The sequence below is a fragment of the Apium graveolens genome, chromosome 11 (genome assembly GCF_009905375.1).
Source record: "Apium graveolens cultivar Ventura chromosome 11, ASM990537v1, whole genome shotgun sequence".
In the NCBI taxonomy this organism is placed as follows: Eukaryota; Viridiplantae; Streptophyta; class Magnoliopsida; order Apiales; family Apiaceae; genus Apium; species Apium graveolens.
Genome location: NC_133657.1, coordinates 193,077,846 through 193,147,252, shown reverse-complemented (window position 1 = coordinate 193,147,252; position 69,407 = coordinate 193,077,846). Strand labels below are relative to the sequence as shown.

General features: G+C 34.6%; 2 protein-coding genes across 2 annotated transcripts; one reads left to right on the top strand and one right to left on the bottom strand.

Moving 5' to 3' along the window:
• The first annotated feature begins 28,320 nt into the window (after positions 1–28,320).
• Positions 28,321–32,415, top strand: LOC141695131 (protein RETARDED ROOT GROWTH-LIKE-like). The gene is made up of 7 exons (XM_074499385.1): positions 28,321–28,795; positions 29,787–29,898; positions 30,126–30,285; positions 31,087–31,235; positions 31,327–31,478; positions 31,713–31,827; positions 31,911–32,415. Exons 1-7 carry the CDS (start codon positions 28,452–28,454, stop codon positions 32,040–32,042), a joined length of 1,164 nt encoding a protein of 387 aa, XP_074355486.1. The 5' UTR covers positions 28,321–28,451; the 3' UTR covers positions 32,043–32,415.
• Positions 32,416–32,575: 160 nt separating this feature from the next.
• LOC141695248 (uncharacterized) lies at positions 32,576–35,566 on the bottom strand. The gene is made up of 3 exons (XM_074499499.1): positions 34,960–35,566; positions 34,702–34,857; positions 32,576–34,629 (listed from the first exon to the last, which is right to left on the bottom strand). The coding sequence occupies exons 1-3, from the start codon at positions 35,275–35,277 to the stop codon at positions 33,211–33,213; spliced, it is 1,893 nt and encodes a 630-aa protein (XP_074355600.1). The 5' UTR covers positions 35,278–35,566; the 3' UTR covers positions 32,576–33,210.
• Positions 35,567–69,407: the final 33,841 nt, after the last annotated feature.

The following is a 69,407-nucleotide window of genomic DNA, read 5'->3' as shown; positions in this document are numbered from 1 at the left end:
CAAATAGTACACAATTGTTTACAAGTTGAACAACAAGAACTACAAAGAAATTCTTTATAGATTTGTTTTTTCTATTTCTCTAGTCTTTCTTGCTAACTTGGATACTTTTCAGCTTGCTACACCTTGGTCTATATATCACCAAGTTACATGATAAAAAGACAAGATAATAAGATAAACTATATCTAGTCTAACTTCATGCTTCTACACTTCTCTTTCCAGCATCTTTGAATATTATCTGTTTAGCATGGAAATGGAAATGCTTCTTTGTTCTCTAACTCCTTCAAACAGACTGCCACATTCCATTTGCATACAATTAATGCTTGTGATTATCAAGTCACTATCAACTGCTCTTTTGAACTTAAACATCCATTGGAACTTAGATTAATCATCCGTTGGAACTTAGATTGATCATCGTTGGAACTTAGATTGATCATCCGTTGAAACTTAGATTGATCATCCGTTGGAGCTTTATCTGAGCATCCGTTGGAACTCGGGTGATCATCCATCGAGACTTATGTTGATCATCAGTTGAAGCTTTATAAATCATCCGTTGAGACTATTTTCTTGATAGTTAACTCTACTTCATTTACACAAGATTACAAGGTATCTAATATTTATAATTAATCATCCTATCTTGCATATCAATATAGTAATTAACATAACTTGGAAAATCTACAACATTTAGTTCACTAAGTTATCCAAGTATGCAGAAATGTGCTACTAGTCTTATTGTTACATAAGCTACTCTTTCAATGGATGTTGATAATGATCATCCGTTGAAAGCTACAAATTCATTTAACTACAATCTACTAAGTATTTTATTCAAGTTATCATCAAGTACACAACATATTCCTAACAATCTCCCCAAATTTATGTCTACTAGAATTGTAGCCATAAATTAAAAGTAACTTGATAAAATACTTTATGAATATAGAATGAAGTACAGTAGATTAAAATTTTAAGTGCTTGCATTTTATTGAAAATTTTCACAAAGAAAGATTTGTAGAGTGTCTTATAGATCATTTTCAAGGTACTCCTCTAGGCTGAGCAAATTAAGATTATTTCCTTGATTGCCTTGGCTTCTTTCCCAGCTTCACATTATTTTCCTAAATTTTGAAAATTGTCTGTAGAATTCAGATTCATTCTCATTTGTCTGATCCAGCTTTTTTTGCATCACCATAAGAGTTTTATTACATGCAATCTTTAGCTGATCTTCCAATCTGAAAAATCTTCTAATGTTCTTTTCATCCTTGAACTCCATAATCCAGTAAGGCCTCAAATGCACTCTATCTCCAATAAGAGGGATTGTCAGGACTCTTGGGAGTGCATTTGGTCCTCTCCAGCTATTCCTTATTCCTCAATCTTTTTTAGAACCATTTTCTTGGCAACTATGTTGAATCCAAAGTTTTTTTGATTGAGGAGAAAATGGTCACCAAAGTTGAATAGCCTTCATTGAGAATTCTGTGAAGTGGCCATGTAATCTCTTTACCACCTTGTACTTAAACATTAATCTCTCTGGAAGATGCTTGTATGCATCAATAGATCTGACCTCTTCTAGCTCATCCAGATAGAGATTTATGTCTGAAAGTTCTTTGATGGTCACATATGAAGAGTTGATCTCTTTTGTTGACAGTAGGCTTGGGTTTGACTACTTGCTTGAATTGAAGCTTGACTGTTTTGACAACTCTTTCTTTGTTTTTATGTTTAGCAAAGATTGGAAGTTTAGATCAGGAAGCGGCAAGTTGTCCCAATCTATAGGTTCATCCTTGGGAAAAACAGGATCACCATGAAAGGTGATGTTGGGATCAACCTTAAATTCAGCCACTTTTACTGTAGGAATGGCTGGTTGACTTGAAGTTGTAGATTGGGATGGCATGTAGTCTTCCTTGTCTTCATCAAAATTTATCTTCCTCTTTGCATGCATATTGTATCTAAACATCCTTTTTATCTGCTTTGGTTCTTCTTTCTTTCCTTCACCCAGATTCTCAGTTGGCAAAAACAGTTTTTATGACTGTAGGCTTCTTAGCTTGGTTCTTGGCTTCTAAAGCAGCTTGCTTTTGTTGTGTTTGAGCCTCACCTTTTCCTCTTTCTTAGCTTCTGCAAATTGTGGATGTCCATCCACTACACAGATTAATTTACCATTTCTATACATTTTAGCAATCCTTTTCTTAGCATGAGTCTCTAGGGTCTTTGAAGAAAGTTATGGAACTACCAAGCAGCTTTTTCATCTGGCCTAGGGGTTTCATATGATAGGTCTAGTGGATTTTTGTCTGAGGTTTTTGATTAATTTCTTTTTAGCTTAAAGATCACACTGGCCTTTGGAACTTGATTGTTGAGGGTTGACCCCTTTCTAAGTTCCCTAGACTCATTTCATCGAATGAAATTTGTCTCAACCGAAAGAAGTGAGAAAAGACCTTGTCTTTCTTCTCAATTGGACCAAATTTCTTTTGAATTTCTTCATCAATCTTTTTCCATTTGTCATGCAGCTCTTGCTCAACTGCTCCAACATCAAGCTTTTTAGATTTTTCAATGAATTCCAACTTAGCTGCTGCTAGCTTGATTAAGTCAATGTTATCCATAGCTGGTGGCTTTGGGAAAGTAATTGTTGGAACAATTACTTTGCTTACTTGAATTTTGAGCACTTGCTCCCCCTCACTTGTTGACTTCCATTTGCTAACTGAGATGATAAAGTCTTTCTCCCCCTTTTTGTTAGCATCAAGTTGAGTAGAGGTAGAGAGTTGTGTAGCCACCAACTGTTAAAGCAGACTAGTTTGAGCTTCATAATTTTCAAGTATCTTAGCCACTGAATTCTCCACATTGTCAGTCTGGAATCCATGGCCTCAACCTTTCTGTTCAAATCAGCTTCCTTTCTGAGCTTTTGAGCTATTTTAGTCACGGTGGTTCCTGGAAGCCTAGCATCCAACCTTGATACAAAGTCTTGTTTGATTTCAGAAATTTCATGCTTGATGGCATCCACATTCTGACTTTGTTGGAGAGCTTGAACCTTATACAATTGTAGAGATTCCAGGTGGGCTGAAAGTAGTCTTTTAGTGCTAGCATTAGTGGATGCTTGAATTGCTGTTTGGGTGTCATGAATGAGCTTGAATAATGTGGATTGGAGATGTGGATATGAACATTCCTTGTGTAGCATCCATGGTGGAGTTTCTGCATCTCCCCTTATGCTCATATTTTCATCCTTATCATCCTCACCATCATCCCCAAATGAGTCTTCAGCCAATTCAAGGTCATTACCAGCTGTAGAGGGCATGGAAGTTATAGCATCCTTTGCTCTTTGCATAGAAGCAGTTGTGTGCACCAAATTAGTATCCTTTCAGTAGCCACATTGCCCTGTTCAACCAAAACTTGATAAGCTGAAACAAGGTGAGTAATTGCCTCAGCTTCATAAGAAACAGAATCTTAGATAGCTTGACATTCTTGCTGAATTAGTTGTTTCTTTTCAGCCTCATTGATATCCATTAATGTACTTACAATGGGCTCTTCCCATACTTCTGTACCTATTTTTCTCTCTTTTTCTCTCTTTTCTTGCATCAAGGGCTCCCCTTGGCTTCCCACCCTCACACCCTCACCTTCACCTACTAAGGTGGGACTCCACTCACTCACTTTTGCCAAGCTAGAAGAAATAGCTTACTTAAGTTCACTCATTTCCTCTCCTTTTGCCTGAGAGCAACTCAGCCTCTCACACAATTCACTTCCTTCCCTCAGTCCTAAGAGTGATTGTACAACTATTAGATCATCTGCACTTGTAATATTTGTTGAAGTTCGAAGTGGTGCAGTGATATTCAACGGATGAGGAACATCCGTCGAAGTAGTAGTTGAGAGTTTCAACGGATGACTGCTATTAAGCTCATCCGTCGAGATACAATCACTAGTCAACGAATGAACATTATCCGTCGAGATTTTGCACAGATGTTTAGTAGACTCAGAAAGAAAGGGCAAGTGAGCCAATAAATCATCTAAAAGATGATGCTCACTTGCTTGGATTTTTGGCTCCACCATGAGAGTTAGAGATGGAGAATCAGGAATTGATGTATGAATCATATCAACATCTAGTGAATGTGTGGGTGTTTTGGTGTGTTAGGTGCTACAATTGTTAAACATTTGGCTGTGACTCCACATTTATTGGAGCCACATCAACCTGACTTTGAGATGGTACATGTACTGATTCTTTGACTGTAGTAGGCACTGTGTGTGCACCCTGTGTATCCCCAATGGTTTTAGATTTCTTCTTTCTAATATAAGTTTGGGGTGAGCTTGTGTCCTAAGCCTTTTGGCCTGTGCTCTTGGCTGTGAGCTTTGTTCAATAGTTATATCCTTTTGGAAGGATGCAACTAGTAATGAGCTAATGTCCTTATTAATCACTAGAGTTTGTTGGGAAACTGTAGTGTGGCTAGGATGGGATTCACTCACCTCCTACCTTATTCTTAGGGTTATTTGGCTGTGACTCCACATTTATTGGAGCCACATCAACCTGACTTTGAGATGGTACATGTACTGATTCTTTGACTGTAGTAGGCACTGTGTGTGCACCCTGTGTATCCCCAATGGTTTTAGATTTCTTCTTTCTAATATAAGTTTGGGGTGAGCTTGTGTCCCTAAGCCTTTTGGCCTGTGCTCTTGGCTGTGAGCTTTGTTCAATAGTTATATCCTTTTGGAAGGATGCAACTAGTAATGAGCTAATGTCCTTATTAATCACTAGAGTTGTTGGGAAACTGTAGTGTGGCTAGGATGGGATTCACTCACCTCTCCTACCTTATTCTTAGGGTTTCTTTGATATTCACCCCGTCCCTCACCAATCACACTTCCCTTCACACTCCCCTCTTGTTTTTTAGTAGACTTTTCAACTAGTTTCTTTTGAGAAACACTAGAGGGGCTTCTTTGATTTGGATTTAGAAACTTTTGGTTTTGTGGCTTGGGTAGGCACCTGTTTGGTCACTGTCACAGATGTCATTACCACAGTTGTTTGCAAAAAAGTAGGTGGTTGAGAAGTAGTGGTAGAGACAGAGATGTTCACCTTACTTACCTGAGGTTGTTCCATGATGGGCATGTATACAAGTGGAACATCCTTATGATGATTTGACCTGTTAAGATCAGCAATAACTCTTCTCTCTTGGACCTAACAAGCTAACTTGTTTGTTGGGTTCTCAATTGAGAGATTCTCAGAAACAAAATTAGCTAGCATCATGAGAAATCTAGCATAATAGATATTCTTAGACCTCTTTTTAATATCCCCTAATTTACTCCCTATTTTATACATGACGGATGTGCTGAAATTAAAATACTTATCACTAAGAAGCATGTACATCATGTGAACTAGTGAGTAAGATACAACATCAAAATTACTAGCTTTTCCAGAAAACATTTTAATAAAAGAATCACATAAGAAACTCCATTCTTTTCTAAGGCCTAATCTTCTAACTTCACCTAACTTAGTGGCAGTTAGAGCATAACCCACCATAGAAAGCATGTTACTCACATCAGTGTGTGTGTGTGGAGCAAGTGTGTATTTTCAGGAAATTTAAAATATTTTTCTATTACATCATAGTTAACACAGTGTTTATTACCTTTGAGAGTGAAGGTAACAGTCTTGTCCTTTGAATTGAACACAGCTGTAGTCCAAATTTCCTCGACAACCTCACAGTAAATGGATGGGGATTCAAGCATGGCATAGCTCAGTTTGCAGTTCAGTATGAAATCCTCATCTTGTGATAGTCTTTAGATGCCAGAATTTGCTTGTTCTCCAGAGCCATATGTTAGGTCACACACACACTGTAGAGGGGGTGAATACAGTGTATAGTACACTTAAATCGAACTTTAAGAACTTAAGTAACAGAAAACAAACTTTATTGAAACAATAAACTCTGTTACAGTATGGAACTGTTACCTCTCAGTGATGAACAAATATCACGAGAGCTGCTAGGGTTACAATGAATAATCTTTTCTAATAATGATAACACTTATAGTGTAAACCCTATGTCTGTGTTTATATACTACACAGTTACAAGATAATCGCTAATTGATAGGAATATAATTCTGCTTCCTAAAATATATCAATCAGATATCTTTTCTTCCAAGTATTCCATTCTTCACGGAATTCCTTCTTCATGCATATCTCTTCTTATGTTTATCTCGATCTTCTTTCCATTAATCAGCTACTTTCCTTATCTGATTGTCCTTCAGCACTTAAATTCTGATATCTATCTTCTGATGATTATCTCCTGATAATATAAGTACTGATATCCTTAAGTCCTGACTTCCAGTATAAGTACTGATCAACAGTTAAGTACTGATTTATCCTGTTCACATAAGATCTGAAAGCTAAACATAAAACATATTAGCCATGACATTATCAAATATATCTAACAATCTCCCCCAACTTGTAAATTAACAAAATATACAAGTTTAACAGATATTTGATGATGTCAAAAACATTAAGTACAAATACATGAGAAATAGACTAGATAACTACAACTTACAGTCCTTAAAGTTTTTACCAATTTCAACTTCTGATAACAACTTCAATCTGTATAAATATCAGAATTTAAGTAGTTGTAGATCTTCGACTTGGCTTCTTCATTTTCTGATCTCTCTGATGTCAGAGTTGTTCTGAGATAGTTCTTCAACAAACATTTCTCAGCATATCTTAGTTCATCAATCATTCTCCTTTTAACACCTTTAAGCTCTGCAGTATCTTCATCAGTTTGAAAGATTGCAGCTCTGAGATCATTAATCTTTGCTTTTCTCAACTCCTGATCTAGTCTTATGACATAAGCTTTGTCAGACTCAAGATTGAATTCAAGTCCCTTAATACCAAGATACGTTCTGATCTGTGCAGTATTAGGCTTCATATCAACAATATCACCATTGTGATCTCTGTACTTTGGAACATATATGCTGTCAGACTTAACAGAATAAAGCCTTTTCTGTCTCTGAATCTGTTCTTTTAAGTAGTTTGCAGCAGTCTCTGTTATTCTGTCATCCACTTGAAGTAAAAAAGTACATGCTCCAATTCTTCAAAATACTTCAAAGGAATAGCATTTTTCTTATATGATAAACCCTACCATCTGTCATGAAATACAACATGATGTATTCTTTCAATTAGGTATGGTAAACCATCTGTACAGATTCCAGTTGATTCAATCTCTCAGGAGTTGCTCCAATACCTGGTTCACTCAAGGAAGTTGGATCATTGGTAGTGTTGTGTACTCTTCTTTCATCAGCACTTCCCAATCCAGTTTTATCTCTAGCTTCCTTTCTAGTAACTATTCTTGCTTCAAAACCACTTGCAGTAGTCTTCAAAGATTGAGTCTGTTTTGCTTTAGTGAATCCTGGTAGGAGTGTCTTTGATCTATTTTCTGATATTAAGTTAACTTGAGCTCTGTCAGAGGTTACTTGCTTCTTCTGAATATCAGAACTTACAATTTCTTGACTCTGAACAACTTGAGCCATGTCAGAGGTTGTTTTAAGAACATTTCTTGAAGTCAGAGCAAGATCATCTTTTCCATCAGTAATTTCTTCTTCCTCAGGAGGTACATAAGCCTTGATAGGTTCACCAACCTTTTCTTTACCCTTGGATCTTGGATCTATCTGTGGTTGTGATCTAGCCAATGTTGCTTCAGTATGTGTCCTTTTTTGATCACAATGCCTTTAAGTTTTGGAAGTAACTTTTTACCAGAAGCTTCAGATTTAGATGTGACTTTCTCTGATTTAAGTCTGGCTTCTTCTTCCTTTAAACTTTCCAAGTCCATCCTGGATTTTCTTGAAGAAATAACTGTCTTGACATTTCCTCATCAAGATCTAGAAGTTCATCAGAACTTATCCTTTACAGCAGCAGAACTTATCTTTTCCCAGTATCAGAACTTGTTCTGTGACTAGCTTGTCTTGATGTAAACCTTCTACCTTGACTATGACCACTACCCATTCCAGAGGTTCCTTGGTCATCTTTTCCATCATCCTTTCCTTGCAGTGTCTTGTTGGTTGTGCATTTGGACTTAATTACCTTCTCCCCCTTTTTGGCATCAGCAGGTAAATAAAAGAGAGATAAGTAGTTCCACGAGGTCTGGATTTCAGTAAGTTGCGATTGCTGAGAAGCTTGATTTGTCAGAATTTGATCAATCTGAGCTTGTTGTTCTCTTGAGTTTTCTCAATATAAGCAACCCTGTCATGGTAGGTTGGAAGAACTTTTTCTTATCAATTTTCCAACTTGTTCCTGTTTGATAAAGTTCTCCTGAATCTTGTGTAGCTCTGCATGAGTATTGGAATGAAGACCTTGTAGATGTTTAGTACTCAATGCAGTGACTCTAAGCTGGGTTTTAAAATCATCAGAATTTAACATTCATCAGCTTTAGTCAAGTGCTCAGCAAGATGTAAAGCATTTGGAACACATGAAACTGAGTTCCATTCCTTAGTCCACTCCTGACCTGCAGAGTTTCACTCCAAGGCACTGGTGCAATCCCTGATAATAAACTCCTTTACCAGTTCAGACTTAGGAAGAGTCGGTGGAGGAGTATGTCCTGAAGGACCTGCTTCATCAGCATCTACAGTTGTAGCAGCTTCACCAGTATCTCCAACATTTGCAGCATCAGAACTTAAAGAATCAGTATCTTCTGATAAGACAACAGTGTGAGTAGCAATGGAGGCTTCAGCATCCTCTAATTGCTGATCTGATACTAAGTTCTGATCAACAGCCATATCCTGATGCTCACCTAAAATCTGATCATCAGCATCTTGATGCAGAGAAGGTGTTGTTGATAACTCTGGAGTTTGAACAGCATCAGTAACAGGTGTTGTGGAAGGATCATTTGCTGTTGGAGCTTCTAAGAAAAGTATTGCAAGGCACAACCAGGTTCTGAATATCAATTTCAGCACATGTGCCTGGATCAACAAGAGACCAGATGGTGAGTTAGCCTTGTCAGATACAGCTTCCTGAGATGGAGTTGATGGAGAAGAAGTGACTGGAGCAAATTCCTTGTCTTGTGAGATCAGAGATTCCTGATCCCCTTCCTTAGCTGCTTCCTCCTCATCATCTGAAACTGGCCTTTGTGCCCTCTGTTTCTTGTACTTCCTTGTTGATTTGGATTCCTTGGAGTTTCAGGAACTATCATACGTCTAAGCCTCTTGAGAAGCCTAGAACCCCCAATTTCAGAATCCTTCTGAGAAGTTGCTTTCTCAGCTTCAACCACCATAGGTTCTGAAGAAGGAATCTGTTCCTCAGAATCTGATTCATCTCTCAAAGTAATTCTCCTCTTCTTTTGAGGTGTTTGAGGAACAATCTTTGTTCTCTTTGGCTTAGAGGATGTAGGCTTCACAGTAGGTGCTGAAGAAGAAGGGTTGAGCAGTCTGTGAAGTGGAGAGATAGGATTTGAGATAAGTTCTGAGGGTAGGGAGTTGGAATTCCATTCAAAAAGACATGCACAGTCTCATCACCGTAATTGTAGAACCAGCCAAATTCAGCCATTTGTGATAGTAAATGAAAAACAAGACTGAATTTGTGATAAAAGTATGATAGAAGACTAATGTGAAGTGGCTGTTTATATAGGCAAGAATGCCAAGAGACGCAAAGATATTTAATGCTGACAGGTAGAATTAATTCTACCTCGTCTCCCTAGACTTTGAAAAAGAATAACAGTCATTGGAAAGAGGAATCATGGTCTAGACCGCACAAGACACAAGAAACAGTGGACTGTTCAAGTACAAATACCATTAATCCTAATCATAGTGACTATTAATCTTCCACTTCAACATATTCGAGTTCGAACTGAGACTGTTATCAAATTTTATTCAAAGATAAGCCAAGTAAAGGATTAGACTGAGAAATCAGAACTTAGACCTATACCAGAACTTAACAGTCATCAGAACATAATTTCTTAACTCGAAAAAGGAATGCCTATCTTAGTAAATACTCATACAAGTTCTGAGTTATGGACGTCAGAACTTAATCATCAGAATGTGTAACTTAGAATTGTCCTCAGAATTTGTGCAATAATGACACAATGACTGTTTATCTAAAATAACATAGATCACCACAGAAATTTTCATCATTCAGATGGAGTGATTAGTGTGTGCATTAAGCTAAAAAACAGACAAAGAGTAAAGTCTGATTCACTTCAGTACATCTTAGAAATAAGGCATAACTAAAATTTTGCTAAAGATCTATCATTGTCCTGAAACCTACTGATGAATGAGTTCATGCTAGAGTCCATCTCAACTGTTTTGTGCTAATTTTATGCATCTTTTGTAATTCTGTTTTACAGTGGCTTCTCAGTGTAAGTGAGTCACGACTGGTTATCAGAATTTATGCTATTTTCAGAGTATTTCTCCAGTAATCATAGAGTGTGAAAAGTCACCAAGAAAATATTTTGCTTTTCTGATGCATATTTACTTAATACCAGCAATGCACTTGGGTCGTCCCTTCCACATTTTTACTCTAGATCTCAAAGGAGTACCTGATTTTAATTTTTGATCTTTTTGCTTTTTTTCTTTTGATAAGAGAGGTTTATCAGCACTTAGTACATTCAGCAGTTTTACTAGTATCAGAACTTAACAGATGAGTAGCATTATTCTAATTTGTGACTTAGTAATAAGATATACAAAGTAAACTTAACTAAGCTCAGTTATCAGAATTTGCTAGTGTCATAAGATTTCCACTGAAATAATTACTTCTTCCATGGAATCATTTTGTTTATTGAAGACTACTAGGTCAGTATCTAGCACAGTTATCCTCATAGGATTGAATAGATACTAGAACAAACATATCACTTATCATAGTTTAGAAACATATATCAGACAACAGTCAGTACTTAAAGACATTTATCAATTAAGTACAGAATACACAATGAGATTAATTCTGTAAATACTGAACATAAAGTCTGATAACACAAAACAAGTCTAAGCAGATTTAGAGAAAGAACCTGAAACCATTCCAAGTTCATTTACCAATCTTGTAAAAGTAGCTTCACATAATGGTTTTGTGAAGATATCTGCCAACTATTGATCTGTGGGAACAAAATGCAATTCCACTGTACCTTCATCCACATGTTCCCTGATGAAATGGTACCTGATGCTGATGTGCTTTGTCATTGAATGTTGAACTGGATTACCTGTCATAGCAATAGCACTTTGATTATCACAGTAAATAGGGATTTTGAAATATGTTAACCCATAATCCAGTAACTGATTCTTCATCCAAAGAATCTGTGCACAACAGCTTCCTGCAGCAATATACTCTGCTTCTGCAGTTGATGTGGAAATTGACTTTTGTTTCTTGCTGTACCAAGAAACCAATCTGCCTCCAAGAAATTGGCAGCTTCCACTTGTGCTTTTCCTGTCAATTTTGCAACCTGCAAAATCTGCATCTGAGTAACCTATTAGTTTAAAATCTGATTCTCTAGGATACCATAATCCCAGAGCAGCTGTTCCATTAAGATATTTAAAGATTCTTTTTACAGCTGTTAAGTGAGGTTCTCTTGGATCTGCTTGAAATCTTGCACAAAGACAGGTAGCATACATGATATCAGGTCTACTAGCAGTTAGATAGAGTAGAGAGCCAATCATACCTCTGTAGTCAGTAATATCTACTGATTTACCTGTATCCTTATCCAGTTTTGTTGCAGTGGCCATTGGAGTGGATGCACTTGAACAATCTTGCATTCCAAATTTCTTTAGCAAGTTTCTGGTGTACTTGGTTTGACAAATAAAAGTGCCTTCCTCATTCTGCTTGACTTGAAGGCCCAGAAAATAGCTAAGTTCCCCCATCATACTCATCTGATATCTTGACTGCATAAGTTTGGCAAACTTCTTGCAAAGTTTGTCATTTGTAGATCCAAAAATGATATCATCAACATAAATCTGGACCAGAAGTAAGTCCTTTCCATGGTTGAGGTAGAACAGTGTTTTGTCTATTGTTCCTCTGTGGAATCCACTTTCCAGAAGAAACTGAGCTAAAGTCTCATACCATGCTCTAGGAGCTTGCTTAAGTCCATAAAGTGCTTTGTCAAGTCTGTAGACATAGTCTGGATGTTTGGTATCCACAAAACCTGGAGGTTGTTCAACATATACCTCTTCCTCCAATTCTCCATTGAGAAAAGCACTTTTCACATCCATTTGAAAGACAGTAAACTTTTTGTGAGCAACATAAGCCAAAAATATCCTTATGGCTTCTAACCTAGCAACTGGTGCAAATGTTTCATCATAATCAATTCCCTCCTGTTGAGAATATCCTTTTGCAACCAGCCTTGCCTTATTCCTTGTAATTATGCCATCACTGTCAGTTTTGTTTCTGAATACCCACTTTATACCAACAACAGATCTATTCTTTGGTCTTGGTACTAGGGTCCAGACTTTGTTTTTTTCAAATTCATTCAACTCTTCCTGCATTGCTTGCAACCAATCAGCATCTTGACGAGCTTCTTCCACTTTCTTTGGCTCAGTCTGAGAGAGAAAAGAATTGTAAAGACACTCATTTGAAGTACCTGTTCTAGTTCTGACACCTGCATCAGGATTTCCAATTATCAAATCAGGTGTATGTGATTTTGTCCACTTCCTTGCAGATGGAAGGTTTTCTCTAGAACTGGATGCTCCCCCATGATCCATGCTATCTTCATTTTCATTTTCTGATGCTCCCCCTGAAACTATGCTCTCTGAGTTGGATTCTTCAGTATTTAGATTTTTAGTACTATCAGAACTTGGCTTATCAGAACTTGACGAATCAGAACTTGAAGAGCCAGATGCATGTTCGGATGTTTCTTGAGATGTGGTAGGATCTTGAGTATGCTCCCCCTGCATAGGTGCATCTTCCTTTAACGTAGTCACCACAGTTTCAATAACATCAGAGTTTAATCCATCAGAGTTTGCAGTATCAGGACTTAGACTGTCAGGATTTTCAGTATCAGAATATGAGTCTTCATTTTCAAATCTCAGCTGATCATGGTCAATGAAATCTTTAAGACCAGTGATCTTCTTGTCATCAAAAGAGACATTGATAGATTCCATGACCACTTTTGTTCTTAAATTATAGACTCTGAAGGCTTTTGTGGAAAGTGGATATCCAACATAGATTCCTTCATCAGCTTTTAGATCAAACTTTGATAGCTGTTCAGGATGAGTCTTGAAAACAAAACACTTGCATCCAAATACATGAAAATATTTCAGATTTGGCTTCTTTTTCTTCACCATCTCATATGGTGTTTTTCCATGCTTGTTAATGAGTGTTGCATTTTGAGTAAAACAAGCAGTCTGCACAGCTTCAGCCCAGAAATAGGTTGGAAGCTTTGCTTCTTCAAGCATTGTACGTGCAGCTTCAATGAGAGTTCTATTCTTCCTTTCAACAACTCCATTTTGCTGTGGAGTACCAGGAGCAGAAAATTCCTGCTTTATTCCATGGCTTTTGCAGAACTCTTCCATTTTCAAATTCTTGAACTCAGTGCCATTATCACTCCTTAAAATTTTCACAGAATCTTTGACCATTTTATCCAGCTGTTTGACATGATCAATCAAGATAGATGCAGTTTCACTTTTTGTGTACAAGAAATACACCCATGTGTATCTGGTGAACTCATCCACTATGTCCAACGCATACTTCTTCTTTGCAATAGACATGACATTTACTGGACCAAATAGATCAACATGTATAAGATGATAAGGCTCAAGAATTGATGAATCGGTCTTGCTCTTGAATGAAGATTTTCTTTGTTTGGCTTTTTGACATGAATCACAAAGACCATCAGGAGCAAATACTGTGTTTGGCAATCCTCTCACAAGATCTTTCTTGACCAGTTCATTTATATTGTTGAAATTTAAATGAGAGAGTTTCTTATGCCAATTCCAGCTTTCTTCAATTGATGCTCTACTTAACAGACAGATTGCAGAGCCATCAGTACTTGTTAAAAGCTTAGCTTCATAAATGTTACCACGTCTGTATCCTTTCAGAACAACTTTGCCTTTAGATTTACTCACAACTTCACAGTGTTCTTCAAAGAAATCAACATGATAACCTCTGTCACAGATTTGACTTATACTCAGTAGGTTGTGTTTAAGTCCTGAGACCAGAGCTACTTGTTTAATTATGACATTTCCAAGATTGATATTGCCATATCCCAATGTTTTTCCAATGTTGCCATCTCCATAAGAAACACTTGGGCCAGCTTTCTCCACAAAGTCTGATAGCAGGGCCTTATTTCCAGTCATATGTCCTGAACATCCACTGTCCAGAACTAGAATATTTTTCCTGTTGCCCTGCAATCACAAAGACCACTAATTATTAGTTTTAAGGACCCAGACTTGCTTGGATCCTTTGGCCTTATTAAGTTTGTTAACATTTGTAGCGGATTTAGCATCAGAGTTTATGTTAACATTTTTCTTATCAGAATTTACATTATCAGACTTTGAATCAGAATTTACACTAGAAGGAACAATGGAAACTTTCTTCAAAGAAGGTTTTATTTGATAATAATCATAGTACAAACTATGATATTCCTTACAAGTATAAATGGAATGCCATAAACTACCACAATGAAAATAAGGATTTTGTGGTTTGTATCTAACAGACTGACTCTTAACTCCTGATTTTGAAGGTAAGGAGTTAATATTCTTATTTTTCCTGCAAAAAGAAGCCAGATGGTTAGAACTTCCACAGTTATGACATGTTTTCCTAGGAGCATCAGGAACAGGTTTATAATCATTGCTTTTATTCACACCTTCCTTTCCATTCCTATTTTTCCTAGGTGATTTTACCTTGTTTGCATTCTTGACATCTTTTAGCTTATGCTTAAGCTGCTTCTTTGTCATTAAGCCTATGTTTACTTCAGCTGTCTTTTCCTGTTTTAGTTTGTCAGAAGTTAATTCCTCTTTAACTTCTGATTTCTCATTATCAGACTTTACAGTTACAAACTTAACAGGTTTTAACTTTGGCTTTTGCTTAACAACAGGCTTAATTTCTTCAGTTCCTTTATCATTCTTATTCTCTCCATAACCTAAGCCCTCTTTCCAATTTTCACTACTTAGCAAATTTTGAGTTGTTCTGCCAGAGTTAGTCCAAGTCCTGATTATCTCTCTTTCCTTTTCTAACTCAGTTTTTAGAGATTCATTCATTTTTAGCACTTCATCCCTAACATAAAAAGCATCATCTCTATCCTTCTGAGTTTGATGGAATATAACTAACTCTTTTTCTAAGAAATCATTTCTTTTCTTAAAAGCAAGATTTTCAGAAGTTAATCTTTCACATGTTAAGGTTTGATCTCTATAACTAACAAACATGATTTTAAGATATCTTCTCAACTCATTAATATCATCATTATGAAAAGCATAAGTAGTCTGAGGTACCTTTGTTTCAGTAGCTTCAGAACTGCTCTCAGCACTTTCTTTATCAGCATTTACCATCAATGCATAGTTCTCCTCACTTTCAGAGTCTGAAGTGTCTGTCCAGCTTTTCTGCTTTGTGACAAGAGCCTTGCCTCTATCACCCTTTACCTTCTTGCAGTCAGGAGATATGTGGCCTTTCTCACCACAGTTATAGCATTTAACATTGGTGTAATCTCCTCTGTCAGACTTTCCTCCTCTGCCTTCAGATCTTCTGAAATTCTTCTTATCAGAACTTATGCTTTTCCTGGAAAACTTCTTTCCCTTCCTGAACTTCCTGTATGCAATCTTGGTGATTCCTTTCACCATAAGAGCACACAGCTTCATCATCTTCTCATCAGCATCAGTCTCAGGCAAGCTTTCAGAATCTGAGTCATCATCACTCTCAGAACTTGATGACTCAGTATCAGACTTTATGAAAAGAGATTTACCCTTGTCTTTCTTTGAGGAAGCTGCTTTGGGGAATTCTTCTTCAGCCTTAAAAGCAACTGTCCTTCACTTTCCTCCTTTCCTCTTGCTTCTTTGTTCCATCTCCAGCTCATGAGTCTTGAGCATTCCATAGATTTCGTCAAGAGTTGTTTCATCAAGATTGTAGTTGTCTCTTATTGTCGTTGCCTTCAAATCCCAGCATTCAGGAAGAGCTAACAGGAACGTAAGGTTTGAATCTTCAAGATCATACTCTTTATCAACCAATGACAAATCATTCAAAAGTTTGACAAATCTATCATATAAATCATTCAGTGACTCATTAGTCTTTGAGTCAAAGTGTTCATACTCTTGAGTGAGTATTGTCTTCCTGTTCTTCTTAATTGTGTCAGTTCCCTGACACCTTGTTTCCAGAGCATCCCATATCTCCTTAGCAGTCTTGCAGTTGATTACCCTGTTTGATATTACATTATCAATGGCACTATGCAGTAAGTGTCGTACCTTAGCATCCTTAGCAATTGATGCTATGTCCTCAGCAGTATAATCACTCTTCTCCTTTGGTACGGTCATTGCTGCTTCACCTGCAACTGCAACAGCGAGTTTGGTTGGTTTGTGAGGACCTTCCTTGATTCTATCCAGGTATTCTGGATCTGTTGCTTCCAGGAACATGGTCATCCTTACCTTCCATATGGGATATTCAGATGGTCTCAGTATGGGGACTCTGATGGTCTCATACCGACTCTGAATTTATGTCTTTGGTGGTTCCTCAGTTGTGGTAGGCTTAGTTGGAGTTTCTGTGTCCGACATGATTGTGTTTGGATCTTTAACTGTATGTAAGTTAACAGATAGGCTCTGATACCAATTGTTAGGTCACACACACACTGTAGAGGGGGTGAATACAGTGTATAGTACACTCAAATCGAACTTTAAGATCTTAAGTAACATAAAACAAACTTTATTGAAACAATAAACTCTGTTACAGTATGGAACTGTTACCTCTCAGTGATGAATAAATATCACGAGAGCTGCTAGGGTTACAATGAATAATCTTTTCTAATAATGATAACACTTATAGTGTAAACCCTATGTCTGTGTTTATATACTACACAGTTACAAGATAATCGCTAATTGATATGGAATATAATTCTGCTTCCTAAAATATATCAATCAGATATCTTTTCTTCCAAGTATTCAATTCTTCACGGAATTCCTTCTTCATGCATATCTCTTCTTATGTTTATCTCGATCTTCTTTCCTTTAATCATCTACTGTCCTTATCTGATTGTCCTTCAGCACTTAAGTTCTGATATCTATCTTCTGATGATTATCTCCTGATAATATAAGTACTGATATCCTTAAGTCCTGACTTCCAGTATAAGTACTGATCAACAGTTAAGTACTGATTTATCCTGTTCATGTAAGATCTGAAAGCTAAACATAAAACATATTAGCCATGACATTATCAAATATATCTAACATTTTATAACCTTTATAAAATTTGCACGACACAACCATATTGAATATGATTTATTTTTAAATCTGAACTTTTTTCACTTCAAACAGAAAAGGATATACACCACGTTCTCAGTTGTTAAGGTGGATGAGGATGTAGCATGGTGGTTTTACAGTTGTAACAAATGTCAACAAGAGGTTGAGCGGCTTGACAGGAGATTTCGATGTAATAATTGCCCTCGCATAATTCCGGTTGCCCCTAAAAGGTAGAACAAATTAGAGTTATATCAAAAATTTATTATGCTTTACTCTGTATTAAAGTCAACTTTCAATACTTATCACATAATTCCTTATAAATTCAGGTTTCGTATCATGGTCCTTGCCGAAGATGATACATTTTCATGTAATGTTATGCTCATGGACCGAGCTGCTAGAAGAATTGTTGGCACAAGTGCAGCAAAAGTGTATAATGATTTTGAGAAGGTATAAATTCATTACAACAAAGTAGATCCAATGTAATGTTCTAAGTTATCAATTAAAGTATTTAATAATTATTACATTATCTCAGGCTCCTGAAGAAGGCCTTCCTCAGGTACTTAAAGATTTGGTTGGAAAGGAAGTCACTGTCATTATTCAGTTGAACAAAGCAAATGTAACTGAGGATAGTACCATATTTGATGCAAATGACATATTTGACACGACTACACAGAGTCCAAGTCCATCTGAATCTGCACATATATCAGAATCTTCCTCCATCAACTTTTCCGTTAATGTAAGTTTGGTTTTTATATGTTATAATACTCGCACCATTATAATTTTATAACTTTTAGTCTTCCAACAAATCTTTATAAAGCGTAATTATTTTTGTGTTAGTCTGTCGATCTTGATGCCATTGATCATACTTCCAGGCTCTGCAAAATCAGTTACCAAAAAAAAATAAAAGGTAAAATACATTTATGCATTGTATTTTGTTTTTGTATTAAATCACTTACATTCCGTTCATTAATTATCCTCATAAGTTGTAAGATAAGTTGTTTTTCTACGTTAAATTTAAAGGATTACATATTGGCTTTGGTGCTTGACGTAAGTCTGAGTTACATTACAATTTGATATGAATTGATTGGTATAAATATATTAATAAGTACCTATATTCTATAAGTTTTTTCTGTTGTTTTGGTCATATTCTAAAATTTTTTAATTTTATAAAATTTGCAGGAGAATTAATACAGCAGTTTATCACTCAATTATTTTGCTTGATGTTCTGTACGAAAGCTGGATTGGATTGGTGTTTAGCATTTCTGAATTTCATTTTAAATAATGACCATTATCAAGTTGTTATCACATAGGTTTCATGTCCATTAGCAAGTACAAGAATTACTTTACTAGGAATAGATTCTCGAAGACTATTGACAAAGTTATCAGGTAGTTTATGGAAATTGACAAATTTGTTTTCACATTAGTACTTTTAAATCATATAATACCATTAAACTCTTCAGGCATGCAATAAGATCAAATGATAGTAGAATACACATTAGCATTATATTAGTAAAATATACCATTCCACGAAGGTCTTTGTCATCACGTGGGAGAGTTACAAAGAACGATGGAGTTTCCTCGCTAAAGTACCTAAGTTGATTTAATGTTGGATAAAGAGCAACATAATATGTAGAGTTAAAAATGATGAATATACTATAGTACATTACAAGGATTGATAGTAAATTTTAGTTTACCATCTCTGAATCTTTCAAGGTTTGCATGTTTGCACTACGAAAATCAGTATTTTCACTCATTTCTGCATTATAATTAGGAAATATAGCTCATATGAAATTACAATGATTGTATATCGGAGCCTCTGTAACACTATCATCTCCTAATTCATCTAAAAAGAAGTAAGACTGTTCTGATATTTACTTGCCAGAAAAAATGTACTAAATTAACTGTCAATTAAGTAGCAAGAATGAGGAACACATTCGAATTATTATACCCATTGCAACAAACTAAACTTTGGAAATCAGTCTATGGTATCACGACTGAAAAAAACAGAGTAGAACAACAAGTATTCACTATTACTAAAGCCACTATATTCACCATTACTAAATTATCGAAATTCTACACCGAGTATAACAACAAGGACTGTACAATTACAGCAGAGTATCGCATATCAAATGACTTGGTCATGACTTTAAACAAAATAAAAATCTACAATTGTGAATTCATATATCGAATTCTACATACCTCGATGTTTACTACCGCTAAAAGTAAAAATTAATTTTCTCTGCTTCTCACATTGTGCGGAGACTACTAAAAAAATGATAAATTAGGCACCGAGTATAACAGATAATGTACAATTGAGGAAGAGTATCCCATATCAAATTCCTTACCATGATTTTAAACAAAAGGAAAAACTACAATTGTGAATGCATATATCAAATAGAACATACCTACAAGTTTACTACTCATAAAATAAAATATCAATTTGCTCTGCTTCTCAAATTAAGCAGATACTACTATTCATAACCCAATCTGATTAAGTCTTTACATGCATAAATTAAGATCAATACAACTTGAATTACATTCTCAATGATCATACAGATCAGACCAGATAAGTTCGATAAACTACTATAACAACCGATTGGGACAAATTGAAGCATACAACCGAACTTTAAATTAAAGAAATAGTAACAGACGATTGACGAATTAGTACCGTAGTGTAGATTATCTGAGAATTAAGCTTGGTATGAGGATTGATAGAACTTCTACGCCGGGGATTTGAGCAGGAATCGAGAGAAACGGTCGGTACTATATCAGCATGCAACCCCTTTTGTACACTAGACAAAAGTAATAAATTCAACTACTTTTGACCTATATCCTTTTTATGAACCAATAAATAAATTTGTATTGTATCACTAAATAATTTAAAAATAATTTAATTTAATTACGTAATAAATGAAATGAGATATGTTGAAAATATTTGAATTTTACATAATTATTAGAATAAATTTAAAATTATATGAGTTGTGAACGGAATGTTGTGTTAGCGGAGAAAAAAATAATGATTAACAATTTTGTAATAAAAATATATTACATAATTTAAGAAAATTTAAAAAAATAAGCCTTTGGCATTTTTTATAAGCAAGACTCTCACATTATTAGAATACAATGAAAATTAAATGAGCTGTGGACGAATTTAAGTGTTTGCGGGAAAAAAATATCCTTTCTATGAATCAATAATTTTTTTTATTGTATCATTAAATAATTTAAAACTAATTTAATTTAGTTACGTAATAAATCAAATGAGATATGTTGAAAATATTTGAATTTTGCATAATTCTTAGAATAAATTTTAAGTTATATGAGTTGTGGACGGAATATTGTGTTAGCGGGGAAAAAATAGTGATTACTAATTTTATAATTATAATATATTACATCATATTATAGAAAGTGATACAATGTTTTAACGCTATAGTTTCTCGAGAGTTATGAATAAACTCTCGATGAAACCCTAAACTTTTCGATGATAAAATTTTAACGCTATAGTTTCTCGAGAGTTATGAATAAATGTTTTATATACTACATGAACTCAATAGAAATTTAATTTGAACGGTATGGAAGACAATAAAATTTAGATGCATAATCCAAATTTAAACCAATAAAATCCATAAGATTAATACATCATCTTTCAGACACAAAGTACTCGATCATATTCATCTACTTTCCAATTTAATAGAGATTAAACGCACTATTCGATAACTATATCGAATATTAAGTCTTCTTGATGAAAAGTAAAAACCAAGGTATCGTCTTTTTCCATCTCATTATCTGTTGTAAATTGGTTCCATCCAGCAGAGAATCGAGGCAATCCAGTAGAACACACTACCTTAATATTCCATGTTAGAAGCCCCCTCCTCAAGGTTACATTTTCACCATTTATCCATCTCCTACCATTTGGCTGTATAGCTGTTGGGATATACTACAAAAAAATATCATTTTTCAATTAATTATCATAACACAAGTGAACTTTATATTGTATTTGTGAACATATTGTAGGTGAATTGAAGGATTAGTGTAACAATACCGCTCCATGACATGTGTTGTTCACATTTGAAGTATTACTTGATCATTTTCCTCATCAATTTTACCCTCTTCTACAACATCTTCTGCTGCTCCTTCAATACCCATATCAGAGATTTCTTCTTCTTCCTGCATTCCTGCTTCAGGAATTTCTACAACATCATCAGCCTCTTCTTTAATATTCATGTCAACAATCTGAATAATTTCTGAAATTCCACCTTCAAGCTCTTCATTAACATTTGCAGATAATTAAGAAAATGTATTAAGATGAATATTTTCATAAATAGCTTCTCCATTATTAGCGAATGAGTGCATTGCTTCAATAAGTCTTAATATTTTAACAAGAATATTATATGACTAATATTTGGTATCCTAATTACCAGACAAATTAAATGATATGCAGTACTTAAAGTATTACCATTTCTTGATGAACATCTGACAGGTAATTTTTCAATTTTTGAACTATCAAAAATGACAGTGTCAAACTTCCCAGATCCTCTGTAGGTAAGCAACATAAAATCCTTCCTCTCGAATATTTTATCATTTACTAGCTCCAGTAGATCAGAAATCTTCCCAGTAGATTCAGAGTACTGACAATTGTATATCATTCCATTCTTTAACATCAACTGTACTTTGACAGGTATTAACTGTCCAAAAGAGGTGTGAAACTTTTCTAGTATGGTCTGTCATAAGCATCATAAGTATCACTAGGTTTAAAAGTTAGTATTGCTACAAAAAAGAGATACCGATCATAGTGCGGGAAAATAATGATTAGGAAATTTAAAGCTTACTATTACTCCAGAGTCTACTGCATCGGCAATACCAAATACCATGAACTTGCAATCAATTCCACTTATTGTATCTATAAATTAAATATCATTATCCAATTTTAGTCATAATGAATAATGAAAATTAAAATTCTCTCTCAAAATAAATAAGTAAAAACTTTGTATAAATGTGCATTTACCTCTAGAAGATAAATTCGACCGGTAAGCGAGTCTTGCAGAAGTATAATATACTTCAATTGCATCAGGATTTAGTGCACATATCACAAATTGTCCCAGGTCCTCATGCTTGAAAATCAGAATTATAGCTGAATACCTGCTAACTTCTTTCAAGAACCATGTAAGCTTTACAAAACTGTGGTCTTCCTGTGAATACTTGACATCAAATTGTCGACCATTTGGTAACCGAAACCAAACTTTTTTTGGCATCACGCTTGCAAATATTGTAGCCAACCTCTCTGGTAATTTCTGTATTAATCAGTTAAATTTTAAAAAACTCATTAGTAAACCATACTTGCAGCAATCTATAGATTGTAGCAAAATTAATAGGTTAAATTTGTACAATATTAAATAAAAAACTTACCACTACATTTTGTACATAGTTACCGGATTTAAGAATTACAATAAACTCTGGAAGCTTGGATACAGAAATATCCACCTAATAATGACAAGAACAGAAGATAATTATTTTTAAATTTAAAAAACCATTTAACTTGATTCTATTAATATGAAGAGTAAAATGCATAATGTGTACCTAAAATTTACCTTTTCTGCAGAGTGTGTACCTGACTTTTGAGAAATGCAATTTGTGTACTTCAATTTTTGATAATGCTGCATTTTGTATACTTTCACTAACTGCCGTTAGTTCCATTAGTTTTCCGTCCGTTGATACATCAAGTCTGAGTCATGAGATTCAGCCTATTTTACCTATTCAAGCTTTATACTTGTTTTACATATTTTTTTATAGTACATGTGTTGGAATTTAAAATTAATCGACCAAAATTTACATGAAAAATATATTAGTAGTATTTTTAATTTTGATACATAATTATTCATACTTGTACCTGTTCATTTGCTTTTGTTTACAGCTAATTTCAAGAATTTGAGTGTGTTTCTCTATATAATTCGTATTTTTTGTGATTAAAAAAATTTAATAAGTATACTTTTTTCAGAAAGGTTAAATTTTCAAAAATAATATTTCTTATATACATTTAGAACTCACTCAAATTAAAATTTAAGCATACATGCATGTTATCCTTTTATTAGTTTGTCAATAATAAGTTTAAGTGAATATTCATTCCATCTTAAAATTTAGTCTTATAATGATCTTTTTTAAAAAATATAATTGCAAAATATATATTTAGAAAATAAAATTAAGAGTTATCACTTTAAAAGTTACTCCCTCTGTCCCACTGGGTTGTTTACATTGGGGGACAGGGAATCGACATGCATTTTAAGACTCCTGTAAAACATGATTCCCTAAATAATTTTAAATATTTCTTCTTTTAAATAAAAATATAATGTTTAAACTTTTATACAGAAAAATAATATTCTAAAAATAAATTATACAACTATATTTTATAATAGCCTTAAAATGCGTGTCAAGTATGAGGAAAAAATATGTAAAGAATCCGGTGAGACGGAGGGGATATAAGTTATAATTTAATAGGTTATGTACCTTAAATTAGGTCTTACTATGTGGTGCATTTTAATACTTTATATTTGATTTTAAAACAAATATATACCCCCCGTCCCTTTTAAGTTGTTACATCTGACTTTTCTGCGGTTAAATTGATCAAATCTTGATCACATTTTATTAATATTTGATCAATTAATTAAAAAAATATTATTGAAAATAATATGAATTAATAAAGCTTGTGTATTTTTTATAAATGTGACAATTAAAAAAGGAGGTGGGATTCTTATATATTGGTTGAGATTGCAACTTTGTATTTGACGTTGTCCATGTTTTTTCATTTATTTTTAACTAATTCATTTACTTATTATTTCATCATTTAGTTTAAATTATTTACTATTACTTCTTTTGTATGATATGTAATTATTTTAAGCTTTATCTTTTATAAATTAATATTTTTTGTTTGTAACTATATAATTTTTTAATAACTTTGGTTATTCCGTACTTATTATAAAACAGTACAGTAATACATTCCTTCATTTACTAAATCAGGCCTTGTAACATGAGACATTAAGACACAATCAAGTTATATTTTTTTTCCACATTTTCCCTTACGCCGTTAGTAGTCAATTAACGGAGATACACAACTTGAAGCATTTCTCAAACTTGGAGTACACACTTTGCATTTCTTGAAAATCAGGTACACACTTCACATTTTTGTTAAAGTTCAGGTACACATTTTGTATTTTACTCTAATATGAATTGATATGATTACATACCATCTTCTCCTTCTGCTTCAATTTCAAATTTGTTTTAGGAATATTTGCATCCTTTATTAGTGGCAACCAACTATAAAATTCCTGCAATGGATTGATCTCATCTGTTTCTTCCATTAAAAGACCTTTTCCTTTTTCTCCATCATCAAATTTATGTTCAATCTCCATATCTATAAAATATGTAATTAAGAAACATATGTCAAATAAGTATAAATTTAAAATCATAAAGATTTTAAGACATTGATAAGTGACATACCTTCACCTGAATCCAAATGAACATGTAGAAACCAAACTTTTCCAATCATCTGTTTTCCTCTAATACGTCTTTTCAAATAATCAATCTCTAATCCATCTTCCTGAAATATTCTTGCTGAAATGATATCACTATCATCCATTGTAAATAAAAGTGTATCTCTTTCGCACAAATAAAATATCCTTAACACATATCCAAGGCTGTTAAAATATCCATTTTTCGAGTTGTATGAAACGAAAGATTCATGCCCTTCAAGCGAGATTTTCATTATTTTCATGAGCTTTTCACTGTATTTGTACCACACCAAACTTGGTACAACCTTGGAAAAAACAATAAACAATGCAATGTTTACATATTACACTTAAAAATACAAACACAAAACAAACACACAAACATATATACTCTATTATATATACAGCCTTTTCGATTAAATCACATAAAAATCTACTTACAAAACCTCCACATGCCAGAGTATCTTTAGAGACGATTTTCAGAAATGATTTTGGCGCAAACAAGTTTTCTGCCACAAAAACTAAAATAATTTATAAGTTTGTAATATTGTAGAATATCCGTAATTGAATCAATTTAAATATAGAATTTAAAGTAGTTAATTTATCAAATACCTCTATCAAGATCTTTCTCATAAACATCATGTTTATAGATGCAAACATTCGCATTGTTCACATTTTCTATATCATTATGCATCATGTACATCACTATAGAATCATCAATTCCAAGTCATGTGTCTGATACAAAATCAGACCAGCCTTTCCCAAATCTGCAATGGCCTCCAACCCTCTCCACCTCACATTTCCATTCCTTAGTGGTGAACCTCAGACTGACAAAGTTTCCATGTTTAAAGTTTTTGTAGAAATTCTCTATTCCTGACTTCATTGTCTGTCATATATGCAAAAATTTGTTCAGGTATCCAGCATATACACACTGGTATTAAAGTATGAATGCGACCTGATATGGAAAAAAATGCAAATAAATCTTACCAGATTAATCCCATCACCTTGCAAGTCTGCACTATTTATGCTAATACCGTAAGCTTCAGTTTTATTCAGGAAACCATCATAAACTAACATAGCAACAGATTTCTGAAACTGAATGTTTCCATAGACAACCATGAATTCTTCGTCTTTCCATTCTGGTTTATTTAACATCCACTCATTTGGTTCTATCGTCGGGTAGTTTATCTCAATTTCCGCTTCCTTATATATCTTGACATTAAAGACCCCATCTCCATGATAATCAAATAAAACAAGATTATATATCGTAATTCCATAAAACTCCATAAAGCGAGCAAGACCACATATTTTTCCGATTTCTGAATCATATCGAGCACGCCATTTATGTGTTTTACAATATATCTTCAAGCCAGTTGGAATTCTTCCATCACAAACACTTTTAAAATCCTCTGGCACTCACTGATCAAGTACCATTAAATCAAATACATTTAAAAATAAACATAAATTTGACACTATATAAATTAACACTGTAAAATATATACTTACAAAGTGCCCAAAATCAAAGACTTCTACATTTGCTGCCAGAAAGCTACATATACTCTCTTCATTATCTGTACAGTTGGTATTATGTTAATGTACCTAAATAAATGCAGTATATACATTCTAGGTTAAGTTTTTACCTAAATTAAATTTGACATTCTTCGCTCTAGAACTGGATCATTTCTTCATCTGTAATTACAAAATAAATTTGTTCCAATCAATATAAAGCACGTTATTTTACTTAGCTATTACATGCATGAGATACAAATCAAAGATTTTACAAGAACACTACATGTATAGGATACAAAACTTGAGAATTACATGAATTTGAGCAAGTAATGTTCTTAAATTCTATATAACATTAATCGATTAAGTTAAGGTGTGTATACTTTAAAACTAGAGTTGCACAAAAGGCCCACCGGGCCGGGATTTGACCGGGCCTTAAAAAGCCCGGGCTTTGACCGGGCCGAGCTTTTCGGGCTTTGACTTTGACCGGGCCGGCCGGGCTTTCCAAAAATGTTAGAGCCCGTTTGGGCCCTCGAGGCGGGCCTAACCGGGCTTTTTTTCTGGCCGGATCGGATCGGGCCGGACTTTTTTCTAGGTTTAGTAGAGATTCCGAAGAATATATATGTTAGCAACTAGATCATCGTAAAAATGTATTAGTTTACATGAAATACTTTATGAAAATATTACTTCGTTGAAAACATTTAAGTTCGGCAAAAAATAAACATGTTTATAGAATAATATGTTTTATCATTGTTATGATAAAAATGATATCCAAATATATATAGTGTATTTATTATATCTTCTTTCATTATTTATGCAACAAAATTTATAAATAATATTAATAATCACAAATATGTAAATATATATGTGTTTAAAGTATTATTTATATTTATAGTAAATGTGAATTTATAAATATATAAGAAAATATATTAGAATAATCAGATTATAACCGGGCTTTTTTGGGCTTTTAATCGGGCCGGGCCGGGCCGAAGCCTGGGCTTTTAACCGAGCCGGGCCGGGCTTTGCCTAAAAATATAGGGCCCGTCGAGGTCCGAAGCCCGGGCCAGATTCTGGACGGGTTTTGACGGGGCCGGGCTTGACCGGGCTTTGATTGGATCGGGCCTGGCCAGATTTTCGGGCCCGGGCTTTTGTGCATCTCTATTTAAAACTCTATTAATCAAGCAATATAATCTCAAGTTCTAACACTTATTCATGGTTCCATTGCATATATATACTGTATGAAAGCAAGATAAACTATAAACAAATAATCGATTCATACCTCCATTGTAGAGAAATAGTTTGATTCTACCGAGAGTGCTGTCTCCTTGGTGAAAAGAAGTTACTTTTTGCTTGAAGAAGTTGAGAATCCCAAAGTCACGATAGTTTTCTTATCTGGGCTTATTTTAAGACAAGACTTTGATTTTATGTGGGCTTCTTTTAAGACAATAGTTTAACATATCCCATAAACTTATTTGGGTTGTTTGGGTTTTATAATTCTTTTGATATTTTCTCATTTTTTATAATTTTTAAAAAATGATTTTTACAAAATAGTGTTATATATTATGTTTTAATATAAGTCGGTTTTTGTATTATTTTGATTTTAAAATAAAATATTGCAATAAATTGTATCTGTAATATTTACTGGATTTTTTTAAAAAGTATTTAATTAAAAAAAATATTTACTCAGTTTTGTTGCACAAATTATTAAAATATTGACTACTAAAAATGTAAAAGAGAAATGTTAAAATATGAGTTAAGAAACTTTTAATTGGTTAAAATATGAGAGAAAAAAAATAAAATAAAATACTGAGATTTAACGTTAAACTATAATATCAATTTTATATTTTAAAATAAACGGAACTTAAATAACTGTAATAAATGAATTAAATAAAACTAAAAGATAACCGTTTATATTATAAAAATTATAAATTTCAAGAAAAAAAATTCAAAATTAAAGATATTTGAAGCGCGGCTAGGCGAACAAAAAGTCCTAGTTTTAACTAAATCATTGTAAATTTGTAATCATGGATAATCGTATTTTTGAGAACAAGATTCCAAAATTTTTAAAACTTCCAATTTGAAGACAACCTACTTCAACACAGACTCTCTCTTCAATCCGCCATTAGAGAGAGAGCAAAACCCTACCGTCGTCAAGCTAAAACAATGGCGACGAAACTGCCGTTAAAGCTAAAATCTCTCCGTCTCTTCTCTCTCTCATCTCCGTCGTCACCGTCGTTACTCCGATCACTTTTCACTCTCTCAAACCCTACCGGACCTATTTTCCGGCCACCGACTATGCCGTCACCGTCATCACCGCTCAATACCGGTTCATTCTCTTTGTTTCTACCTCAGTTTCGAGCCGTGATTGTTTCCGGCGCTGGAGGATTTTATTCGCCGGTGAGGTTTATGTCTAGTGTAACAGAGACAGTGGAATCGAATGACGGAGGCGTTGTAGATGAAGATGCTAAGACTTCTATTCCTGTTAGGGCTTATTTTTTCTCTACCAGGTCTCCTTTTCATTTTAGGTGTATATAATGCAGTAAAAGTGTAAAACCTTAACTCGGAACCGGACAGTTTTATTAATTTTGTCACGGATTATTAATTAATCGATGTTAGAAATACAAGGTTCAAGTGTGTATAAATTATGCAGTGTTTATAGCGCTCAATGTAGTTTATATAATGTCATGTTGAAATGCTGAATAAATTTGTTGATATAATGTTATGTTGCTTGAATTCACATTTTGATTGCTCTGTAATATATGTACTGTGATTTACTTGGTAGATGATCTTCTAGTATATAGTCTTCAATGGGTTTTTTAGTTAATATATTGTTTTTGTTGCTTATAATCTGGTGTCCGAGCACTCCGCAATTTTATTATTGTATTTTACTTGTTTGAAAATTATATATCGCCATTTACTTAGTAGATCATCTTTTAACGTATAGGAGAAGATGGATTAGTCTATTGGCGTTTAGATAGTAATTTGTGTAGTTTTAATGCTGGTGGTATTAGGTTGGAACATTTTTGATGTACTATAATTGGTCATATTATGTTATATAGGCACTCCCTTAGCACAATAAGAGTCCAATGCTGAAATTTATGACCTTAATTTCAGCTGAAATAATGCTAATACCTCATTATATCGTGGTTTGGACAAGATGTCATACGATTACAGTCCTGCATTCATACAGTTGCGAAAGGCCCTCCTTGATATTGTAATCAATTGGTTTGGAGTTTGGACTGCCTTGGCAGTTTGCGCCTCCACAATATAGGAGAATGTGGTACACGTGTGGCAAATCAGATATCCATGTCAATTGTTTTTATAATTTTTTGATTAGTCTATATTTAAATGTGTGCAAGCTACCTATCACTCGATTCACTCTTAGTATGATAGTTTATATATCTGCTTTATGGTTATGACATTTCAGTTAATGTTATTCTCTTGCCTTATATACTCCAGGGTTTTCCCATCTGATAGTTGTTGTTAAATATGCTGCAGTGTGGATTTGAAAAGATTGATTGAAGTGAACAAACCTAACTTTATTCCACCAACTTCACGTATGACGAATTACGTTGTCTTGAGATTTGGCGACCTTAATTCTGAATTGAAAGTAAGCCCTGTTTGCTACACTTTTGAATTTATCATTTCACAGTCTCATTGCATAATCATATAAGAATGGGGATTTTTAGGTGCCCAGCAACTGATTAATGTAAAATACTTACTGATCCATATTAATCTTTAAAATTCTTTCACTGCATACATTAAGTTTTTTGTATGTCGCAACATATTTTCAGAGAGTGTATAAAGTTCACTTCATTATCTTGTTCTCTGTATCAGGGTTCAGATTCTAGTTTATGTGGAAGTGACTGCTCTTACATTGTGGTATTTCAATATGGATCCATTGTCCTATTTAATGTTCCTGATAATGAAATTGATGGTTATCTAAGCCTCGTGAAAACACATGCTTCAGGAATACTGCCTGAAATGAGAAAGGATGGTAAGATTTGTTTAACATACCATAAAAGCTTGCATATTCGTTGATTATTTACTGTACACCCTGATGATAAAATTATACAAAACTAACCCATGGACATGTATAAAGCCTGATTTGCTTTTGCATATCTGTCATTTTATCAATGTCTTTTTGATACAGAGGCTGATATTATAGATTTATAATATTAGATTCCTTCTTTTAGTTCAATTATATCATACATGATTCTAAGAGCTTTACAATTATTTGTTTTTAATGTGATCACTTTATATTTAACTTGTAGTTTTGAGTTCTATAAAACTACAATTCCTTTGTTTGAACAATATTGGTTCTCTAAACCTCCCTGTTACCCGCGTTTTTGGCTTTGCCGCGTGTGTAATTTTTGGTGATATAGTCTGTAAAGAAGCTAAATATCTCTAATTAAAGAATGTAGAGTTAAAAGAGTAAACCGAGTCTTTTGAAGCTTCTGTTTTCTTTCTCCGATGCTTTTTAATTCTCTCTGGCCATTAGCATTTGCTTTGTCGTAAAACCGTAAATGTTCTATAAGCTTTACACTTACGCAACCAAACTTGTGGAACCCAAGGCCAACATATAATTTCTCAAAAGGTAAAATCGCTTTAATACTTCCAGAGTGGGAGAAAAGTAATCTGCAGTTTCTGTTTACTACTCTCTTTCTTCAGCCTATCGAGCAAAACTTATTGTGTCAGGACTAAAGTAGTTAATTCGACAAGGAATCTAGTTTTTCTTTTATTTTTAATATCAGTGCATAACTTCTAATTGATTGAATTCACATGTTTTGTATATCAGAGTATGAGGTGAGAGAGAAACCAACTTTAGATACATGGATGCAAGGTGGGCTAGATTACATAATGCTGCAGTACTTAAACATTGATGGAATCCGTACAGTTGGTAGCGTTCTTGGTCAGAGTATTGCACTTGATTACTATGTCCGCCAGGTATATCTTAAGTATCTTAAGTTCTTTTGCCGTTTGATATTCTGCTTTATCACAATTTGCGTTATTTGAAACAAATCTCTATCATCTTTAGGTTGATTTGATGGTTGCCGAGTTTACTGATATCAATCGTGGTATGGAAAAAAGTGGAACCTTCGCAATGGAGAAGAAAAAATTGTTTCAGCTAGTGGGGAAAGCAAACTCAAATCTGGCGGATGTCATTCTTAAGCTGGGACTTTTTGAAAGGTAACTTTTATTGAAGATTTTTTTTCAGAAGACAGTGTTGAGATATTGTTGTTGTTTGTAAGTATGTTGGCTGATTTAAGAATCAGCCTCATCCAATCTTTTACTAGTTGGGAGTTGACACAAATAAATAATGTAGAACATGAAAATTATTCAAGGAGCCATATAACAGAAACAAAAAGCAGTTACTCTAGACACTAGCCTTAGAGCTGACATGAACTTGTTTCCCTCATCCAGATCTGACATTGCCTGGAAGGATGCTAAATATGCTGAGATTTGGGAGTATCTCAGAGATGAGTTTGAATTAACTCAGAGATTTGCTAGTCTTGATTTTAAACTGAAATTTGTAGAGGTTTGTTTTTTTCTACTTGTACGTGAAACTGTTGTTAATTGTTTGATTGTTATTGTGACGGTTATAATCTTCTTTTGTTGCAGCATAATATTCGTTTTCTTCAAGAAAGTCTTCAGAATAGGAAATCAGATTCTCTGGAGTGGCTCATTATCGTACTGATAGGGACAGAAATTCTCATATCTATATATGATATTGCCCAGAAATCCGTATTGTAGGAATCTTTGTTTCGATTTTGACCCCTACTCTTTCTAGATTTAGATAACAAGTGAGTTTTAAGTCAGAACAACCTAGGTTTTTTACTATATTAGGTTTGCTGCATATATAAATATTTATTTTGGGACTTAATTATATGCAATATGCAGAATGCAACTCGGTTGTAAAGTCTTTCTTGTTCCCTATATTCCCAAGTAATCTTTGAATATTACCAACATTATATTGTGGTGGTATACTATTAATGCCTTCTGTATATTTGAACAGTTCTTATGTAACAAATAAAATGCTTCTACTGAACTTGTAATTAGAACTTCATCCTGCCATTTTTTGATGCTTCCTAATAAGTTTCAAGAGCTGTAAATAGCTTTTTATATCCGCTGTAACCGACCTTGAAAAAGGTGTTGCTTTAATACATGTTCCACTAGTTGTATTTTGCAAGTTTAATCTCTTAGTTGTTTCAATTTATTCTTCCATGTTAAACATTAGTAATTTAAGTTTCTGATGTCATAATGCTGGAGTTTTTTTGGAAAATCTCTTGAAGAAAAAGCCTGTTCAATGAATTGGCAAGTTATTACAGGTTTACAGTTGATACATTCTCTTCCCTGTTGGACGCAATTGCACACTCATTCTAACCCTCGACCTCAAACACTACTAGCTCTAGAGGCCTCGGTCCATTTTTACTAAATATTTTCCCGGTGATATTTGATGTTGAAATGCGCTGTTATCTTGTTCTATTGAACTGTGCAAATGCATTCACGTGGGAATACTAAATGTTAAATCTTAGGAAACATCTGGTTGGGCTTCAGCCATCCTTCCAGCTGTGAATTACCTAGGAGGAAAGCCTTAGTCACCATGGCCTCATCACAACTGACTATAATCCTGTTTCATTACTAATTCTTTGACATGGGAAATGATTTTCGATTAGTGCGTAGCTGATAGAAAAATACATTTTAGTAAGTGCATTGTGTTATGGCTGGTTATGAGGTTTTAAAGATATACAAATTGGGGGGTGGGGGGTGGGGGTATTGTTGCCTTTGGATCTCTTACCCCGCTTATTGGGACATAATGGACACGGGGTCAACTGCTGGAACTGAATTTGCAGGAGACGATGAAGAAGACCTTTTTGATGATACCTTGCAGTTCTTCAGGTGGGACTGCAGCAAGGAACCCTTATTGAGCAATTAATGGACATGGGGTCATGTATTGGAACTCGATCTGCAGGAGACGGAGAGGATCTTTATTACCAACTCCCTTTTCGATATTACCTTGCAATTCTTCAAGTGGGACAGCAGCAAGGAACCCCTTAATGAATTCTTTGCAACATAGCTTACCTTCACCTATGAGTTCATGACCTTCTCTCTTGTTAGATTTTACTGAGTTGCTTGCTTCAATATATTGCTCGTCTCCTGAATCTTTCTTCAAGTTGCTTGATTTTGAACCTTCCTTCAAGTTGCTTGAATTTGGTGGCACACTGTACACTCTACTATCTTTGTTGAACTTTAATATGTATGCGTTTTGGCATCCCTCTGAGAGCCTCTCTCCAAGCGTGTCAATCGTGTAAATTGCATCTTTTTCTATTTTGAGAACGAAGAAATGGTCATTCCAACTCACAACATAGATTTGCTCTTCTAAAGTGGACTCACTTTGTTGGAGCTCCTGCCATATGTTGTCAAATGACATTGCGCCTTGCAGGAAATCCAACTGATTTGGCATATTCTCAAGTTCAAAGAAGCCTATATAGGATTTTTCAGGCACCACCATCAGTGGTCTAACCTGAGCTTCTAATACTGTGTCAAGGTCAAAGTGTTGATCAGAAAACTTCTCTTTATGACTCTCCTCTTTGCATAAATTTCTCCACTCCAATGATCCGTCTCTGATCAATTTATCAAATTGACATTTTAGAGGTAAGAATTTTGGGTTCTGATGGAGCCAATCTGCAATCACTGCAGCAAGAACGCTGCAGGCACCTTCACCTGATGCTTTGTCACTCCGCTGGTCAATAGAGGCTAGGAACATCTCTGTTACAAGTTCCAGTTTCCCATCTCTGCTCTTAAACTTTCTCTTCTCCCATTGGCCTACTTCAAAGCGATCGCTGCCCATGAATTCTGATGACTGGAACTCGTTTTTCGCTTTCCCATCTTTAGATTCTAAGGATAATAAGAGACAGCGGCGAGCATGGTCTATATCATCTCCTCCATCTTCACCGTATGCTTTGTTTAAGAGTGGTGTATCACGGGGATGATCTGGTACTTTGGATCCATGATTTTTACTGTTCCATGACACAAGTCGGAGTAATGATGGTTTGCTCGTCCCCTGGTAATTCAATGGATGGCTCTCTTCCCAGCTCTCATCCTTTTTGTATATAACTCTGTCATCTACTAGACCAGTATTCTGCAGGTTTGTTTCAATTATTCTTTTGTAGCTCTGTTCATCATCCTCCGAGTCTGAAGATAAGATGGATTTATCGTCGGTTCTTTGATCCTTGAAGCTGACAGGTGAGGTTAAAGATACTAGTGTCTGTGTAGGAGAAATAGGGTGTACACTGCCATTTATTTGCTGGGGCTGGTCTTCTGGGCAGCGGAGTTTTACCTGAAATTCAGTTGTGGTAATTTAGCACAGAGAAAATTGAATTGCTTTATTCATTAAAAGCTTTACTCTTACTATTAGTCTGGCCTCAACTGTGGACCCGCTGATGCAGCACGAAAAAGGCAGTTCCAGTTTTTTCTCGATACTTTCAGTTAGACCAGAAAATTCTGCAGTATCTAAGCTGACTTGGGCTAATAGTGAGGGTTTACTAATTGATTCTGCATCCTGTCCCTGACAAAGTTATTTTATAAATAACCATACAAGTTCTAAGCAAATGATCAAATGGTTTTTAATGAAGATACCTAAATATGTTACTGCAGTTTATGTACTTACTTTAATCCTTAACTCAATCTTCCAGTTGCTGCTGTGGTCCTTCAGTTTGAAGTTGCAGTTATGCTCAAAGCCTTCGTTCCAACGGACACATCCATCAGAGTCGACGCACTGCCTTGTAGTGTTACCTTTATCTCTAGCTCGCCGATATAGGTAACTTTTCTTAGCTTTCCATTTTATCTGCACTTTAATGTAAAAGGTCTTCTTGTTTCTAATCTCTCCGATTGTAAAACCTTCAATCTCACAGATTGTAAGATGAAGCTTAGAAGCAGTTTTAGTTTCCGAGATACCTATACCTGTACAGAGGTTCCATTTTTTCATCTTGGTGTGTAAATGTTTTAGAATCTGTCAAATGTGGATACTAATAGAAAAATCTCATCAGAAGAATTTTGCAGATTGGTGTTCAGTAACCGTTGACATTTGGTAGCATAATAGGGCAGTTTCGATTATGTAAGCAATGCTGATTTTCAGTAAAGTATATAGATATAATACGTTAGAAACATAAGGCAACATTTTTGACTAATTCATCACCTACTTGGCTTCTTCTTCTAGATCTGCCATAGTCAAATTTTGGTTCCTCGTGTATTCTCTTCAGGACTACAGCACATTGTATGTTAGAAGCATGCTTAATGCTAATGCTCTGTAAGAAAATGTGCATTTTATTTGCTAACTTTTTGAGAAATTTTCACAACTCTGCTGCTTGTATTATTAAAATTGTTTAACGAAAAACAAGGTCTCTCTAGCCATGTATTGCATTGCAAGACAGTTTAAAACATGCATTAATATTTTCTAGCATTATAGAGAATATACATAAATTTGTATACTTTTTAGTTTAAGCTAAATATAATAACCGTAAATTGTAATTATTATATTGTTAAATGAATTCTTTATATGTGTGATTAGTTTGGTAATCTTAATATTAATATCAAGTTTCTGGTTAATGTTATTGAGTACTAAATGGTTAAATTTAGACCGGGAAGAAGACTTTAAAATGAATGATTATAAAATTATAAGTTAATAATATATTGTGGTAATTTTTTTTAGTGATTTTGATATTGTTTAATTAGCTATTTGACTTCCTATTTACATAAAAATAATTAACAGGGGCATTGTTTGGGCAAAGTCAAAGGGCAGCACCCAGACACATGGAAGTATGGATGGAGCACAATTACACAACAATTGTCTATAATTGTTTGTATGCTTGAGAGGATGGGAATGATTTTGAGTTGTGTACTGCACGTTCAGAATCTTTTATTGTTGCACTTGCATCTTACAATGCCATTTGTTTGTTTAATGCAGTGTTCCATAAATCGCTAGGCGTGTCAGGACGGTGAGGATATCTTCGAGAGATTAATTGGCAAGTCGGAGATTAATCGGACCGATTAATCGGAAAATTAATCGGAAGAATATAAATATTATTTTTAATTTTTATAATTATGTAATGATCAATATGTCAAATATTTGTTTGAAAAAAGAAATTAGAATGTTATTAAATAATATCTACACATTTGACATGCGTTATGTACTAATTATTGAGTTTACAATATTAACTATATTTTAATTCACCCCTTTAAATTAATTATAATATGCTATTTTTATATTTTAAGTGAGAAAATAAATATATTAGATTACTTGTTACTAATTACCAATACTTTATATTAGAAATTGACATGATATTGTGTGAAATTATGAAATTAAAGAATTAAAATTATAAAAACGTAAAAAATATATATTTATTTGATTATTTTCCGTCTAGGACCGATTTTTGACCGCCTAGCCCGCCTAATCCCGTTTTGGACCCGATTTTTTGAAAAACGCCTAAATCATCGCCTAGGTCCGAGTCGGGACGTTTTACCACAGCCCAGCGCCTAGGCGCCGAGTACAGAAATCACTAACTTGTATAATATGAAATGATGAAGAAGATCGGAGTTGAATGTACAGGTCCCAAAGGTGTTGGCGAGTGAAATTTTGAACGATTATTGTGAAATAGGAGGGGGAGATATATAAAATATAAAATTATTGACAATTACCAACAACAACCACCAATTTTCAATAAACTCACCAGATCTGAAATTTGAACATGATATCTGAATACAAATACCAAATTTTATGAAATAAATCACCAGATCTACACTTTAATCACTAAATCGTATGACGACAATCACCGATTTGTATAACACAAATCATCAACTTATATTATAAAAATTACCATATATTATATACAAGATACATCAGGCAACAACCATAATCTCAAATAGAAATTACTAACTATAACTATTAATAAAATAATTACTATGTGTGAGAAGAGGTGGGAAAAAAGAGAAAGGTAGGGAAGAGAGAGATAATAATAAAAAAGAAAGTTCAGAGAAATGAAAAGAAAAAATGGGAATATTTGAGGGAATCGATGGGGTGTCGATAGACAAAGGGGGTGATGGCGGTAGGGATGATGGAGGTAGTAGAGTTTGAAGGCTGTAATAGCGGCTGAGTAAATTTTAGGGTGGGATTTTGAGATTTGGGAGTGTGTCGGGCTACAGTAAAGTGAAAGTGAGGTGGGTGCATAGCATTAAATAGGGAGGTTTTTAGTTTTTATTTTAAGGGCAGTTTCCATTTGACCAAAAGCCTGTATATATATATAAAATATAATATATGTTAATAACTTTTTATTAAATATTTTTTTTTGTTATATTTATATGTTATTATATTTTTATTTGTAATAATTATTATATTACAAATATATATATTTTTTTCATGTATTGAATGAAGTATTAACTAAATTTATTTTATTATTTAATGTTTATATATATACACTAAATATGTAGGCGTTAGCTATATCTTCCACGTCAGATTTACTCCATATTTAAACCTAAATCTACACATTAATACATACATACATATATTTATATAATATTTAATATATAAATATTAAAATTATTATTTTATATATAATATTTTTAATTTATATAATATTAAGTGTGAAAATATTGTTCTCTTATTAACAGAATTTATTAATTATTTTTAACAAACAATATATATAAATATATATATATATAAATATATAAATATATAAATATATATATATATATATATATATGAGCTGTTCAAATAGAAATAGTTTTATAATAGAAACTAGAAACTGGTATAATCCATTTAAATTACACGCATCAAACCCAATTACATATAAAAAAAATACACACTCAATTGATTACATACACACAACATCATCTCACCAACACATAACTCATACTCATCTTTAACCGCCAACTTCATCTTCAATTACACTACACTCCGATCAACCTCACCATCTCCAATCTATCTCCACCATCATCTCCGATCTATCTCTGTCCACCACCATGATCTAACACCAAAATTTTCGATCCATCTTTAATCACTGTTCATATTACAGAAATCACTAACTTGTATAATATGAAATGATGAAGAAAATCGGAGTCGAATGTATAGGTCCCAAAGGTGTTGGCGAGTGAAATTTTGAACGATTATTGTGAAATAGGAGGGGGAGATATATGAAATATAAAATTATTGACAATTACCAACAACAACCACCAATTTTCAATAAACTCACCAGATCTGAAATTTGAACATGATATCTGAATACAAATACCAAATTTTATGAAATAAATCACCAGATCTACATTTTAATCACTAAATCGTATAACGACAATCACCGATTTGTATAACACAAATCATAAACTTATATTATAAAAATTACCATATATTATATACAAGGTACATCAGGCAACAACCATAATCTCAAACAGAAATTACTAACTATAACTATTAATAAAATAATTACTATGTGTGAGAAGAGGTGGGAAAAGAGAGAGAGGTGAGGAACAGATAGATAATAATAAAAAAGAAAGTTCAGAGAAATGAAAAGAAAAAATGGGAATATTTGAGGGAATCGATGGGGTGTCGATAAACAATGGGGGTGATGGCGGTAGGGATGATGGAGGTAGTAGAGTTTGAAGGCTGTAATAGCGGTGAGTATATTTTAGGGTGGTATTTTGAGATTTGGGAGTGTGTCGGGCTACAGTAAAGTGAAAGTGAGGTGGGTGCATAGTATTAAATATGAAGGTTTTTAGTTTTTATTTTAAGGGCAGTTTCCATTTGACCAAAAGCCTGTATATATATAAAATATAATATATGTTAGTAACTTTTTATTAAATATTTTTTTTGTTATATTTATATGTTATTATATTTTTATTTGTAATAATTATTATATTACAAATATATATTTTTCATGTATTGAATGAAGTATTAACTAAATTTATTTTATTATTTAATGTTTATATATATACACTAAATATGTAGGCGTTAGCTATATCTTCCACGTCAGATTTACTCTATATTTAAACCTAAATCTACACATTAATACATACATATAATTATATAATATTTAATATATAAATATTAAAATTATTATTTTATATATAATATTTTTAATTTATATAATATTAAGTGTGAAAATATTGTTCTCTTATTAACATAATTTATTAATTATTTTTAACAAACAATATATATAAATATATATATATATATATATATATATATATATGGGCTGTTTAAATATAAATAGTTTTATAATAGAATCTGGTATAATCCATTTAAATTACACGCATCAGACCCAATTACATATAAAAAAAATACACACTCAATTGATTACATACACACAACATTACATCTCACCAACACAGAACTCATACTCCATCTTTAACCGCCAACTTCATCTTCAATTACACTACACTCCGATCAACCTCACCATCTCCAATCTATCTCCACCATCATCTCTGATCTATCTCTGTCCACCACCATGATCTAACACCAAAATTTTCGATCCATCTTCAATCACTGTTCATATTACAGAAATCACTAACTTGTATAATACGAAATGATGAAGAAGATCGGAGTTGAATGTACAGGTCCCAAAGGTGTTGGCGAGTGAAATTTTGAACGATTATTGTGAAATAGGAGGGGGAGATATATGAAATATAAAATTATTTTTCAATAATCTCACCAGATCTGAAATTTGAACATGATATCTGAATACAAATACCAAATTTTATGAAATAAATCACCAGATCTACACTTTAATCACTAAATCGTATGACAACAATCACCGATTTGTATAACACAAATCATCAACTTATATTATAAAAATTACCATATATTATATACAAGGTACATCAGGAAACAACCATAATCTCAAACAGAAATTACTAACTATAACTATTAATAAAATAATTACTATGTGTGAGAAGAGGTGGGAAAAGAGAGAGAGGTGGGGAAGAGAGAGATAATAATAAAAAATAAAGTTCAGAGAAATGAAAAGAAAAAATGGGAATATTTGAGGGAATCGATGGGGTGTCGATAGACAAAGGGGGTGATGGCGGTAGGGATGATGGAGGTAGTAGAGTTTGAAGGCTGTAATAGCGGGTGAGTATATTTTAGGGTGGGATTTTGAGATTTGGAGTGTGTCGGGCTACAGTAAAGTGAAAGTGAGGTGGGTGCATAGTATTAAATAAGGAGGTTTTTAGTTTTTATTTTAAGGGCAGTTTCCATTTGACCAAAAACCTGTATATATATAAAATATAATATATGTTAGTAACTTTTTATTAAATATTTTTTTTGTTATATTTATATGTTATTATATTTTTATTTGTAATAATTATTATATTACAAATATATATATTTTTCATATATTGAATGAAGTATTAACTAAATTTATTTTATTATTTAATGTTTATATATACACACATATAAATCTGTAAAGCAGGAATAAAATAATATTTTTGAATATAGCTAATGATTTTAGCTAATACCACTGGAGTGCATGGCCTTACAGGTTCAATAAAATTTTAGGTAATCCTGATTTGGCTAACCATTTTAAATATCATGGTTGGAGATGCTCTTAGGCCTCAATGCATTTTATTGCTTCCTAATCGGCCCCTAAGTCCAAAATATTTTATTGTCTCAAAGAATCTTCAAATGCTTCTTAATTCTTTAATTATAAATACTACAAATTATTAGAATCTTAGTGATTTACGATATCATAAGAGAACCTACGATACTCCTTATTATTATTATAATATTAAATTTAAGAAGAAAAGAGAGAAAGAGAAGAAAAATAAGATTACTAATGGAGAAAAATGAATATTTAATTTATATTAATGAATAAGGGATGAATAACCTTTATGGATGTTCTAGAGAGAGAAACGCGTCCTCCTCTATAGAAAATTTATTTCCCGCCCATCACTTTTAACCCTTTTTTGAATTCCAGCTGTGCTCGCCTCTGATTTCGACCACCTTCCTCTACTTCTCCGTCACTTGTCTCTTTACACACGCTATACTCTTAGATTCCTCTCTTCTTTAGCTTTTAGATCCACCTAATTTTAACCTCGATCTGTTCATATCACGGGTTTCCATAATTCAGAGAACTCTGGCTCCATTGACTCCAATGAGTTCTCTCATCTTGTTGGTCACAAGTATGCTGCTGCTATCCTACATTTACCTCAAGATCACTTTGTTTTAGATCTCTAAGTTGAAGAACTTCCTTTCCGCAAGGAGCCATTTTCACCTCGCACTTTGGCAAGAATTCAAGATCAAAACCTCTTTATCATAATTGAAAGATCCACTAGACATGACATTGGGCCTGGGGCAGCCTCTGCAAACTCACATGGGAGTCGCCAAGGAGCCTCACCTGTTGAGGTGACATCATTTGCAACTAAGGAACACAACTCAACCGGGACAATGCCGCACACTGTTGTAGGTAACATCTCTTTGCCTATTACTGTTAATGCTTCTCTTAAAACTCTTCAAGATAATATTGCTGTTCAGAATGGAGTTCTTAGCCTCATTAATGTCAATAGTGTCTCAAACTTTGAGATTGGACAACCTGGTAAGTTGTTCGCACAAAAACACGCAAACATACGTGGTCAAAAGTAGTATAAGATTAAGTTAAGTTTGTTCCCACATAGATTGGTTTAATTCAGAATATGCACTTATGCAACAATGTATGATTATTATTCACTGCTAAGACAAATATCAAATTGAGTTTGATTATCTAAAGTAATTATGCTAGAATGAATTAACTACGAGATTAAAAAGCAAGTTCTTATATGAAACAAAACATAGGATTCTAACTTCATTAAATACTCCGTTCAGAGAGTATGCCTTTAATCATAGTATGTGATGGTTACGGTAACTAATCAAACAACACGAAATTAGTACACGCTATCTTTCAATATACGTGTACCCTACTACTCAGCATCCACAATTCAGATAGAAGCTAGGCAGACACCAATTATGTTTAGACCCTATATGTCTATAATATTTGAAAACATAACAGTTTAAGAGCAAGTTATCTATTGAGATCATATAGGGCAGCGTAAGATGGTTAAAATTACACTACGAATCATGCATGTTAAAACATTCATAAACCTATACTAGCATGACAAGTTCTAAGCCACTATATCCACTTTCGTAATCAATAGAGATTAACAAACAACTTAGATGTTAGCTACGCATCCATGAAGATTAAGCACAACCATACTAGGATATAAATAATTCATCACACGCTAAAAACATTAAGGTAATCAACTACTAAACTCCATAAATAAATCCGTCAGAATCTCACAATAACGATTAGTTCATAATCGAACGTCTCATCATCATGGGTTCCAATGAAAACATGATAATAAAAAGGTTCTGAATACTACAAGAGAATAATAAAGTATCAAGGTTTAGAAAACAAATCCGAAAAAAACATCCAAAGTATTGCCTAATTAGAAGAATATAAAAGAACGATATAGAACTAAATCTTCTTCTTCTTAGAAGTCTTGTGTGCTTTTTATTTCAAGAGTTCTCTCCTTGTTCCTTCTTGTTAAATTCGTCTCCTTTTCTTTATTTATATGCTCCTGGTTGACTTGGCCGCTCAGAATATCCACAATATACTAGAAACAGGATTCTGCTAACTCGACCTAGTACGGGCACGCCTGAATGGAGCGCGGGCGTGCTCTGCTACTGGAAACTAGGGCGCGGGCGCGCCTGAGTCAAGCGCGGGCGTGCTTAGCTTCTGGAAAAATTCCTGCAGAATTCTCGTTTCTCGTTTTGATCTTCTCACAAGCGATCACACTTTAATTCCTGATCTCTTATCAACATAAAAGCATATAGAAGTCCATTCCTGCCTCCAACTAAAGCCCTGCACTTACTCAATATAAAATGCATTAAAAACACCACATACTTGAGGTTAAATCATCAACTTAAGCCGATATGAAGCATTCTAAATGGAAATAAAATCCACTTATCACACCCCCGAACTTAAATCAATGCTTGTCCTCAAGCATATACATACTCGGCAACTACTACTACTAATGCATGAATGCAACTAAATGAATGAATGCAAAGATCCCCTCAGAATAACCATAACCAAATCAACAAGTCAATGTCTCTAAGAATGCAATAACTCTAAACAGAGCTCGACTAAATCCAATGCACTAACTTACAAGCACAGAAGGGTGAGTGTGTGATTCGCTTATCAGAAATACTCCCAACACTAGATCAAAAACCATTTTTATTCTTCACCAAAACAATCACAAGTTTATAAGTAAAATGAACGCTAAACACATCACGACTCCAAAAAATCTCCATCATCACTAGAGTTAGACAATGATTCATGCTACAACACTGAACATATCAACATAAATGCTTATTTGACCGTGCAATGGATGAGGCCCCGAAAGACTTATGAAATAATACCCATATAGCGAACGTTAGGTTAGCGGATCCCAGAATGAACAAGCCTTAGGTCACTAGGCACAAAGTCCCCTAGAACTTAATTGCTCGAATATTAAAGAGCTCACCCGTGGTTAATTCTGCATAATCAGATACTAACACAATTTTTTTTCTTTTTTTTTTAATTTCTGGAATGAGTGTGTTTCGCTCCATCTCATCCAACCCTAGACTACTCATAAATATGCGCGGCTACTAGCCTTTTGACGCCTAACTTTTATTAATAACTAGAAATGAAATCCCTAGTTTCCCCCAATTTATATTTTAGTGCTCCTTCGTCATCAAGGGAATAACAGACATTCTAAATGTAAACAGGTGATTAAATTTCAACAACCAAACAAGTATGGCCTTGATCCAGTCCAAAAGCACCCGATTAGACTTGTGAATAGATTTTGCTTCTGGACATGCAAACCAATTCATATGAACTTAATCATCCCTCTATTCATCATCACTACACCCAAATCAACACCGACCTACCAACCGAAAATAGCTCATCCTACGGGATCATGGTATATGCTATGCAAATGCAACTACATGGACTCACATAAAAAGCATGAACAAATATGCAAACAATTATGGCCTATATGAACAATTATGCAAAATTATGAATGGATTACCACTACACATGCAATATGATTCCTATATGAACACGACTCTACTACTACTAATTCTTAAATTATCACCCCCAAATTTAAAATATTCAATGCCCCCATTGAAAGAAATAATAAGGATAGCAAGGGCATACCTAACTGTCGGCAGGATCACCCTCTTCGGGTGGAGAATCAAGCTGCAGATACAATGTGTTTTTTTATAAGCAACAATACTCCAGAAACACGTGGGTTCCCTCTTACGAAGCGCTTGTTTTCCATCCTTAGCTCGACAGTGAAACTTCTAAAATCAAGTTGTAGCAGGAACGACGATCACCGCCTCATGGTTCACCGTATCTTTCATGTCTTTGATTTCCAACTCGAATTCCTGAACCAAGAGAATTCATCGAATCAATCAAGGTTTTGAATCTTTTTTCGAGACCAGCTTTCTAATAGCAGCATGATCAGTGTAAACCATCACTTTTGTCCCAAACAAGTAAGATTTGAATTTCTCGAACCCGTAGACAATTGCCAAAAGCTCCTTCTCCGTAGTAGTGTAATTCAGCTGAGCACAATTAAGTGTTTTACTAGCATAGTAAACCACATGGAAAATGTTCTTCTTCCTCTGACCAAGAACAACTCCAACTACAAAGTCGCTAGCATCACACATCATCTAGAAGGGCTCATCCCAAATAGGTGCAGTAATAACAAGTGCTGTAGTCAAATTCTTTTTCAAAGTCTCGAAAACAGCCAAACATTCTTCATCAAACTTGAAGGGAACATCCTTCTCCAACAAATTGCACAAGGGTTTAGAGATTTTAGAGAAGTCTTTAATGAATCACCGATAAAAACCCGCATGACCAAGATTTTAACTGAGATTAGTGGAGGAAGATTTTCAATAACCCCCACCTTCGCCTTATCCACTTCTAGCCCCTTGCGAGATACCTTATGCCCAAGAATGATGCCCTGTTGTACCATGAAGGGACATTTTTCCCAGTTAAACACCAGATTGGTCTCACCACACCTTTTCAGCACCAAGCCCAGATTATGCAAACACTCATCATAAGAAGACCCAAAAATAGAAAAATCATCCATGAACACCTCCACATTAATTATAATAACCCCAATTTTTGGAAATATTTGAAACCCTGATGAATAGTAACTTTTTGCTGATGATGCTGAATAAGGAAAATTATCAAATCACACTATATAGGAGTACTGTATGGAAATTCTGAGATCGTATTAGTATTCCATAAAGTAAATAAGTGTATGTAAAGGTCGTTAGAATTCAGATTCGAACACTTTGATTTTTCCCTAAAATCCACCAGATACCGAAAGAATTAAATATAAGGTAACATGATTAAAAGGATTAAAATTCAAGGATTATAAGAGAGGATCATTAAAGGAGTATAAAATATTAAGAAATGTTTATGGAAGCCCAAGTAACAAGATACCGTATATGATCCCTTAAACAATTAACGAGAACGAGTGTTAAGCAAACCGTAAAAAAATAAGCGACCAAGAGACAAGCTTGTTCAAGAAGTTAAGGGACTATGACATCATCAGATCACAAGATAATGACAAATGGCTAGCTAGTGATGTGAGAAAGATGATGTATGCAAATGAGGAAGATATTTGTTCAAAATTGATTCCATCCACATGTTTTTAACACCTAAATTACCTATGTTAATTTGCAACCAAACAATTCATTTCATTTTCCAAGACAAACAAGAAGCATTTTCATTTCTTCATTTTTTCCCTTGCTCTCGGCCAAAACCAGAGCAGCAACTTCAAACTGCCATATCTCCTTTAATACTCACTCAAATATTATGTTCTAGCCCGCAAGGTTTGGCTCAGTTGGTTAAAGAGGGGATAATTATCCTCTTGGTCACAGGTTCGAATCCCACGGGAGGAGAATTTATGATTATGCCTCCTGAGTCAGAGCCTGTCGCTTAAATGCAGTTTACCTTGGTTCACGTGGTTTGCAGGCTATTACGTGACCCGTAGGGTTTACCTAGTACGCACCCAAAGGGTAGCGGCTGCGGGTTACCTACGATAAAAAAAATTATGTGCTATAGCTCTTTGTAAAGGTATTGAGATGGCCTACAACTCTTGTTCACAAGTATCGTCAAAATAAGAACGGTAAGAGCCTCATTTTTACAGTTCTTTCAATCGGACTTTTAGAAACTTAAAAACCTAACTCCGTGTTTTCTTGATTGTTTGTGAGATCCAAGCTTGTACAAGGATTAATCAAGGTTTTAAGGATTCCTAGAAACTTTCCCCTCACAAATAAAGGTATAAAACTTCTGGACCTTCAAGTACTAAGTTTGTTTACTTGAATTTTGGGATGGTTTGGATGAATGAGTAGTTGTTTGAATGATTAAGTTTGAATTGAACTTTGATTGTTAAGTAGATTAGTTGATTATGGAGATGGTATAATATTGAATTGGATTGAGGATCTTGAGCTTGTTTTGGCTAAGATTAGTAGCCTAGGTTTTAATCTTGAAGTTGAGGATGGATTGTAGTTGGAAGGGATTGATTTGGAGTAGTAAAAATATTGGAAATCGCTAAGTTCTAGCCGTCATAATGCCCAAATTTCCTTAACTATTTCTGTGCCTAACTTTAGGACCCATGAACTCACTGTAAGATTCTGACCTTTGCCATGTTTATATATTTCATGTTACGAGCTTCGTTTTGATATGTCGTTCGCCTAAATCCGAGTTATGAGCGATGAGAAACGACCATTTTAAGTAACGGCGTTTCGTGAGCGAACCCCGAAACCTCGAGTAACTTTGAGACCATAATTGAGACCCTTAAATGATTAATCAAAACATGAAATAATTATGTAAGGTGGATTAGGTAGTTGGTAAAGTACTCGCGAAAGAGTCGCCTTAAAACGTTTAATGGTTAATTTTATAAAAATGGTGGAGCCGAATGTACTCGAGCGACTTATGTAAATTGTTAAGCGCCAAAGTGAACGTTAGGGTCTAAGTGGATAAAGTCTAGTTTCTTAAGCGACCGTGGTTTAATTCCGGCTTATGTTGTTCATAGGTTACCGGACCTATTCTAAGCTTAAGACTACCCCGGAACACTCAGGCAAGTTTTCTACCCGTTATACTGTTGTTGTGATGTAAATATATTGATGCATTATCTTGAGATAAGTGCATGGTTATTATTAGCAAATCTTGCGATATATTGGAGCATGTTGATATGGTATATATATGCATGTTGTGAAATCTTGATATTTTATTATCAATTCAAATGCTTATAAACTGCATAATACCTATGCTAGAGATAGCCATTATTTGCGTATACCCTTAGTATAGGGGACCCAAAGTTGAACATTTTCCTAAAACCGGGAGGCGAGGTTCCCGAGTATATATTATATAGTTTTATATAACTATTAATCGAATAAGGTATATTCGATAGTTTTGAATAATAATCAAACTTATTTTCGATTATTCAAATAAAGATCTTACTTTCGTATAAGTATATCTTTTGTTATTTATTATACGTTTCAAATATGAGTTTTAAAACTTCTACTTTATTAATTTTTATAAAGATTATCCTTTATGGGAATATTATTTAAATAATAATATTCAGATATTTTCCAACATATCGGGACTGATTTATTTTATTAAATCATCATTACTCCAAACATTCTTAAAAATATTTTTGAGTCTTCAAAATGATTTTAAAAAGTTAGAGCGGAACCCCAAATCTCATTTTCAAATTTAAGATCTTTCTTTCGAAGGGGATTTAAATACTCGCTCAAAACCTAAGGGATCCGGCTCCGTGGTGTATTTTTGGCGTAACGAAGTTGCTAATTTGATAAAAGAGTTTGATTACTTACCCAACATTGAGGAAGTAAGCCCAATTAAAATGCGTCGGCATAAGCGACATTGGCTCAATGGGAGTCCATCAAGGTGTAAGTGGCTGAGTGGCAGTCCATCAAAGCGTAAGTAGCTGAGTGGCAGTCCAACATAAGGTCCTAATGCGGCCAGGGTGATGACTTGTGGGGAATTCATTCATCTACTAGTAGAAAAGGTGACTTAATTGGTATCTTTGCCTGATCTGCAAGATAACAGGTTTATGCCAATGTTTTCTTCTTTCCAAATTCATTGGACATTGTAACTCTATTTATCATTTTCATAACAGAGGTTTTCAAGGAGTGTAAGAGATATATATATATATATAGGTGTATATATATATCGTGACTTAATGAAGTATATCGTAACTTTATTTCTTTTAAATGATATTTCAAAATTTGAATCTATTCAAGTCTTATCTTGTAGTCTCATCTATGTGATGAACTTTTGAAACTGATTTTAACTTGAACGGTGGTAGTTCAAGTAGTATTCGGAAAATATATAAGTATATGGGAGTATCTTGTAACTTCATCTTTTTAACTTATATCTAGTAAATGATTATCTTATGAATGACAAAGATTTTCATAAAAACGTTGAGACAAGATTAGATATACGATATCACCTTGTAACGATATTTTTATACAATTATAAAATAGAACTATGTGTATATTATGCATGGAAGAGGACTTCCAATATTTTGAAAAGTATATATACATATATACTGAATATTTTGCGACTTCGTCGCGTTAAGATATCAAACTTGGCTCATTTCTGCTTGACCAAGACTTTCATGAGTACTATGAAAATGCTCATTTATTGTTAAATATTATACATGTTATTTCGGTGGGCTAATTGCTCACCCTTGCTTTATTCTTTCATCACACAACAACAGCTAGACAAGATGAACATGACCAAGCTCCCAATTCACGAGTGGATATGAAATGTTCCGCAGTTTCCTGTAGGCGTTGATGCGGCTGTAGCTGAGGTAGGAACTACCAATCGGCTAGGTTTTCAACTGTTGATGTACCAGACTTATGTATATTTATGAACTGTAATAATGGCAAAGAAAATATAAATTTATTCAGAAACCCTTTTAAGGTATAATGGTTTATAATCGTGGAATAAAATGACTTGTGTTATTTTTGGTATTCATCTCTGAGACTATAACTTGTGGTGTGTGTGTATATTGTGGGGTCACAATATGCAGTATTTGGTTGTTTATTAAGATTAAATATTATTAAGGGAAATGAAACTCGTGACAATCCGGATCCCCGACCCCGGACTTGGGGGTGTTACAGAAATGGTATCAGAGCCAAGCGTTATAAACCTCAGAGATGATGCGTCGTTAAAATGATAAGTTCACTAAGATAATAAGAACTCTTGCTAAGTTCATAGTCGGACTACCTAACGTAGTACTGATAGTTAAAACCCTTATGGGAAGCTTATAAATATCATGATGGTAACATAGTTCATTATCGTATAGGGCAGCGGGGCACCGAACCCTGAGGTTGAGGGGCATCAACACGAGGATATTTTACTACATATTGGGGATCAGATTGTGGATCCAATGGAGCACCCTAATGAGGGACCAGATTATGTTCATATTGAGGATGTAGCAGTTGAGGATGTTGTTCCAGAAAGGATGGTTGCTGAGGAGGATCCTGTACAGGATCCTGACGAGAATAAAGTGAGGACCGCTGAGGAATTGATGATCGTAGACAGGGTGACTACCAGAGCTAGGATGGCCGCGAGAGTGGCACTAGAGGATGAAGAGTTACCAAGGGCACAGAGGATAATTAGGGCAGAAGGAGTGGGACCTTCCACAACACCAATTATACCAGTATCAGACCCTCTCCCAGAGGTTCTTGTAGACATCCATGAGGTTCCTCCAGTTCCTATTCCCTCCCCTGTATAGAGCCCAACACCTACTGAGAAGATGCCTCATTTATCTCCTGCACCACTGTCACCTGATATTGTGCTTGATTATCCAGTTGGATCTCCTGGGTCTGCACCACCTGCACCCCATGGATTGCTAGATGCAACCGTTCAGGCTTCTCTTATATCCGATTATCATATGACTTTGGGTGGCCTGTCTGAGGCCCGTAATGTTAGGAGTGATCTATTGGATCGACTTACTGCACCAAGGAGTGAGGGCGGGGTACTTCCGGCAGAATTAGCTTATAGCATAGATAAGATTGAGGCTACCACCCGAATTATAGCTAGAGGCCATCTTGAGGGTCAGATTGATCCAGCTCTACTTGTGACTATCTTATACCTCATCACCTCTTTGATGGAGCAGGTTAGGGATGTTGTGCGTGCCCGCATTTCTTGATCCATAGTAGTGTGCAGAGCCAGAGCGATCATACAAATATTTTCATGCAACACCAATTTTGGAGGATTAGCCTAAGTTATGAATGATTAGTCCAGATTGATTAGATGAATATCTGTGGTAGTACTTTTGTGATGGAACCACTCAGATCAGATGATGTAATTGTCTTTCATGTGTTTAGTTGTTGTACTCTTGAATAAATGGTTATGCATATATTTGTTCCTTTTAGTTCAGATCAGTTCCTTTATGATAAGATCGTAAGTTTATTCATATTGTTAACTGCACTGCTAACACTTAAGAGTGTTGTGAAGTGTATAGAAATGGGAGAATTCATATCTTCCGACCATGTAAGGATTATACGAGAGAAAGACTTAAGCAAAGTAAGTAAAACCAATATAAAGTGTTCCTCAAATTTTTCTAAGCATTATGCCCCCACAAGGAATGAGATTAGGGCAAACCCTGAGTTTGATAGTTAGGGAGGTCACCATCAAGATAAAAGGAACCCATAACATAATAAAGTGGAAATCAAGGATTTTAATGTATAAGATGACCCCGATTATGGGGAGTAGGAGGAAATATTTTAGACTGAGAAAACAGAAGTCAAGCAAGGAAGGGAGCACCAAGACGGTATTCCTATGAGGCAATTTATTGACCTGCCTAAACAAAACTTATACTTTTATCCCCAACCACCACCTTGAGGAAACAATGCGGCGGGAAATTCTTTCAGGACCTTTAAGTCGCTAAGCTCTCAGAGTTCCAAGGAACAAGCTAACCCGGTTGAGGTAAGAGCCTGGCTAAAGGAAATATAGGAATCATTTGAGATTCTAAATGATTGACGAAGCGCAAAAGACTATTTTTGTCATTTACCTTCCTAAGAGAGAGGCCACCCGCTTGTAAAAGGCCAAGAAAGGCACGGAGCCAGAGGTTATAATAAATTGATTAAAGTTCAGTCAATTGTTTTCGGGAAAGTACTTCCCAAGGTTATGGAGATAGTGTAAAAGCTTTAGAGCCAGAACAAAGGCGGACGAGTATGATAAATTATGTATCTAAGTTGTAAAAGTTGTCAAGATTCGTTCTGAGGACAAGAATCCCAGAACGGCATGATGTTTGAAGTCAATGATTAGTGGGTTCATGAAATGATTGTAAGAGAAAGGAAAATAAAAAGAAACTAAAGTGGAAAGGAATATAAAGGCAATAGAGTTTGAGGAATGATAAGGGAGTTGGGTATGAGGAAACCCTAAAGACTCGTAGCAATAGAAATAGAAAAGTATGTAATCGTCAGGATGAGGGTGATTCACCATGAGTTAAAGTTGATGGTTGAAGGCATAAGAGATATATATTGTATCCCCTTTAAGTTGAGAGTATTCGATGAAATTTTGAGATATACCGATGGATTAATAAGGGAAAACGGATGGACTGAGGAGACAGGATAACAAGATATTAGGAAAATGCGATGAAGGAAGTGACCTTCAAGAATGTAAAGTGTATGTAAGACCGGTGGCTTGATACCCAGAAAGGGAGACACCAGGTATTAAAGATATCTCAACATTGAGATGACGGTTGAGATAAATAATGGAGATAAATGAACAGTTATAACTAAAAAGTTCATATTAAACACAACCAATATCTTCCTGAACATCCATGTTATCATTACCAAATCAGGAAAGAAAAGCGGATAACCATTGTTATCTTTTGGAGGCCATATGGATTGACCTCAGCTTGGATATGGATGCTATTGTGAAATTTGGTATAGACTATCAAGGTGGGAATGATTGAATAAGATAATCTCTCAAGGATATATGACTTGATTTATCCATGGAAGGATGCAAGTACCTTTTTAAAGGTGGAATTAAGGAAAGAACCTCGATAACTTGAGATGAACCCTAGGGGAATGCATAAGGTTGGAATTTCACCCTTAATAGGGAAAGTAGGAGTTTTGACAGTATGAATTGGAAAGGATTAAGGTAAAAACAACCTTTAAGGATCAGTGGAGAAATTTTTCAGAAGTATATAGACAATGGTTCTAGTATTAGTAAATGGTATTTTGATATGCCCTGTATCTAGGGAATACAGGAGGAACGAGATAAGGATAACCTTACAAGGAGAAAGGTAATATTCAAAGTTCTAAAGAATATAAATTTTGATAAAGAAAATATGACGTAATTATAATAATGCGAGGTGGGCACGTGTTGAACCATAAGAAAGTATAGATCGACCCAATGAAGGTCGAGATTGGTGAAAACAAGAAGGAACCAAGATAAGAGACGTCCTAAGTATGATCAAGAGTCAGTCGTGACAATGTTCACATCTAAAGACCGAGGCAATAACTTATGGAAAATGGTAATATTTTTTTTCTCACCAAAGCTTAAGGAAGAGCATTTTCACACAAGTAGTGATTGGAAATGAGGTAGAAAACTTAGTTGAAGATCGTTCAAAAAATATTGATTGTAAGGAACTATTACTATAAGGAAAGGCCAATGAGGTTGGCCGACACTCTGAGTGTAAGAGAGCAATTATAGGCGCTCATGCCAGAGGAATACAGTGATGATGGTTAAAGCCGTGAAGGTTGTATTATGGTGTGAAAGATTGACATTCCTTCTGATTATTGTGTGATACTCAACCGTAAAAGTAGTTTGGTAAAGATTTAATTCATGTAATCACCGTGAGCGGGCTATCTATCTTAGAAGGTCCTATCTTGAGATAAGTCAGGACCATGTTACGAAAGGACTAAATGAACCTTTGAGCTTCATGTCTCCCAATAAAGACATATGGTTAATAATGGTATTAACCTGCTATCGTTGCTTTTATTGAAACTTTTTTGCAATTTTATATGCTTCATGTCATATGTACGTCAAGTTCAGGAGTGTTCTTCATGAATCATGAATGGTGATTATGTTACCTCCTTAGAAGAATTCGATACGGTAGGTATGGACTCTGTATGGTTAGATATTAAGATTTCATGGAAAACGAATGACTATAGTAGGTCAGCGGTGGACCATAGTAATGCAGCAATGATTCTGCGAGTCATGAGCCGATTACAACCGTGAGAGTTGTATTAGAATGGATGTTAAGATTGCGTACCACTAATCGGGTCATGGTGATGTATAAGTTATTATTGATAGACCAACTAAACCGAACATTTACCTATAATATATTTATTCCTTCTTATCGATAAAGACTAGTATTACTATACAAAGAAGGTTGCGGTATAACAATGGATTCTAGTAACAATGATGTCTAGAATGAAATCCCAGATTCGATTTTCGCTGTTGAGGGAGTTTCAACGGTGATTGTTTATAAGCTCGAGCAAGAGCATGGGTTCATAGAACGATGGACGGAATAGTAAAAGATTCAGAAACATGAATTGCGATGCTATAATACTTGATATTGAGATATATACATATATATGTTTTGTTCTCTTGTGATAAACCTCTATAGTTCAGAGGTAGACTCCAAGCCAGATGTTTTGTGGAAATATTTTTATATAATTCTCTTAAATTCTTTCTTTTCTCTTCTTTTCATTTTCGTGTAAACTGAGAAGAACAACTCTTCCAAAAGAGGAGGTATATCCAAATGACTATCTATCTGTGTGATAGAAGCCTAGTAGGATACCACATGTTGTTTAATTGCTTGTCAAGTACTAAAGGCTGACCACCTTCTGTACTAACTATGCAATAGAACAATTTTTATGATCATAGTGATCTTGCAATAAATTCTTTTACTTCTATATGATTGATCAAACTTTGAAAGATAGAAGCAGCTAGAAAAGGAGAAGTATAAGTATGATGGTATTTGGAATGGAAACACGTTCGTGATACTAAGGTTGACGCGTTTATTAAAAGGTTATAAAACTCTAGCGAGTAAAGGTATATCCAGAATAGTATTCAGTACGGAAGATAGTAACGATTGCAAACTGGAAAAGAATAAGTATTGAGAAGTGAAAGCTGTAGAGCTAGATGATATAATGAGAGTCTGTGTGATAGACTTGAAAAAAATTTGGAATGATTACTTAACATGAATTGAGTTTTCTTACGATGATGGATGATATGACACTGTCGAAATGTCGCCTTACGAGGCCCTGTACAGAAAAAATGTCGATCTCCCTTGTATTGGGATGAAGTTGGAGAGCGCAAGATGATCAGGTCCAAAGTAGTCCAAATAACCAAGGATATAGTAGATCTAATCAGAGGACAGCTTGTAGCAGCCCAAGACCGACAGAAGAGGTATGCAAACTTAGCCCGAAAGGACAAGTAGTATGAAGTAGGGGACCTAGTCCTGCTAAAGGTATCCCCTTGGAAAGGATTGATGAGGTTCGGAAAGAAAGGGAAACTAAGCTTAAGATACATTGGACCTTTTGAGATACTAAGACGGATTGGGAAGTTAGCTTACGAGCTGGCCCTACCCCCGAACCTACAACAAGTTCATAATGTGTTCCACGTGTCGATGCTAAGAAATTATCATTGGGATGCCAGACACATAGTGGAATACGAGCACGTGGACATGCAACCAGACCTGACTTACATTGAGCAACCAGTGAAGATTATGGATAAAAAAGAAGCAGGTGCTTCAGAACAAAATGATCAAGCTAGTCAGAGTACTATGGCAGAATTATAATGTGGATGAGTCAACTTGGGAACTAGAGAGCGCAATGCTAGAAAAGTACCCCCATTTGTTTTCTATTTGATTCCAGGACGGAATCCTTTTAAGGAGGGGAGACTGTAATAACCCCAATTTTTGGAAATATTTGAAACCCTGATGAATAGTAACTTTTTGCTAATGATGCTGAATAATGAAAATTATCAAACCACACTATATAGGAGTACTGTTATGGAAATTATGAGATCGTATTAGTATTCCATAAAGTAAATGAGTATATGTAAAGGTCGTCGGAATTCAGATTCAAACACTTTGATTTTTCCCGAAAATTCACCAGATACCGAAAAAATTAAGTATAAGGTAACATGATTAAAATGATTTAAATTCAAGGATTATAAGAGAGGATCATTAAAGGAGTATAAAATATTAAGAAAGGTTTATGGAAGCCCAAGTAAAAAGATCCCGGATATGATCCCTCAAACGATTAACGAGAGTTAAACGAACCGTAAAATAATTAAGCGACCAAGAGACATACTTGTTCAAGAAGTTAAGGGACTATGACATCATCAGATCACAAGATAAATGACAAATGGCTAGCTAGTGATGTGAGAAAGATGATGTATACAAAGGAGGAAGATATTTGTTCAAAAAGATTCTCATCCACATGTTTTTAACACCTAAATTACCTATGTTAATTTGCAACCAAGCAATTCATTTCATTTTCCAAGACAAACAAGAAGCATTTTCATTTCTTCATTTCTTCCCTTGCTCTCGGCCAAAACCAGAGCAACAACTTCAAACTGCCATATCTCCTTCAATACTCACTCAAATATTATGTTCTATATCTCTTTGGAAAGGTATTGAGATGGCCCACAACTCTTGTTCACAAGTCTCATCCAAATAAGCAAGGTAAGACCCTCATTTTTACAGTTCTTTCAATCGGACTTTTAAAAACTTCAAAACTTAACTTTGTATTTTCTTGATTGTTTGTGAGATCCAAGCTTTTATAAGGATTAATCAAGGTTTTAAGGCTTCCTATCAAATTTCCCCTCACAAAAAAAGGTATAAAACTTCTGGACCTTTAAGTACTAAGTTTTTTTGCTTGAATTTTGGGAGGGTTTGGATGGATGAGTAGTAGTTTAAATGTTTAAGCATGAATTGAAGTTTGTTTGATTAAATAGTTTGGTTGAATTTGGAGCTAGTATAATTTTGGGTTGTCTTTATATTTTTGAGCTTGTTTTGGCTAAGATCAGTAGCCTAGGTTTGAATCTTGAAGTTGTGGATGGATTGTAGTTGGAAGGGGTTGATTTGGAGTTGTAAAAAATATTGGAAATCTCTAAGTTCTAGCTATCATAATACTCGATTTTCCTTAACTGTTTCTGTGCTTAACTTTAGGACCCGTGAACTCACTGTAAAATTCTGACCTTTTCCATGTTTAGATAGTTCATGTTACGAGCTTCGTATTGATATGTCGTTCGGCTAAATCTGAGTTACGAGCGATGAGAAACGACTGTTTTAAGTAACGGCGTTTCACGAGCAAACCCCGAAACCTCGAGTAACTTTGAGACCATAATTGAGACCCTTAAATGATTAATCGAAACACGAAAAAATTGTGTAAGTTGGATTAGGAAGTTGGTAAAGTACACGTAAAAGAGTTTCCTTAAAACATTTAATGGTTAATTTTATAAAAATGGTGGAGCCGAGGGTGCTCGAGCGACTTATATAGATTGTTAAGCGCAAAAGCGAACGTTAAGGTCAATATGGATAAAGTCTAGTTTCTTAAGCGACCGTGGTTTAATTCCGGCTTATGTTATTGTTCATAGGTTACTAGACCCACTCTAAGCTTAAGTCTACCCCGGAACACTCAGACAAGTTTTCTACCCGTTATATAGTTGTTGTGATGTAAATATATTGATGCATTATCCTGAGATAAGTGCATGGTTGTTATTAGTAAATCTTGCGATATATTGGAGCATGTTGATATGGTATATATATGCATGTTGTGAAATCTTGATATTTTATTATCAATTCAAATGCTTATAAACTACATAATACCTATGCCAGATATATGCATTATTTGCGTATACCCTTAGTATAGGGGACCCAAAATTGAACATTTTCCTAAAATCGGGAGGCGAGGTTTCCGAGTATATATTATATAGTTTATATAACTATTAATCGAATAAGGTATATTCAATAGTTTTGAATAATAATCAAACTTATTTTCGATTATTCAAATAAAGATCTTACTTTCGTATAAGTATATCTTTTGTTATTTATTATACGTTTCAAGTATGAGTTTTAAAACTTCTACTTCATTTATTTTTATAAAGATTATCCTTTATGAGAATATTATTTAAATTATAATAATCAGATATTTTCCAACATATCGGGACTGATTTATTTTATTAAATCATCATTACTCCAAACATTCTTAAAAATGTTTTTGAGTCTTCAAAATGATTTTAAAAAGTTAGAGCGGATCCCAAAACTCATTTTTAAATTTAAGATCTTCCTTTTGAAGGGGATTTAAATACTCGCTCAAAACCTAAGGGATCGGGTTCCGTGGTGTATTTTAGGCGCAACGAAGTTGCTAATTTGATAAAAGAGTTTGATTACTTGCCCAACATTCGGGAAGTCCATCAATGTGTAAGTGGCTGAGTGGTAGTCCATCAAAGCGTAAGTAGCTGAGTGGCAGTCCAACATAAGGTCCTAATGCGGCCAGGGTGATGACTTGTGGGGAATTCATCCATCTACTAGTAGAGTAGTTGACTTAATTGGTATCTTTGCCTGATCCGCAAGATATCAGGTTTATGCCAAGGTTTTCTTCTTTACAAATTCATTGGACATTGCAACTCTGTTTATCATTTTCATAACAGAGGCTTTCAAGGAGTGTAAGATATATATATATATAGGTGTATATATATATATCGTGACTTAATGAAGTATCTCGTAACTTCATTTCTTTCAAATGATATTTCAAAAATTGAATCTATTCAAGTCTTATCTTGTAGTCTCATCTATGTAATGAACTTTTGAAACTGATTTTAACTTGAACGGTGGTAGTTCAAGTAGTATTCGGAAAAGATATAAGTATATGAGAGTATCTTGTTACTTCATATTTTCAACTTATATCTAGTAAATGATTATCTAATGCATGACAAAGATTTTCTAGAAAAACGTTGAGACAAGGTTAGATATACGAGATCACCTTGCAACGATATTTTTATACAATTATAAACTGGAACTCTGTGTATATTATGCATGGAAGAGGACTTCCAAGATTTTGAAAAGTATATATACATATATACTGAATATTTTACGACTTCGTCGCGTTAAGATATCAAACTTGCCTCATTTCTGCTTGACCAAGACTTTTATGAGTATTATGAAAATGCTCATATATTGTTAAATATTATAAATGTTATTTCGGTGGTCTTGTTGCTCACCCTTACTTTATTCTTTCATCACACAACAACAGCTAGACAAGATGAACATGACCAAGCTCCCAATTCATGAGCAGATAGGAAATGTTCCGCAATTTCCTGCAGGCGTTGATTCCGCTATAGCTGAAGTAGGAACTGCCAATTGGGTTGGTTTTCAACTATTGATGTACCATACTTATGTATATTTATGAACTGTAATAATGGCAAAGAAAATATAAATTTATTTAGAAACCCTTTTAAGGTGTAATTGTTTACAATTGTGGAATAAAATGACTTGTGTTATTTATGGTATTCATCTCTAAGACTATAACTTGTGGTCTGTGTGTATATTGTAGGGTCACAGTACGCAGTAGTTGGGTGTTTATTAAGATTAAGTATTATTAAGGGAAATGGAACTCGTGACAACCTGGATCCCCGACCCCGGATTTGGGGGTGTTACATTAATACCAATTATGTCAGAGAATATGGCCATCATGCATCTCTAAAAAGTAGCAGGTGCTCCACAGAGCCCGGAAGAAACTCGACGGAAAAAGAAAGTGCCAAAAGGACAAGTAAAAGTGGTCTTCTCCTGGTCTTCTTGGGAAATGCAAATCTGATTATAGCCTGAATACCCATCCAGAAGGCAATAATACTCATGACCAGCCAACATGTCAAGCATTTGATCGATGAATGAAAGAGGAAAATGATCCTTCCTGGTGGCTTTATTCAGCTTCCGATAATCCATGTATACTCTCCACCCCGTGATTGTCCGAGTAGGGATGAGCTCATTCTTCTCATTAGTCACAACTGTAATGCCTCCCTTCTTGGGCACACACTGCACCGGGCTCACCCATGAACCGTATGAAATAGGATAGATGATCCCTGCATCCAACCATTTAAGAATTTCTTTCTTTACCACCTCTTTCATGATAGGATTGAGTCTTCTCTGATGTTCAATAGTAGTTTTACTTCCTTCCTCAAGCAAAAGTTCAATAGTTGAGAATAATCCTTCAATGCTTTCATTTCTGCTGCTGGTTCTTCCATTGCAATGATCACTTCTTTTTCTACTTCTTCTAGTTTAGTCCTTACGAGATTGAGAACGTGTTCACATACACGCTCGATCGAATACCTGTAAGACACAAATAAAGTAAACTTTGTAAGAGAATAATCCGAGTCAGTGAACTTTAACGACCACTGATGACAAGCACATAAACTAAATTTAACATCGATTCCCGACAGCGGTGCCAAAAACTTGTTCGCACAAAAACACGCAAGCGTACGTGGTCACAAGTAGTATAAGATTAAGTTAAACCTATGCTAGCATGGCAAGTTCTAAACCCCTATATCTATTTTCGCAATCAATAGAGATTAACAAACAACTTAGATGTTAGCTACGCATCCAAGAAGATTAAGCACAACCATACTAGGATATCAATAATTCATCACAAGCTAAAAACTTTAAGGTAATCAACCACTAAACTCCATAAATAAATCCGCTGGAATCCTATATTAACGATTAGTTCATAATCGAACATCTCGTCATCATGGGTTCCAATGAAAATATTATAATAAAAATGTTCTGAATACTACAAGAGAATAATAAAGTACCAAGGTTTTGAAAATAAATACGAAACAAGCATCCAAAGTATCGCATAATTAGAAGAATACAAAAGAACGATATAGAACTAAATCTTCTTCTTCTTAGCCGTCTTGTGTGCTTTTTATTTCCAGAGTTCTCTCCTTGTTCCTTCTTGTTAAATTCATCTCCTTTTCTTTATTAATATGCTCCTGGTTGACTTGGCCGCTCAGAATATCCAAAACGTACTAGAAACAGGATTCCGCCAACTCGACCTAGTGCGGACGTGCCTGAATGGAGCGCGGGCGCACTCTGCTAATAGAAACTAGGGCGCGGGCGCGCTTGGCTTCTGGAAAAATCCTTGCAGAATTCTCGTTTCTCGTTCTGATCTTCTCGCAAGCGATCGCACTTTAATTCCTGATCTCTTATCAACATAAAAGCATATAGAAGTTGTGGCGCCCTCCAAACCCGGGTCAGAAGTTTGGGGTCCACAACACATACACCATATATGAACCTGTATAAGAAATATTATTTATAATGACCCTGCTTCACAAAACCATGGATCGCAACAGGTTAAAGTATGAAAATAAGCCACAACCTTAATTTATTACATCATACCGAATCCCGACTGAATTAACTTACAATTGATAATAAAGTTTTTGTTACAATCGTACTATCTTTCCACTGCATGAAGCTCTTGCTAACTCGATTTACTTCAAACTGGAACCTTAGCCCGCACTTTGGACTGAGGCGCTTCTCTATCATCCATATCCTTTTTAACTGTAAAATATATAAAAGAATCGCAAGAGTGAGCTAACTAGCTCAACAAGTCATAATAGTGATAACTTGAGGTCAAACAATGATCAAATGAGATGATTCAAAGGAATCAAGTTTCTTTTTAACTATTCATTAGAATTGGATATTCATTTTAAGTTTTAAAAACCAAGGTTAGGCTGCTGATCAGTCACACTCTAACCCCGAGCAAGCACACAACACTGCTCTAATTACTGGATCCAAGGCACACATTGGCCTAACTTGACCATTGGTATGGTCTGACCACGAATCTGGTCCACATATATAAAAACTATCCAATCCTAAAGCAGTTCAATATGATAACAATATGATTCAATAAAACAAGATCATAATCAATAATGATTAAACATTTGCATAAAAACATAAGGAACTCATGGATATCACAAAGGTATATCAGGTTATGTATAAGAAACGATTTTTCCGGTTTGTAAAATGATCAGGTATTTGATCAGTAATGATTTTTCAGGATATGGTTCTCTGATGTTATAAAGAATGGTTGCAGTATAAAAGTCTCTGTGTTTTCAAACAATTTTGTTTTAGTGTTTGGTGTTTGGTAGTATACCTTTGGGGAGTAGTATCATATTGGTGTGATTTGATATCTGAGGATTAACAAAGGATGGTTTTCAAAGAATAAGGCTTACGGCTCAAGATCAAGAAAGAATCAGGGTTCAAGGTTTAATAGTTTAAAGCACTTGCAGTATAAAACAGGAATTATTTTGATAATTAGCGACATGTTATAAAACAGTTCAAAAACATTGGTAATATATATCTTGTAGAAAAGTTCAGAAATACTTGCCTTATAAGGCTTTACAACTATTACTGATCTACTCTGAGCCGACTCTGCTGCTCAGGCTCTAACGTCCAACCACTAGATCCCATTGGATTCAACTTCGACACTTAGGTCTTTCTGTAGAAACTCTACTGAACTTGTCAATTGACCACTAGGTTATCTTTAGTCCATCGTCCACTTTCAGGTTCTCGATCATAACCTACAGGGTCGAAATACCCTACGTTAGACGTCTAGGTATGCTTGACATATCCTCGACACCAATTCTACTCAATAATATTCAAACCCTGACTCGTAATTATATACATTAGTACAATACAATAACACACCCCACAGTCAGGGTTCACGTTCTCGAGATATCGGTTTGGTGTTTGTTTTCAGAAATACGTATACTCGTCCTTTTACGAAATTAGGGTTATTGGATTTTGACAGCACAGTCATCACAGCATACAATCAGGTTTCGTACAAAATATATGTATATACTTATTTATACTTGTTTGACGAATTACAGGGTATGTCCTGAATTTCTGAATTTAATTTCAAAAAATTCGGGCAGTACCTTCTCTGATTATCGGCCTACCCGTCCAACAACTCGACGTCAATAACAACAAATCACAATCCATAATTACCACAACCAACATCCGCAAATTGCCAAACACTAATTCAATACCATTATTAGTTATTATTCGCACTTTACATTTAATTTGTATTTTATTTTTATTTACTAAATTAGGACTCAGAGTATGATCATCACGGTCCACCGCCGGCTCGTCGAGACTCATCGCCGACGGCGATAAGATTCGCGGGTACCCGAAAATTTCGGATTTCCAACGCAAATTTTATCGATTAATAAAATTAATTTTTACAAATACCGAATAATTTGTTTCACGAAATCTGTCAATTATTTATGTAAAATAATAAAATTTTAATCCCACGATAATCAAGCCAAACAACAGCATCACCATGACAATACAGTCGGCAACATAAATCAGACAATAGAACCGCGGAAAGATAGGAGCCACGCGCCGCCATCCTCACCGGAAATCGTGAGGGGCGGCGGCAACCAGAAGGGAAACATAACCACCATATCTGCACACATACATACATGTATATACACGCACATACACGCACAAACCAACAGGGGTAAAACAGAAGCTACCAATCGGAACTCAAATAGCGGCCAAGACGCTTACCCGAAGCCGGAAAACAGGGTACTGGCAGAAGAAGAGAAAAGAAGGAGGGAGAGATTAATAGAGAGAGACAGAGAGGTAGAGAGAATGATCGAGAAAGAGAAAAATGGAGAGAGTTCGAGAGGCTTCTGTGAGGGAGAAAGAAATAAACAGGGGAACAAAGATAAAAGGGGGATAAGACTGATAAATATGATCAGTCGTTATTCATTTATATATATATTTTGTTTAATTACAGCTAATTAATACGTGTCGTGCCCCTGACTGTGCCGCCTTTTGAATTTAATCGATATACTATGCGAGTGGAAATGATCGAAAAATTACCAAATTAATTTTAAAATATCACAACTAATTCAAAGTTAATAAAAATGATTTTTTTTCATAATTTTTTTTTCTAAAGTATTTTTGCAACGCAACTCGTACCCGTATTTCACAATTAACGAACCGAGCTGTACCTAAAACAATTTCAGAAAATTATGAAAATAATTTTAAAATATTACAAATATCCCGAAGTTTATAAAAACATGAATTTCGTAATTTTAGAATAATTTCTGAAACATAAATTATACCCGTTTTTAACAAATAAACGAATCAACGCGCGGGTGAAATAAATCCCGAAAATTCCCAAAACAATTTTAAAATTATCAGAATAATACGAACTTAATAAAATATAAGCTTCATAATTTTTGAAAATTTCCATAATTAAATATGGATTTTACCAATAAACACACTCTCAAAATCATTTAAAAATAAGTAATTAACAAAATATTGATTTCTCAATTTTATAAAGTCCTAAAAATAATTATTGAAATTATAAAATTATAAAAACAATTTTAGAGACAATCCAAGTATTTATGGAAATAAAACTGCAGTAATACCATCTTTAACAACGATACAACATCATACTATTCATTAGTTAACCACGCAACTCAATTCCGTACACTAATAATCACATACACATAGTGACAAAGTAATAACCCAAATATTTTATTTACTTATTTATTCCATAATTACACATTAAAATAATAATAATAATAATAATAATAATAATAATATACGGGTCGTTATATCCTTCCCCCCTTAAAAAGATTCTGTCCTCAGAATCTGATTTAACCAAACAAGTGAGGATATTTGTCAAGCATATCTGACTCTAGTTCCCAAGTAGACTCTTCTACTTGAGGATTTCAACCGTACTTACTATATATATACTCTCATTTCCAAGAACTCGTCTTTAACGATCAAGAATTTTGGATCGATCACTATATGCAGAACAAACTTAGACAAGAGCCCATTGGCTCTTACTCAATTGCTTAATTCAAGTCAGATACTTATCACTTTAACGCTGATAGGAAAAACATATTATTTGAACACACTGTTGTGACGATAATCATTAACTTATGGACAACTTTATCTATATTTATCGATACCTCGGATGGCTGACTAATTTTTAGGACTTAACATGTCCCTTCTACTTAGACTTATCCAGTTTTTTTCAAGATGAAACTTGTACTAACACTACTGGTCCTACTTCTATACCCATATTCTCTCTTGATACAATTTTGTCTTCTCTCTTTGTCTATTTCGAGCTGCTTCAATCAATATCATTACGCCCTTGGTGTGCTGGATTAACTTAGAATTCGACAACTTCCTTTCTCCCACTTTATCTTAATAACAATGGGGACCTATACTTGCGTTCACATGAAGCTTGGTAAAGTGGCATTCCAAAGCGGATATCACTGATAAATGATCATTCCAGTGTTTCCTTAAAACTCAACCTCTCAACATATCTTACATTTCCTGAATCACTTTCGTACTTTGACTCTCCGCTTAAGGATAATAGGCGGTGCTCGTTTTCAACTTGGTTTTCAAACATTTAAACATTTTTTACTCTTTTTCATCAGTTAAGGCTGAAAAGTAATCTCATATTTTCATGTACTGTTATTTTTTTAAATATTTGAACTTCAGATTTCGCTCTGTCCAATTCGTTTATTAACTCCTTGGGGGTCTTATTACATCCAATCCTTTCTGTCGGCCTAAAACATCCGTTACCATACGGTTTTGCTTAGGTAGTTGTTAATGGATTAATTCAGAATCTTTTGTTAACCTTAGTTAAAATTTCATTCTTGAAGACTCAAAGTATAGTTGCTTTCCTTCTGATCTTTGGAGAAAAATCCTTGGGCATTCCACACAAACTTTCTTATTCTTTGAATAGTTGAAGATATTATCAATAAATACAATTTGCTTATCCAAGTATTCCTCATACACCATGTTTCTTAATTCCTCATAGACAACTGATACACTCGTCATTTCACATAATATCACCAGAGCTTGCAATGCTCTTAACTCACTTTTAATCGTAACCTCTGATATTTTCTCAGGTTGGATCTTAAGTTAATCCTTGAGATATAGTATATTGCTTGAATTAGGTCTCGTCGGAAATTAATTCTTTATAGGGATCACTTATTCTTATTCATTATTTTGCTAAACTCCCACTTCACGATTCGCCTCTTGTAAAGTCACTTCCTGGGTCTGCCTTATCCACTAGGCTTTCCAATACTTCGTCGTAACTCTTTGACATGTCCAACACTTCCTGATTCATCTTGAAATTTCCTTCTTATACTTGGTTATCACTATTTTTCCTTAAATTTCCATATATCTTGGCATTTCTTCAATAACTTAAATACTTAATATTGTGAATTCCCTGTAGGATCTCATTTCTTAATTCTTTTACTTGTAACATCCAAGTGCTGAAATAAAACCTGGGGATATCATGCTTGGTAAAATTTCCTATTACTAATCGCTAATATCGTGATCTATTATCTTCTCTTGACATTTTATCTTTCACTTCACAACTTCAACTGAAAGGTCACACTATCCATCTTTCTTCCTATTGGATTATGAACTTTAGCTTCCAATTCCAACTGCGAGAATCCTATAATTAATCCTTCTGGTGTAGTCCCTATGTTCATTCTCTCCTTTTTGTTTATCGCTTGCCACTACATTTGTTTTTCTCGTGAATACTTACTTCAAACTCTTATGGTCCGTAGATCTTACACCTTTCTTCATACATATCATGTCTCCCCATTTTTCCAAAACAAATATTATTACTGTTAGCCCTAACGATGAGTAGGATACTTCTGCTCATAATATTTCGGTTGTCTGGGTGCATATACAATAACTTTATTATACCGCATCAACACACATCCTACTCCCTTATGAGAAGTATTACTATAAACTACCAAATCTCCTTGATATTTTCAAAGTGATAAAGCAGGTACTATAACCATTCCTTCATTTGACTCAACAAAACTTTCTTCACCCTTCTCCATTTCATACTCACTTATTGCTTTTCCTAATTAGCTTCATCAAAGGTATTGCAACTTTCAAGAAATCTTGTACAAATTTTAAGTATAGCCGGTCCATGGTAAAATTTCTTACTTTTGTTGATGCTTTTGGCCTTTTTTTTTTCATGTTGACTTTAATTTCGACTGGATCTCCTCTAATCTCCTCCTCACTAACTATTTACGCTTTCTATCATCAAAACTTTCACCCTGCAACTTTACATACAACTTCTTTCTTCTCCAACTTCTTAGTTATCATTAAATACAGGGTCCTCCGTTGATTTTAAGTAACATAATTACAACTCATCTAGATATTCCTTAAAGATTCTGTCCCTAGGTTCAATCTCCAATTTGTAACGCCTAAATCCTAAATCAATTTTAGAAAATACTTTGCTTCTTCTGTTTGATCAACAAATCAGTAGTTCGAAGTAACAAATGCTTACTCTTGATAGTAAACTTGTTGAGCTTGCTTTAGTCGACACATAATCTCATACTTCCATTTTTTTATTAACAAATAGTACTGGTGCACTTCATGGGATACACTGGGTTTAATTGCTTCTTCTTCTAGCATTTCTTGCATCCGTTTTGCTAACTTCCTCATTCTAACTGGTGCCATTTTATGTAAGGCCCTGGTCACTGGCTCCGTTTTGGTAATTCGTCTGGAACTATATCTTGAAACTATAAAATCTTCAAATTCTGTTTACTCCTGACTTCTATTCATAATCACCACAGTACTTACCTCTTGGTCACCGTAACCTCTTAGCTTAAGTCATCGTTAACAAATTCTCTACCTTCTTTCATCTTCTGAACCTCACCACCTACTCATTTGGCATCCTCGGAACTATCTTTTCATCACGACGGTTGGTCTGGGCATCACGATTTAATAGTTAATCCATTTCTTAGAATAATATCAAATTCTTTCATCTTTCCTGATATCAATTCTTCACAACTTATTGCCAGACATCTCAATTCCCCCATTGGTACCCACTTATTTAGTAATTACACATTCTTGACTTGCTAGTCCTTTAATCACAATCTCATCAATTCAACAGGGTAATTTATTTTATCAACAAAACCTTGAGAGATAAACAATTAAGTTTCTCCCACATCTTTTAATACTTTAACGCATAAGGTATTCACCCTGATCATCCACATCATTACGTCTATATTCTGAATAACATATTTCACAGGAAAATCGCATATTCTCGTTCTCGAAAACGTATTCCTTATTGAAGTAGATTCCCTTGACTCGTAATGCGTCCCTGGCTAGGGTTAGTGATTTGCAATTCCCACCATATGCCCTTGTTTCCTTTCCATGCATGAGAGGTGGATGAGACTTTGCCCGCTGGGTGTACAATACGTTGACTTTTGTTTGAATAGCTCTTGCAAAGAACAACGGTACAACGAAACAACTAGAAGGATTCATAATTTTAATAAACTTAGAGTTGAAAAGAAAGAAAAAGTAATGATTTGAATATGAATGAGACAACCACATTGGTACTTAAGATGGCCAGTCTTTCATACCGTATGGCATACAACACATGATTAGGTGGCGTCCCACCCGACTCTTTGTAATTCCGATAAAGTGTCTCACCATAACACTGTTTGTCTCAATCAGAAAGCAAAACTTGAGGGAAGCAAATAAATTTGAAAGGAATGGAATATCCTTTTTTTCGATATCATAGAAAAGAGCTCATTGGAGAAAAGAAGTTCATATATTTTTAGGAATTGAGAAGGAATATACACTGTAATATTGAAAGCTAGAACGATACCATTGGTCACCATCCACATTTCACTTGTATTCATCTTTCGAGCTTGTTCAATCACATTCCAATTGCATCATATAACAACTTTAGAGGGTACACTGAAATGCTTTTGCAAATTAAGCATTATGGTAGATTCCTACTTGTCACATCTTGCGTCTTTAATATCGCACCCACACGGATAATACTTTAACAATTCGATCATAACGGCGTTCCTTACCAGGTAACTTCGAGATTCCTCTTTTAATTTAGAATAACCACGTACCATTCGACATAACGATCCTTTTGTTAATAATATTCTACTTTTAGAGAGGTCTGGAAATCTTCCCAATCTTCTTCGATCATGCTCCGGCTTCTGTTAAATTGATGAATTCTTCGAACTCTGATAGTCTTAGTAATTGAATGTATATTTACTCCGTACACTGATTCTGATGTAGATTTTATCAAACAATACTTGCACTTTACTGTTAGAAATAACCAACTCCTTCATAATCATAGGTTACTTCGTTCTCAAAATTAGCAATACTAAGTCTGACACAACATCCTTCCAGGTAATCCGGGCTTTTTAACAAATAAGAAACTCAAATAGTAACTTGACAACCAATGTTTAAAAATCATTTTATTCGAAAAGGCTTTTAGGAATTTGTAAAGGAAAATCTTTTTCGAAAACTTGTTTTTTTTTTTAAAAAAAAATTTGGAAAATCACAAACCTGGTTGTCCTTACTATATGAGTTGGTTGTTGTCCTTTCGACCTATAACAAGGTACCAAGTTAAAGAAACGATCACATAAAGGTCCGTTCACTTCGATCTACTTTTTCTCCTTTATCGAGTCCATTTGCCTTCCTTAATCAACGAAAACTTCAGTTGTCGTAGCATGTTACCTTATTCGTAGCTTCACATCAAAGCTTCCATACTGGTAATACTTCTATCATTAACTTTGCAATCGTTAAGGGGAACAGACTATCCAATAGTCAATAAGTCTATTTCATAGAACAAAGGTTGCTCGTGTCACATCACATTACTACTTTACATATCGCATTTATCATATCATCATCATTTAATTTCACAAAAATCCCAGGTTTATGCTTTTCTCTCTTACTCTTTCAAAATTCATCTAGTTTATCCCATACTTATTCACGGGTGGCTTAGTCATTAAGGGCTTCTTTTAATCCGATAACAGCTATCCTCTGAAATACTTAAATCTCCTCTCTAAACTTTGTCTCACCTCTATTTATAACTCAAGCGCTTACCATTTATTGTAACTCCCGAATCCATCCTCGTAGGTACAATTGCGTCATATGACAAGTTCTCAACTTGGGGTATAGAACAAGATATAGGGTAAACTAAAGAGATACGCTCACAGCCGAATGTCC

Bases quoted from the DNA above. Each gene is read 5' to 3' on its own strand.
- LOC141695248 (XM_074499499.1), bottom strand. From the start codon at position 35,277: ATGAAAAAATGGAACCTCTGTACAGGTATAGGTATCTCGGAAACTAAA. The intron at 34,858-34,959 runs GTAAGTACATAA...TAACTTTGTCAG, and splicing joins AGATTGAGTTAAGGATTAAA to GGACAGGATGCAGAATCAAT. The intron at 34,630-34,701 runs GTAAGAGTAAAG...ACTGAATTTCAG, and splicing joins CAGTTGAGGCCAGACTAATA to GTAAAACTCCGCTGCCCAGA.
- LOC141695131 (XM_074499385.1), top strand. From the start codon at position 28,452: ATGGCGACGAAACTGCCGTTAAAGCTAAAATCTCTCCGTCTCTTCTCT. The intron at 31,236-31,326 runs GTATATCTTAAG...TATCATCTTTAG, and splicing joins TTGATTACTATGTCCGCCAG to GTTGATTTGATGGTTGCCGA. The intron at 31,479-31,712 runs GTAACTTTTATT...TCCCTCATCCAG, and splicing joins AAGCTGGGACTTTTTGAAAG to ATCTGACATTGCCTGGAAGG.